Source organism: Python bivittatus, unplaced genomic scaffold (assembly GCF_059951505.1).
Source record: "Python bivittatus isolate LINGU-HERP-01145 unplaced genomic scaffold, Pbiv_v1 ctg000700_np1212, whole genome shotgun sequence".
Classification (NCBI taxonomy): domain Eukaryota; kingdom Metazoa; phylum Chordata; class Lepidosauria; order Squamata; family Pythonidae; genus Python; species Python bivittatus.
Genome location: NW_028277098.1, coordinates 58,750,881 through 58,822,969, shown reverse-complemented (window position 1 = coordinate 58,822,969; position 72,089 = coordinate 58,750,881). Strand labels below are relative to the sequence as shown.

The 72,089-nt window shown below is 41.4% G+C and overlaps 1 pseudogene; it reads right to left on the bottom strand.

The window, feature by feature from the left end:
* Window positions 1–48,991: 48,991 nt before the first annotated feature.
* Window positions 48,992–49,465, bottom strand: LOC148214216 (small ribosomal subunit protein bS18m pseudogene; annotated as a pseudogene).
* Between the last annotated feature and the right edge of the window lie 22,624 nt (window positions 49,466–72,089).

Below are 72,089 nucleotides of genomic sequence, written 5' to 3'. Positions count from 1 at the left end.
TATCTTATAGTTACTTATATTTATACACTAGAAACTGTTTTGATTTCCTTCCTCTTCTCTTTTCCTTATTCCCATAGTAGCTCATTGCTCCTTGCTACATACCCCAAACTTTGGAAATGAGAAGGAACAGAGTTCTTGCCCTCCTTGCTCCAATCCAGGCACTTTGGAATGTGTTTTATTATTTTTTTCCCCCCCTGCTGCTGGTCTTTTCTTTCTCTGCAGAGCCTGTTCCTGCTGCTGGAGTTGCAAGATAGTTGTTGATGCAGGAACTGCTGTTGGCTTCTGCTTCTGCCTCCTGCGCTACAGTTGCTATGGTGCTGGGATCTGTTTCCTGGTCATTGTGAGCAGAGGTTCTCTCCTGCTAGGCTGGCATTGCCCCTGTGTTTGCTCTGCTAGTTCTAGCCTTCGAAAGCTTGGCTGATGCAGCTGCCCCTTGCAGCTGCTAGACTGGCACAACTCGTTCTACTAGTTTGATTGAGCTAGCTCTGGTGGTTTGGCCAGAGTGGCTTCATCACTGTGGATATCACTAGTCAAAAGGGGAGGGGCAGGAAAGCTGCTGATACTATCCTAGTTTTGTCCCATCCAGCCACAGGTTTTTCCTTAGTCTTTTCCTACTTCATGTTTCCTACCTCTTTCCTGCAGCCTTTTCATGCCATAGCCAATGCTTTTCTTCCACTCTCTCTCCTCTTCTTCACTCACCATGCCCACATGCTCCGCACCATCTTTTTTATCAGTTGTGGTGATGGTGATGGCAACAGTATTTGCCTTTTGCAGCAGGGTGGACCCATTTTAAAGGAAGGAAAAGGTATGATGCATTTTCTGTGTGGCATTTCCTGCTAAAATACACCTGAAATGAAAGTTAGGGGCACTTCTACACCTTACCATTTCTGCTTCCATCCTGCAATCATCTTCACTTCTGCTCACCTCAGAATATTGACAACATGGAGAGAATATTGTGAGTCAGTTAGAATTTTTGCAGCTGATCAACAGGAAAGTGAAAAAAAGTAATCACCTGCCCCTATCCCAGACTTTACAGCAACAGAAATTCCTTCATATCCACTCCAGTCAAAAAGAAATAAATTAATGCGTGCACACAAACACACGCACATACCCCCAACCTAATTTCAATATATGATGTGTGCATTTGTCGGGTTAATTGCATTGACTGGCTGATTGATTGAGTAGTGGCTATGAGGTGAGTCTCCTGGATTTAAAGTCTCTATGATGGTGAAATGTCAGCTTTTTTGTAGGCAAGTGCTTTTCCAAATTATTTATTTACTTATTGAATTTACAGTATATGGCTGCCCATCTCAAATATGTGACTTTGGGCACCTAACAAAAACAGAATAAAAGCAATATAACAAAATTATAAATTGCAGAAATAGCAGCCAGGGAAAAAATCCAACCAACAGCAACAATTAATATAAGCGTGAAATGAGCTCCCCCACACCTCTAGGTCCCCAGGCTTGACAATAAAACCAGGTCTTCCAGACCTGATGAAAAACCAGTAGGGTCAGGGCAAGTCTGATCTTAGTGGGAATGATGTTCCAGAGGGCAGGTGCCATGACCAAAAAGGCTGTCTTCCTGGGTCCCACCAGATGGCATTCCCTGATGGATGGGACCTGGGGCATGTCTCTCCTGCCAGATCTAACAGGATTGGTAGAGAAATGTCAATTCATCTCTCCAAACCAGCCAATAATATGAAATTGGACAGATCAATGGCTGTTTCTGAAATCTGCAAATCTCTTATGGAGAGGTGGTATAGGTTTTTTCCCAAGTAATTTATCTTTTGGGAAGGAGAGAAGAGGTGATTGTATAGGCCCTTTCTTCACTTGTAGTTAGCATTAGTAAAATAATGGCCTGACAACCACAGTGTCCCCCTTGTTCACACAACACTGTCCTTATCTTCTCTTCAAACCATATTTTAAATAATCTTATGCTGAACCTTCGAGTTGCAGAAAATAATTTATTTTTTCTGCTTAATCTGACAAGAGCCAAACTGTTTAAATTTTATCAGTCTTGATTAGTTACTGGCAGATTCCTGGAGAAAGTCCCTATATCTTACAAGGCGGGAAGGAAATTTTTGCCATTGGCTATTCATCAGCCTATTGATATCCCTCAAATATTCTCTCCCTACTTAGGAGGGAGAAATATTTCATTAGCCAGCAGAACAGCAATCAGAATCAGGCATATTGCTATACCTTGGTGAGAAAAGTTTCATAGATTCACTGAGAATATAGTCATGGAAGTGAATCCCCTGTATCCAATTTGCAGGGGAGGGAGATGGTATTCTGTGAAGCTGTTCACAAAGAAGGAGAATCTTTCTTAGAATGAGCCCAGCCATTACAGAACTGTCCAACAAGGTTTAGGCCCTTTCTGTCACTTGATGGGCAAAAGGGAAGTTTTATCCATCAGGTGGTAATTCTTCTGATGCAGAAGAACTGATTTGAACACAGAGGACAACAGCAATGACGCCATTAACTTGATCAGCAGAGATCTATGGAAAGAGGATTGGCTCAATTCACTTCCCAAGCAGACTTGAAGTTGTGTCTGGTAATGCCCTTCACCTAGCTTATTTCAAAGCATTCCAAACATTAGGTCTAGGCAAAGCATTAGAAAAAAGAGTTGTCTTGATATACAAGAGAACATACCAAGGACCTCTCTTCTAGCTGTTATACCAGCACCAGTAAGAAAGCAAGGCAAGGTAGCTGAGGGCACACATAAAAAACAGGAGCCTCTTAAAGCAACCACACAAGCTTTCAAACAATAGGGCTATTTTAATGATTCAAAAACAAGTGCTTTGTTGTTGCACATGCTCCCATGTGTTATGAAGCATCTCTTTGAAATGCTTTGTGTAGCCCACAAGAGCTGATGGCCTGGTGGATTACACCCAGGGCCATATCCAATCCATTATCCTCTTTCTGACATTTGCCAATCATAAGCAGACCATGTTTGCCCTACCTTTCCACCGGTTATCAAGGATATATACGCTCTGACTATAATGGCTTTATTTTAGTGATCATAGCTAATAGCTACTGATAGGCCTATTCATATTTATTATTGCAACAATAAACACAATAAGGATCGTAATAGCAATTGCATGTTGAAGTCATACAGAAATCAGTACTAATAATGATTTGCACTAATACAATTGCAGGGGGAGGAGTTACTTAATAATAATCTATTGTGCCTATGTAGTCCTGATGGTTGGATTGAGCTATAATTTTACCAAAGCATATATCAGACTTAAACTAAATGGTGTCATCTCTCAAAGTACAGCTTAATGAGAACTATATATACTATAACCTTTTAAGTAAGACAGATAATTATCTAGATTATTGTTTGAACCTCTAATATTAATGTGATAAATTAACACCAATGCTAATTAATAAACATTAGTTTTCAAGAAGCTGAAATTTAAAAACTAGAACTCCTACTGTTTTAAGTTATCCATTTTTTTTCTAGTCACATAAATGTCAGCTTACAAAATACATTTAAACGTAAAGCTATGTGTCAGATTTTCCTAAATGTTCGACACTGAAAGTAATGAGGAAAAGCAAAGTGAACTCATGAAATCCTATGACAAGTTCCGAACTTCCCCAACTTGTAAGCATTGCTAACTTTAGTTTACTTTGGATAAGAATGCACTGACAGCTTAAATGCATGCATGCATTTACACACATACATACACACACACATCCCTTCCTTATATATGAAATCATAAAAATTACTAGATTCTATTAGTCTTTAAGCAGGCTAATAACAAATGCCTCCCACCAAGAGAAAGCAGAGAACTGCATTCCCTTGCCAATAGTAATCGGTTAGCAAAGAAACACAACAGCCATTTCCTTCCAAATTCCACATTCATTTTCATAGAACATAAAAGAAACATTGATTCTTCACAATAAATAAACATCAAGGATATCAACAATATTATGTGTGGCTATGATAATTATTTGTGAATAGGGATGAGTGATAAGTTCTAAGCATTATAGAAGCCAAATATGACAACATTCTTTTAGAAGTATTTTTTTCTGTTTGAAAATACCTTAATTTGCACTATCCATTGGAAATCATGTGCTTTGTACAGCAGTATATTTCTAAAAACCGGGCCTGTCTTTAAATCTCCCTCTGCTCTTCCCTGGAGAATTTTGGCACAGATTTAACAGACTCCTGGAATTACTGATGAACTACTTTTGAAAAAGATGATAGCTGGCTTAAATTGTGTGCCTGAAGTATGATCCTGTGTCATTGTCTTGTATACATACTAATTATTCAGCACTTTCCTGCTATTGTGGGGAAGGCGGGGAGGGCCCAGATAAGGAAAAGCCATTTGGCAGCTCCTAACCAAAAGCACGCACCTCCAAAACTCTGGAGATGCAAGCAAGCCCTGTTCCTTTGACTATGCCACACATAATCAATCACCTTCTATCCCATTATTAGAAGGGGTTTTGGGGGGCAGCTCAAGATTAGTTTGGTGCAAAAGTATTTGTGGCTCTAGGGATGATACAGAAACAAGAGTATATGACAACAAATAAGAAAACACTTTCCATAATTTTTTTTAAAATGTTTACCCGCCCCCAAAAGGCATGAAAAGTTGAGGCAATGCTGCAATCAAACCCTGTTATTTGTTTTTAACCAAGCATTACATTTTTTCAGTAACTGATTGTTAGTCCACATGCTTTCCATGCATACATACAGTCCTCAGTGTAGCCACAAAGAATGTGAGCTGAATGCCAGGAAATTTGGTTCAAGTCTCACCTCAGCCATGAATTCACTAGGTGGCCTTTCTCCCAATTTCAACAAAAGCTCCAAGATAGAGGGTACTGGTGTAGCTTAGACTGGCATTGTAAAATTTAGCCCTTTTCCAGGAGCCTCCCATCTCTAGGAACAATTCAATAATACACAAATATACCCTCCCTTCCTTCATGCTGTGCATCCTTTATGTCTCTTAACACATGCACAGAAAGCACTGTCCGTCAGCTTATATATACTTCATTTTCCCTAACCAAGCACCTTCCTGGAATTGTAACTCGAATTATCCATACCCAGGATGAGTTATAGGAACTGGCCATTTGGATGGATTATAGGAATTGGCCACATCTGGAGAGCACCAGGTTGGAGAAGGTTGCTTTACTGCAATATAAACATTTGCTGCAACTCACATTCCAGGCACGGGGTCTGTCAAGCAACCACAAAAACAAGCTGTTCTATTCCCAGAGAACCCTTTCTAGTCATTGTTTGAGTGTTCTGCTTGATGGTTTTTAAGCTCCTAGAAAAAAGGGAGATGAACGGAGGCTAACAAATGCTGCACTCTGAGTAACCTCTGTTTTGAACTGCTTAACTAAAAAAATGAGCGTAGCTTCTAAAATAATCATCAGGGAAAAAAAAGTTAAGCATGGGTACAAATAGAAATAACAGAGGGGCATGGAGTTTTTACACCCTACTGCATGGGTCATATACAGCTGAATCATTTATATACTAGCTTCACTGACTGCTCTCAAACAAGCTAGGTGCCAAGTTCTCAATCAATATAAGATGTTTATAAACTTTGCCCCCAGCCCATCTCAAATCATTGTGACTATGAGCTCTTCCAGAAACCAGCCTTTCCACTCCCCAACCCTTCTGGCTGGGCGTTGAAACATACCTGAGACTGATTAACTATTTTCAACATAGGATGCTATTATCATAGAGATGTAGAAGACATTATTGCTTAAACATCGTGCCATTTACCACTTCTCACAGACAACCAATCAGTACCTTCCATACTTACTGTAGCCTATAGCTGAGCAAAGAGAACTGTTAGCCAATCAGTTCTCAGTTTCTGTCCAGTCCCCCTTCACCAAAATAGAAAAAATTCTAGTGTTCCCTTGAGTTTATGTGCATTTGAGCTTCTTGACCCAAGCATGCAGACTGCTGCTAGAGTGGGATTCCAGGAAATAGAAGCAGGGCAAGCAGTCCATCAGTCTGATGAAATCTACAAACATGTCTATAAGCCAGGTTCCTGTGGCTGATTTTTAAGGCCCAGTGATCTTCTTATAGATACAGCAGGCCTTCCTTTGAATAACAAGATCCCTCATCTCCTCCCTCAGCATTCATACTTTCTCGCTATCTCTATCATACTCATGCATTCTACTTCCAATACTTTTTTTTATTCTGTTTTACAATAGACCAGTGTCAAAGAAATGAATTTACAAGGAAAGTCCCACCCGTGTTATGCACTGTAGAACACTACCTCTGCCCTGGGCACATTATGAGCTATAAACATTTCGAATGATGTGGCTGAAGGACCAAATTTCTCTTTTGGAAACCCAGGGGAGCCGGTGGGCTTGTTGACGCCAGTGGCTTGTCAGCTTTACTTTTAAATGTGCTACTGCATTAAGCTAGCTTCTTAAGGTTGTTGTCTCATGCAGTTTTCTTTTCTGGCATCTAATATTAAAATAGTAATGACTGTGGCAGAAAGATAATAAGCTTCAGTCAGATTAGAAGGGGCAGGTTCTTATCTCAGACTGCTGAAGACACACGTCTTTCACCTGCTTCTTTAATATCCCCCATCTTTCATTCCTGCCGCCTAACCCCCACCCACTGATTTAGAACAAAAGGGGTATTATTGTTCTGGGTCTTTTCAGGCAGCAGCCAGGAAGACTTCCTTCTTCCCTGTTCCCCCAACCCCCCTCCAGCCCTATTCTCTGAATGAGCAGCAATTTGAAATAAGCATTTTCTGTCCCTGCCATAGACTACCTAGGTTTGACAAGACAGCAAACTTTAGGATCAGCAAAAGAAGGACTTGTAGAGAAGTTAATGCAACAAGCGTTACCAAAGTTGGGAGACAAACCAAAGAGGAGGAGGAGGCCACAGTAATCATGATGTTAAGGAAGTAAAAGAAGAACAAAGAAAAGAAACTGATTTAAGAGAAAAAATATAGCTGTTGAATGGCGCATATATAAAACTCATGCAGATCATGTGTACTGTAACATCAGTCCAAAGAACATAAAATTACCTGCAGTAAAGGTGACATGGATTATTTACTATGAGTTATTATGAGAACAACACCCCCCCTTAAGATCTAGTTTCTATTTTTACTTTAAAACATGTACTTTCCTCCAAAAAATAATGTCTTAAGCATTTACTACAAGCAATCATTCTCTACCAGTTCAAGAACAAGAGCAGTAGGCTCAGTGTCCTTTGTGATATTTAAATATCCAGTATCCTTTCCAAAAGTAATTCCTTTTCCGTCTATAGCTGTTAAAAAAATTCTACTGCATTGCACTGGTTGGAGCTGGCATCTTTGGGTCACTTATTTAGGACTCCATCCTGTTCCCACAGACAAAGTCGGGTACAGCATGGATGAAGCAGAGCAGTAGCGATACATCAAAATAACGCTAAGGAAAGAAGGGCTCAGAACAGATTACAGAATAATGTAGTTCTTCCTAGCATGGAGGATTATCTTCCCATTTCCAAGATACTATGAGCTGACAAGTGGGTAAGAGGAGTTTAGGACACTTCCTGCTCCCACGGCAATCATTTCCTTCTCCCACAGGAACGTTCACAGCAGTCCGTAAAATTCTCTGGATTAGAAGAATGGGCCAACTAGCAGCAAGGCAGCGAAAATTGTTAAGGGAGAAGGGGTAATTATTTGCTTCATGTCGCCAAATAATATCAGCACTTGTTCCTTCTTTACCTCTGCTTCTAACTTTTCCACCGTTGTATCTAGGTTTAACAAAATAGGATCTGCAACAAGTGAAGGATGTGCTATAAGTTTCAAAACAGATACACTTAATAGCAGTAACTAACTTTGTCTTTTCTATGGTGGGGCTAGACCTTAGAACAACTCGTGGAAGCTAGGCCCTTTCTTGTTACAGTTCAGGAAGGATCATAGAATTCCAGGCCTGTCAGATTTTTTTTTTTCTGAAGAGCTTCTTAAACTGGATTGTAATGGGTTGTTTGGATTTTATTACATAGCAAAGTCTGTAAGCTGCTTAGAGCCATGAAAAGGGAATCAGCAGTATATGATTGTTTAAATAAATAATAATGTTCATTGTTCCATCTAGTCATTCATATCTGTTACAGAACCTCCATTAGATATATATGCGTACCAAATAAAAATACTAAGATTGCAATTCCATTTCTCCCACCCATTTTCCATTTTATACTTGCTGTCCAATATTCAACCATTTGTGGTTATTAAACGTACTTCGATGCTCAACCCTCAGCTTGCTTGGGCAGGGTTTTTTGTATTCTGTCCTACTAGGGTTCTCTTGTATTTTTTGCATTTCTGAAAACCTCAGCATTCTCCAAAACACCTTAATTTCTCTCTCTTGTTTTTCAGTGGCCCCATTTTCCTTAGAATGTTGCCACTAGCTGCATTTGCTGTTTAGAAGGAATCATGTTAGCTCCATCCCTTGTAACATTCCACAGGGCCCTCAAAACCTGGCCTGGGAGTCCCGGGGACCAGGAATATCTTGCAGTGGCTCCCTTACTGTGGCTAATCATCATCCTCTCTTCTTGTGCTTTTTTATAGTTTTTAAAAATCAATGTTTTAATGTATTTATTGGTTTTTTAATTAAATGTTGTACACAGCCCAGAGTCACTTTTTGTGAGATGGGCAGCCACACAAATTTGTTAAATAAATAAACAAACCCTGTAGGAAACCAATCAAAGATTACAATAGCAAGCAGTATAAGTATTAAGAGTAGAACACAAAAAGTCCCCATTTAAATCCTGGTTATCTCTAGGATCCTGAGCATGTATCAGTACATTGTATATTGCTGGGATGTGGACACATGCTCTCAACTCTAAACCAGCTGCAGATTATGTTCCAGTGAATGTTGATAATGGAAAAATCAGAGATGAATTTTGATAAAAATGGTACAGCATTCTGAATAAATGTGATCAATAAGAAAAAAAAATATTCTGTTAGGTGACATGAATGAATGGGCGGAAACTGGCAAGGGAGTGCAGAAAAAGTAATTGGGCCATTCAGATAGCCAAAACAAGTGAAAATGGTGATTGCCGAAAAGGTTCGTTTGTCATGAATACTTTATTTAAGCATCTGTGCACATGACAAAAGAATGAATATAAATCTAAAGTAGAATTGATTTGATAAAAGAGTGTGGTGAAGGATCCAAGGTTGATGAGAGGTTGTGAATGTCAGATGGACTTGGTAGTATTAAGGGTGGACCTGGGGTGGGGGCGCAGTTGGAATAGATAAAGAAAGGCAGAGAAAATGCAGGGTAATTTTGATGGAAAGAAAAAAATGCTTTGGTAAAGAAGGCTAAATAAGGAGCCTTCAGTAGAGGGGTGGGAATGATTAGGGATGAAACTGAAGTGAAGGAATACTGGACATATTATTTTAGAGATCTGTATGGAAATGATAGTGATATGTTAAAGTGTTAAATTGAAACTAATACTATCAGTGCTATTGTCCAAGAAAGCAGTGTATGAAAAGGAAGTTATAAATGCTGTGAGAATTTTAATAAATGGTAAGACCACAGGTATAGATGGTGTAACTGAAGAAATGTTAGGATGCGGTGCATATATGTGTATGTATGTTATCTTCAGGAAAGGCTGGGAAAATGTCCTATCTGAAATTTCAGAGGTCCACTACCTGTGCAACATCTGTAACAAGCAACGATGAGGTCAAACTATCAAATATATGTGTCATTATTTCATCACACCTATGTTGCAGTTATGTACTTTCATCATGATGTCCTATGCATGTACATGCATCCTTTGCATCATAACATCATATTGAATTAGATGGGCAATGTTGAATTAGATGGACTAAAGAGGTGTGGCTCAATAAAACCTTCTCATAACCTTAATGCAGAATTCCCTTTCCCTTTCTATCTTTTATGGGATTTCATGAATCATGGTTCCAGATGCACTATAGAGAAACAGAAAATAGCAACAAAGGAGAAAAGGAGATGTTCCTCACTTTTCATCTTCCAGTCCAAAGAGACTGATATATGGATGGTCTAATTCTGTATTTTGCAGAAGACAGTCCACTGAGGACATTTTGATGGGATACTTTAAAAAGTCTTGTTTAAAGAAACCAAATTGTAAAAATGGTGTTCAGGAGTCTTCAGGTTTCCTCTGTGAAGTTAACATCTGGACAGTAGAAACAGAAGATATAAATATCAACTCATTATAGTTTCTATTGTATTCAGATATGCTGCATTTCTATTTAACCTACAGTGATTATTTTTAAAATTGCAGCTAGACATGTAAATCAGCAAATGCAAATTTTACGCAGATAAATACTTCTTGATCTCTTTTGGGATGATGCAATTTCTTCATGTCATGATGCATAATTGGCTACATTACAGTGGCCCCAGAGTATTATTGCTTTTTCTTGGTAGTGCTTATGACATAATTCATGATAAGAAATGTCCCCCCCCCCAAAAAAGGCTCATAACATTTTCTTTTTCTTTCTTAGGGATGCTTCCTTCTTATGCCCAACTTGCCTGGCATTTCTTATCTTCTCCTTCTGTCCCTGGGGCTTCTCTGGAACTCACTTTTATCTATAATACATTATTGTTTCTTTAATCAAAGCTTCTCCATATCATCAAGCAGGCAAATGTTCCTTTAGCCCCATCCAGCATCCACAATGGCCACAAAGCTCATACAACAGCTGCCTTGCTCAAATGTTAAGTGAGTGTAAGAAAAAGCTTGTAAAAACTGTGTACTCCAGCATATGTGAAGAGCACATGTGTGTCTGCTTTGTCAGGAAATCTTATCCAGTTGCTGGCTCCTTGTCTGAGTTCACATAGAAAAAGAGACACAGATGTTTTTGGGGCTTAATGGTGCCATGAATTGTGCATGTGGGGAGTTTCCCCCTAACATGACTATAATATATTTACAGGAAAAATTATATTTTTAAAAATCTGCAAGTTCTTAGGGTCCATTAGTCAAATAATGTATCACTTAAATCAGCCCCCCCCCCCAAATGGAATTCTGTAAGTTACAGTCTCAATACCTCTGGAGGTACCAGTTTAGGACAACTGAGAAACATCTGGGCTTTGTAGATCAAGAACCTCATTTTAAATAAATTTTTACTATGAATTTCCATTTCATACACTATCCATTAAGAACAGTATTCAGCATTACAAGGAAGGAGAGCTATCTACTGGGCCATATCTCATTGTGTAGGACACTTTGGACCATTGCTTTAAAAACACTCTGCCCTGCCAAAGATTCCTGCCTAATGCTTATTAATCCATTTGCAAATCCCATGCTGAACACGTTTAATAAAGCAAAAAACAGATGCCATCAATCATGTGAACCCATCACACATCTGTGGTAAATTCTGAGATTAAGCTTTTCTTGGGGGGGGAGTGTCAAAATCTCCCTGTAAAGTTTTAGAGAATACCCAGAATACCAGCACGACAACTGACTTACATATATTCTCCTCCTATAAACGCTCTTCACCTTTTATTGTGGTATTTGCCACCCTCCTCTTCCTCAGATATTCAGATTTGACCATGTGTGTATGTCTCCCATTCTGCTTCTGAACCTGCTTAAATTGCCAGTCTGAACATTGACACAAACATGGGATTGCTGATGTTTGGAAATAGGGAAGTCAAAGTGGAATCTACTTAAAGTCTCTCATAAATAAATAAGTACATACACATTGTGCTTTTCTTGTTCAGAGTCAGCAATGTTACACAAACACAGAAAATTAGTAAGAACAAAGTAGTGAATATGAGCAAAACGAAGAGGTCTTTTTCACCACTGGCCTTGCCATGGCCATGTGCCTGCCCCTCCCACTAAGATCTTGGCTATCATATCTTTCATTTCCCAATACAGCTGCTGTGCACAAGAGAATTTGGGCTGGAAATATTTCTGAGTCTCACATAGGAAGAACAGGGTGATATTAAAGCAGCCTTGGGAAGTATCATGTTTTTTCTCCCAGGGCTGGGACAAGAGTTGTGTTGCTGAGACAAAGGACAATATGGCACTTCCTCTCCCTATTCCATCTTTCAGAGTGCACAGCTCTTTCTGTCTCAGCGCTGCACTAGCTTTTGAGTGGCATGAGGAGACCTATATTCTAGAAAGTAGAGGGTGGGGCCAGGACAAAAACTGCACTAGATTTGATTTGCCTTTAAGCTTAACTAAAACCAAGTAGAGTTTAGACCCTAGCCCTGGAGTTACTAATTTTCCACTTCAGTCACTTTAAATATTATTTGGTAGTTAGTTCATGAGGTCCCTAGGACCACACACAAGCCTTTCAGGAGCCAACTGTGGTCGCATCTCACATGGTGTTTCTCTGCCATATACACGAGTCAGATTGATTGGGAGTGAACGGAACAGTATTGTCCACTGCTCATGAGGCAGCAGGTGAGCTGGGGACAATGATGTAGGCTGTGTCATATGCAGCCTTGTCCATCAATAAAATGGCAGGGGGACAGGTTCAAGGGTAGAGATAGCCAGAATCTGCCCCATGAGCAGTTACCTAATTCTGCTGTCTTTATAAAAATTTTGTTCCATGCTAGTGTGTTTTGTCTGTACATGCAGACATGTGTGCGTATCTATGGCCAAAGATGTAATTCCCACTTAACCTGCAAATGTCCAATTTCAGAATGTATTTCTGTTACTTTCATTTCATCTGCTCTTCCTGCCTCACTCTCTGACTGCCCTTCCTTCTCCCCAAATGTTCAGATTTCATCTACAAAACCAATAAATGCTATAATTAAGCCCCCAAAGTGTTGTTATTGCCAGTGCCCCCATGTGTATTTATGTGCGAAGCAGAGCATGAGAGCCAAAATAGATCCATGGCCACGCAAGCTGCTTTCAGCAGGAGCCGTCCTGTCCAGTCAAGCACTGGCGGTGGGGCTCTTGCCAGGGCACACATGTGGAATAGATTATCCACCAGGGCTTGCAGCAGCTTTTCTCCCTGCCACTCACCTCTCTGCCCGTGTGACAGAGGAGATGGCAAAAGGTTTTCACAGCTGGAATAAATTGAGAGGTAGGGGAAAGGGAGGGGAGTTGAAAGAGACAAAAAAAAACAACATTGAGCTCAAGATGGAAGAAAGATGGTATTAGCAAAGGTAATGGAGAAAAGATGTGCCTCTGTGCATGCGCGTGAGGGAGAGCATGGGCTTTATTTGCAGTCTGTTTGTTTGGTGTTGCCCACACAGGGTGAATATTGTGCAGTGGCCAACCTCCAAAATTCTTCCCAGCAGGCTCCTTGAATCCAACCAACAGAGAAAGGAGCAAAAAAAGAGGACAGAAAATGCAGAAGATGAAAAGGAAGAGAAAGCACAGAGTATTCCATGGTTTTTGTAGAGAATACAGGGAGAGCGAGACAGCAAAGAAAAAGAGAGGGAGGACATTTATTTCCGCCATATTGAGTTTGGCAGCATAGTCTGGAGGCAAGATCTCCAATAAAACCTGGAAAGGTCCCTGTGTATTCCTTGGACCAATTTTAAAAGTAATCTGTGAATGGGCCCCCAAAACCCCACCTTAAGCCATACGTAGTTCTTGTCCCTTATAACAAGGGGCAAAGATCAGCATGTCAAACATTGTGGAACTATGATGGCAAAAATTAAAAGTGAAACAGAATATAGAGATTCTAACCACTCACTAAAATGGCCATGTCTGTTCCAGACAAATAAGAGTTACAGTACAACCCACAGACTGAAAGTCTCTATGGGGTCACGTAGTTCAACAGATGGTAGCTAAAAAGCTGTGTGTACTATACTTAAGTTTTGCCTGGATCAAGGCAAATATCACCAACAGCCGGTAACTTTGTTCTGCTTAAAGGATCTACTGACTTCTGCCTCTTTCTGTCTCAGGAGATGCTGTCTGGAAACTCTGGGAGTTGTAGTCCTAAAGCATCTGGAGGGCATCAAGTTGGGGAAGTCTAGATCCATGGCATAATAAAAATATGTTGATCTTTTGTGGTTGCATTCGATCATGTCACCCAAAGATGACAGCAGCATACTTAGTTCAGATTTCAGGCCAGGCACATTTTTGCTGCATGACCAGCAGAAATAAGGAAATTACTGAGTGAGCCACTTTGTGGAGTAAGCAGAATAAATTATCATAAATAAATAAATACTTTTTTTTTAGCCAAGATCATTTGCTAGGAGTTTCAGTGCAGATAACACAGATGATATGTTTTAGACAGGTGTCTTAAACTGGCAATGGTACCAGGAAACTACTGTGGGCAAAACTCATATGTCTGTATTCATTTTTCTGCAGCACAATTGGTCAGTTGTAAATCTGAACTGTATTTCTCTCTCCTTCCTCCAGAATCTTTTATAAACTTGCCTTTACATTAACGTAGATATGCAAATAGCCATCTGCCTTTTGACTGACAAGTATGCTAAAACTAAACTTGACACGTTTTCTCTTGAACGATTTCAGTGAAAGTACATGGAAAAGAGTACCTAAAGAGCCATCCATTTTTCTGCTAATTCTTCCTATTGACCCACTGGTGAAACATCTCTACCCTCCCCCTCCATCTGCTCCCCATTGACTCCATCACAAGCTTTAAATTGTTGGTCATTAGTCACTAGGCTATTTACCCAACTTTCTCATCTGAACCTGTCATGCTTCAAACTCGCCTGGGGCTGAACCTCCCACCAGGCCCCTGTACATCTGTTTTAGGAAATTGTTCAGCAATGTTGACCTGATAATGCCATTTTGATAGGCTGGGCCCAACGTAGCCAGAGTGCTCTGGGACCTAACACAAATCACCAGACAGAAGGATGTAATTCTTAGGCAAAAGGGTTTATTATTTTCTCTCTCCTCCCACCTATAGCCCACCATCCTACCAGAATTTGTGAAATGCTAGAATTAGGATAATAGCACATCTTAATAATATTATCCCTTGTCAAGTTTATAAAAATCTCCTCTTGCATTGCAGCATTTGAGAGGCTATTAAGTGTTAAGGACTCAAGAGCTCCAGGAGGAAAAGAAGACCTTTCTATTATTTTTATTTTTATTTTTAATATATATTTATGGTGTTACGGATTATTGGCCAGTCATCAGCAGAATTTAATGAGAGCTTCATTCTCAGGTATATGCCCTATGGAGCTGATCCTTACTGAAAGATATCATGAGATAGGAAAATATACTATAGATGTGACTGCAGGTGTATCTGGAATGAGGATGGGCAATATGTAAAGATGAGGAATTATAAAGCTTGGGAAACTCATACAGTTTGTACTTAAGAAACCATAGGTACCATTCAAAACATTTAAATATACATAGGATCCAACAGCCCATTCACCTATCTCATCAGATTTTGTCTGAATGGAAAAGAAACTCATGTGTCTTTCTATAGTAGATAATGGGACATCTTTAAAGTGATCATCTGTCTTCTTTTACAGAGAACAGAGTAGTTTCAGTTTAAAGATACAAAGATGATTAGAAATAACAGCAATAAAAAACACCCATCAACACATCCTGTTGCACAGCAATCTGAGGAAAGACAGAGGTCGGCTGTCACAGTCTTCTCCCTCTGAGGTGACATGTAGTCTATTAGCAATTAGATTATAATGTTTATCTCTAAATTTGGTTTTAATTTATATTTACACTGTATTGGTGTGTATGTATGTCTATTTCCTCTTTGGTTGTCTGGATAGATAGATGTGTGCGTGTGTGTATACACTCTCACTCTCTCTCTCACACACACACATATATACATACATACATACATACATACATACGGAGTAAATGGCCATTCTGAAATACATCCTTAACTCCCAGATTTATAGCATAGTGCTTGATTAGGAAACGCAGAGCTTCCTGCTTTATGATTTAAATCAGCAGGCTGAATTTAGTCCAAATCATGGGGAAAATCTGGAATTAAACCCAAGACTGAGTATAATTAAAAGAAAAATACTAATTAACAATGAAGCATTTGTTCAAGGAGGGTTATATAAACCATCTTAGTGATCACCTTGTAAATGAGGTGAGAATTATTGTTATCCCAGTTATAGCCTTATAGTTCCCATAGTGAAGGTGAAGGCAGATAAAATTGCCATGCATTACCCAAGGGCACTTCCTAGGGACACTTACACAAACATATTATTTCCCTTTGCCAGTCCCTTAAGAAGTTTCAATTATCCTCATTGTTACTGATACACTGAGAATACATGGAACACCCTGAGCTAATCCCTTTTTCAGTAGGTGATTACAAAAAAACATGTACTCAATCACATGACTCCTCAGCAATTTCAGATTGCCTCTAACTTCTTCATACAAACCAGAAATAAAATACACACACACACACACACACATTTTTACTTGTGTTCGTCTGGTTGCTTCCCCACTCTCCCACTAAAAAATCTGGGCAACTGCTATGAGGATGGTTTCCTGGCTGTAAAGATGCCATTCCTCTGTTGCACTGAAAAGCTGTTATAACTGTGATGATAAAATGATAGCATGGTTGCATTTTTTCAACCCAGCAGTTTTCCCAATATATCTACTATGGTTGCATGCTGCTATAATGGCTGGACTGCAGGTGAAAGGAAGAGAAAGGCGTTGTTTAGAAAACTGACAGACCCCCAAGAACAGTATACTGAAAACCTAGGGGAGTGGTGATGTTGAAAGATAATAATTGTTAGCGTCTAGGAGTGAGGCAAGAGTTCCCAACAAAGGAGAGAGAAGGAGACCATCCTCAAGCTCATTAGAGCAATAGTCCTGCAAACAGAAATATCAGGGTTGTTCCATCTATCTGTCTATCTGCCTTGATGATGACTATGCCACAGCTGAGCCAGAAATAGATCACCCTAGTTATTACATACAAATGACCCCATAGAATTGCACAGGTGTAGAACATTTTTTGGAATGATGCAAAGACTCTGTGCAGAAGGGCCCTAAGCGCACTGAAGATATCTTGAGTGAGGTGACATTTCAAGCAGGCATTGCACAACTCACCCTGTTGTTCACTTCATCAAACTCAGTCAATTGTTACCTTTATGAACTAAATCGTAGACTCAATCTATACAAAAATAAGGCAGTAGAATGGACAGGACAGTTTCAGATGATGTACAGTGATGTTGAAAAAAACCCTAAAACCCCACTACAATCACTAAGATTTGCCTGGGAAAAGCCAAATGCCTCCCTCAAAGCATGGCAAAATGACAGTATCCTTACTGACTTTCTTGATCATTCCAAGTGAGGTGATGTAAACAAACAGTAAGCGTCCTGCAGAAGGACATTACAGTGGACTGATAATGGAGTAGACCTCTTGACTGGCCAAGTCGGTCTGCATTCTGTCTAAATTGGAATTGGTAGCAGGATCTAGATGGCTGAAATATGGAAGAAGGCCTCTGCCCAATATATCTTTGCTTACCGATAGAAGTGAATATATGTGGCTCAGGGTTGAACCGTGGAGTCCTTGGGGTTCTCTGAGCTTGGTTGTTTTCTTGCAAACGTTTCGTTACCTGGCTAGGTAACATCTTCAGTGCTACACACTGAACAGCACTGAAGATGTTACCTAGCCAGGTAATGAAACGTTTGCAAGAAAACAACCAAACTCAGAGAACCTCAAGGACTCCACATACCTTTGCTTGCAAATAACGCTTTTCCAATCGTTCAACCCCTTTTTCTACATAGGCATCACAGTATAATTGCATTGCCTTCCACTGACATAACCTTCCTATGTTAGTGGGAGGTAGATTAAATTCCAGTGGAACTGCTGTCAATTTACACCTGAGACAATATTTCATGGAAAGTTTATACAGAGGAATAGCAGACAGATTCTAAGATTTGGCTGGCTTGCTCCAAATTTATTGTTAGGAACCCCCTTAAAGATAGAGAATGACACTTTCCAGATCTCCATGCCCAGACTTTCCTCTTCAATGCTCAGTCTTGCATTCTCATTCTCTCTCTCTCTCTCTCTCTCTCTCTCTTTGAGGTGTTTATTTAACTGTTTTTCTTACTTTGCTGTGGTAGGGCTCTCCTGCCATTAAACCCTGCCATCCGCATTCTGACTGTGTAATTTAAAGCTATAGTTAAATTATGACTTCTCTGAACCTGTTGTGGCACTGACGCATAACCCTAATTAAATGATCACATCCATTCTGAAGCCAGTCTTTTCTCCCCTCAAACGTTAATTACAACATAAGAGGCTTTAATGGCTCGCCTCACCTCCAGCTCCTCGAAAGAAAGGTCATGCGATTAATTTTTGTCATTAATCTTCTCCCAATGTGGACACTGTGCTGTCACTGGAGCCTATTAAACCCCCTTTGTCGTCCCCCCCTTTTCTTCTCCTTATTCTCTACCCCCCACATGCACAGACGCCAATTCTCATGTGACTGGCATGAATGAAAATATTTAAGATCATTCCAGCTCTAGCACATTCTTGGAGGACGCCTTTGTTGAGGTTTAGATTGACAAGCTAGATCTTCTGCAAAGGAATATTGTCCCCTCATACAGTGCAGCTGAGAACTTTGGGTTACCCCTGTGCATATCCTCAGTGCATTCTTCCAGATGGGCAGAAGATGCTCTGGGCTATTTTGAAAGGTGAAACAGACTGGCCATTCAGGGTAACAAAAGGCTCGTGGATACAGAATATGGCTTCCACTGTTGGGAATACTGGAGGACATCTAAATGAAGCAGAGGACTGCTATATGGAAAGTACTGAGATAATTAAGACAATGGGGATCCAGCAGTATCCCAGTGGCTAAGATGGTCTCCTGTGGCAGGTTTTGTTCTCAGAGCATGTACTGTTTTTTCAAAAGGAAATGGGTGTTTCTCAAAGCCCCACAAAATTGGACTCAGTGATTTAATCCTTTGCCTCTTGGAGCGGGTTTAATTTCAACCTCTTTAGGCTGCCTTTCCCATCTGAACCACATAGCCGTTGTTCCTTAAGAGATGGAAAATGCAGGAGGGGGAGAGCAAGGCACATAGTCCACACGTTTAGCTAATTTGCAGTATTGTTTCAGCTGAAACTAAGGTCTGAATAATCCCCTTTTATGCAACATGACGTAATCAAGGAGCAAGTCATTGCATAGTGGGTCTGGCAGGGAAAATGGTGCTGTTTTAATTTGCTATTACTAGCAAAAATGCAGGGCATCAGTTATGCAGCTGAAACCATAAAGAAGTGTGTTTCTTGATTCTTGATATGCTCCAGTTTCCAGGTTTACGAGTTTTCCTAGAAGATATTGTCTATTTCAAGGTGCCTTCTACCCCACCTCACCATAACTTCCTAATGCCCTTTCTTATTAGGCCCAAAGGGGATGTCACTTTGAGAGAAAGAAAATCAAAGTTTTTAGACAAATATGGTAGTTTGCTGTCCTATTTTTTTAAACAGAACTAGAAAATAGCTTGATGCAGAAGCAACGTGATCAGTATCATCCCAAATGCAGACAGAACAGAAGGCACTTTAGAAACTATCCTAGCTGAAAAGTACAGTGGTGTTCTTTGTGGTACACAATCAACTTTTGGCTTGGATCTCTTCCATTTATCAGTGCCTGGTTGCCTCTCTTTCACAAAACGTTTGAAAAAGCACAGAATTAAAATCATACCCTCCTCATATGTTCCCTCAAAGGTGTACATATGTGCATGCATAAACTGCTCTTTAAACCTACACAGTGTGCTCAACTTTTCACACAGTGAAAAGTTGAGCACACACAAAATTACATTCTCCCAGAATAACAACAACAACTACAACAACAACATCTGCCTATCCCAGGTCCTTGGGAAGGATTTGATAGGTGGATAAAAATGCCAAATCCAGTGTAAACATCTGGCTGACTGTGCAACCAACCATAATAATAATTTTAGGTGCCATAAATCTCATGAGGACTCCTGCACAAGCTCCCCATCTTAGTAAGCCTCAGCTTGACTACAGCAGTGAAGGTCACTTGGTAGTGCAGACTGAGTGGGAGTCCTGGGGGGGGGGCGCCATTTTCCTGGGCAGCAGGCAGGCAGTCCCTTCCCGGCCTTGCAGCTGACCTGCTCCAATTGGGCCCGGGTAGAGACATGCCAGGCACAACCCCAGAGCCTTCTGCCCACAAAGCAACCATACATCACGGCTCTCCTCTGTACTCAGAAGTGGCTCCGACAGACCCCCTTGGTTCTCCATTCAAAAAACCTTCATTAATATCTGTCGGGTTTTGAGCCTTACAAAGTCCATGGTTGTTAACTTTAAAAACATTTCTGCTTTTAAATTAATAATAATTAATGTTTTAAAAAGTTCAGAATACATCCAGGGAAGAAGGAAAGAATGAGAAAAAGAGGAAAGAGAGGAAACCATCAAAATGCTTTTTCTCTCATGCTTTTCTTTCTTTTTAAATTTTTTCTTCCGTTACAATATCAAATTAAAAAAAGAAATCGTTTTAAATGCTTACAAAATATGGGTTGTAATTACCAATTATCAGTGACTAGTGATTATCATCTGTAAGCATGTATGTGTAGAGCCTGTTTGGTGTGGTGGTTAAGGCATCAGGCTGGAAACCAGAGTCTGAGAGTTCTACCTCTACCTGAGACACAAAGCCAGTTGGGTGACTTTGGGCCAGTCACTCTCTCTCAGCCCTTGGAGGAAGGAACTGGCAAGCTACTTCTGAGAAATGCTACTGAGAAAAGTGCAGCATTTTGGCCAGGAGTCAAAAATGACTTAAAGATACATCTTTTAATAGTATATGACATATAATTATACTTTCTAGTTTCTATACTTTAATTAAGAAATATGTAAACATTTTAACATGTCACTATTACATGTATTTGGAATTTGCTCGTATACTCATATTGTGGTGCCCAGATTTGTACTTGATTTGCAAAAAGCTGCACAAAACAATTTTTTTCTATAAACAGCAAGTCACAAATTAGAAGGGACGTTGCTGTCTTCCTTCTCTGCTAGAACTGGAAATTTTCTGCTTATAGAGTATAATATATTGTTCTTATGTTCTGTCCATATTGAACACCAATAAGAGATCGCCTTTCATTGCAAATGCCAGGTTCAAAAAGATTTCCCTCTGAAATGTGACAGGCAGAGAAGGATTATATTCACCCTCTGAACCTAATCCAATCCTGCTCTGATCAAGAGTGGTGCCAAAGCCCTGTGTGGAAGTGTGCTTACACTGGGACATATCTGTTTTTGTATATCAGTGGGACACACTTTTCAATGCTATTGCGATTTGTAACATGAGAATCATATTGTCTTCACACTCACTGTGATTTATCTTTTCATAGAACTGTGGAAGAACTGCATTTATTTGTTAGTTTTGTATATTGCCCTAATCAACACAAACTCCTAGCATTTACTGTAATAAAAACATAAACATATATAGTAAGGGGATCATAAAAACTCATACCAATATAGCGATAAAAACAATTAGCCAACAATCACAAAGCAAGACAACATGAACACAAGTGCTCTCTGGAGCAGTTCTGTTTTCACCTGTTTCTGAAATGCCATTGGAGTGGATGCCAACCTAGCCTCAGGTCAGAGAATATTCCATAAAACAAGGGTCATCGCACACAAAAGTGTTTCTGGGCCCCATAGGTATCCACAGGGAGTGGTTGAAAAAATTCAAGATGGCGGCCACAATGGTACAGTCAAGGATCTGCCTGTTTTTTATGTGCATCACTCCCAACACATCAGCAGGCCACTTGGTGGGGAAGACTGCCTATAACATAAGTAGACCTTAGGAAAATCCATAGAGTTTAATAGGAGTCCTTAAGAAGTGTGTTTGGACTGTAAGTTTATAAACAACATCTTACATTACGCTGCATTTTTAAGTGGTTAATTTGTGCAGAGGAAAATTGTCCTTGCATCACACTCTAGGACTGAGCATGGCGATATGCTAAGTAATTCAACGTTGTGATAACATGTGAAATGACTCTTCACTTTCAGAGAGAACTTTCAGAGGAATTTACAACAGCTCACAATCGGACATTCTTTATTCATTTTTTAAAAGCTTGTTCAGATATCAAACACCAACTTCAATTTAATTCATGGGGACTGGGCACTAGCACTTGTTGGATTGCATCCAAACCTGAATGTGTAAATCCTCAAGGGTCAAGTGATTAAAATGGAGGCATGTTGATTTGCAACTGGAGGTCTTAACCATTGTACTTTTATCTACAAATCCTTATTAGAACAAAAAACAAAAAAACAGAAGTGAAGTAATAAAAGATTTAAGAAATACTCATGGAAGGTTTATGAAATACTCTTGGAAATACTTACTGTGTTAAACACAACACAATAAGTAATGTGATTTCATATTAGAAAAATTATAAGCTGTCCCTTATAAGTGTAGTGCAAACTGGAATGTTATACATAGATTACTCCTATGAATATAACACATGAAAATACCTTAAATGCAGGAACTTCCCAATATGAACGCCATCTTGTAATTTTACCCCAGCATTAATTTGGAAAAAAAAATTGGCACTACTCTGTTAACCATAATTTTCTTCATCTCCTCTAATTTCTGGTCTTTGTTTCTATGATGAAACATTAGGATCTGGTCAAAATCTGAAAAATGCTAAAGTTCAGTTTGCCAGCTTTGGAAACCATGTACTAAATCCAGGATCCCAAATCCAGTATTGCATTTTGATCCACATAATTATAGCATGAAACCTACAATCATTGTAAGTTGGTTGTTTTTTAAGAAAAGAGCATCGCTCACCTTAGAGGCTCAGCATTCAAGGCTCACCTCAAAACCACTGGTGCAACAGATGAAACAACCATAGACATAGGTCCATTGATAGCTCTCCATCAATGTGCAAATATGTTTACAATCCTACTATTGAAGAATGCCTCCAAAAAAGGAAGATAGATCCATTCTAAAATGAAACCACTGAAGAGATCTCAGTCATTCTACTAACACCTACAAGACCTCAAGATTAGGAAACAGTGTATAGGTTTCTAAAAACACCATTGCCATTCAAGTTGCTGCTGCCAAAAGGCCCTTTCTTCCCCTCCCACCCCCATTCCAGCACCCTTTCTTTTCCTTTGTCCCAAGGACATTAAGGACATCACGTCCGCAGAGCACTGTGCAAGAGGATAATAATAATTAATAACCATTAGCCATAATAAGGATAATACCAGTGGCCGGACAGGCTCATTCTAAAGAAACCTCTTTTTTCCTCACTTTAATGAAAACAATGATTTGACTTTGAAGAAAGTGACTTTTTTTAAAGTGAAAGCTGGATCCGGTCCTCCCATTCTAGCCCCCCCATTTGTGCTGCACCCCCCTCCTTTTTTAACTCTCCTTTTTTCTTTTTCTTTTAATACTCTGCGTTCTATCATGCAAATCCCCTTTCAAATTATGAGAGTATTAGAGCCATCAGCGGTAATGTCACCGCCACAAAATGAGAGCAGGGACTTAAGCACCTAACGAACAATGAAATGTGCGAGCCCTGGGACAGGACAATTAAGAACTGGGCTTAGCCAGCCAGGGAAATTTATTGCTATCAAATCCATATTTCTATTTTCCCCCTGAACAGTAACCTATTTGAATATGATTAAAGGGTTTCATTAGAGACAAGAGAAAGGCCCGTGTCCCACCGTTCCCTGTGAGCTCACAAACACGCATGCTGCAGCAGCAGCGCTCTGGGGAAGTAAAGATGGGAGAAAAGCAGAAGCTGGTGGGATGCAGACCCTGGTTTGTTATGGAGAGAAAGAAGGTCCCTGGCACACCATCTGGATTTTACTTCAGAAGACCTTCATAGGAGTAGCAAACTCTCGAGGCTCCTTCTCTTAAATGCTGTGGCTACACACAGGTGTAGATCAATATGAGCAACAGTGAAGAAGAAGTAGAACTGTGCTGCATAAAGTTCAGGCACAGCTTTATAAAAATGAAGTCCCACCTATGCCTTTTGAAGGTGTAGTCAAATAATAATAATAATCATAAAATAAGACATCTGTGGTATCAGTGTATCCCATTTTATGGAATAAAAAATGGGCAAAAGGAAAGGATGTGGACTGGCCAAGACCAAGATCAGATGTCCAGAAGAGTGGCTATGATGGGGATGAAATGTGGTTTTTCTGTTTCTCAATCCTATGACTCAATTTACTCATGCTATCATGCATAATTTCAACCAATGTATTGAATTGCATTGCCAGATGTTTGGGTTTTTGTAAAAAAAAGCTGCTTGACAAAATCTTTAAGAAGGCTGTTAAAGATTTGAAAATTGGAATGCTAAAGCTTGATAAAGCAAAATTAAAGTTTTTTTCTTGTAGACAATTGGGATTTTTTTAAAAAAAATAAATTGTGTAGAAGACTTTGAAGTCTTTTGTGGAACCAACAGTATTATCATGGGTCTTTGCCACATGCCTTGGAACCATATAAGATAAGGATATACGTGCAACCTTCTTTGATATATACCATGTTTTATAAGGCATCTTATAAGGACATTGTGCCAGTTCAAAATCAGCTCTGGACCTGTCTGATCAGATGGTGTTGGCTCCTTTCCAGAGCTGAGTCAGCCTTTTCTAATCTTTTCTGGATTACTTTTCCAGTAATCCAGTAATCTGTGATGGATTATTAGAAATCAGAACAGAATCGTCCTTTGCTCATGCAATCCTGGAACTTGTGGGCAGTCCTCTCTTCCACCCCTCTGAGCCCTGCCTTTCCCCAGCTCCTAGACTCAAGTGAGCCATTCAGTTTCAAGGCAGTCACTTGTGTGGACTAAGCAGTAGGGCAGAAGAGAAAAGGGAAAAATAACTCTCTTCAATTTCACAAGGATCAGTTAAATAGGTGAATCAGCCCAGGTCAGTGCTGGCTGTGTTTTAAAGTGTAAATCCTAGAGCCTGTGTGCACTGTTTGGGGTTGATCTCTTCTTTCTCCACTTCAGCCACTATAGCAACATACAACTATGGTTTAAAAAGTCACTTAGATTGAGATGGGCAGCTATAGAAATTGCATAAAAAAATAAATAGGGGAAAACCCTTGGTAGCTAAATGGCCAATATGATATCATCACATCTTCAAATGCTGTAACATAGTGATGGTGGCAAGGCAGCTGAGGTATTACCCCCTAGAGTTTCTGGGTGTCGGGTGGTATAAAAAAATTAATAAATAAAATAAAATACCATACTTTTTATAAATTATTACCATCTCTTACAATGGTTGCCATAATTATGACATGAGTACACAAGAGGATAGCAAGAGTCTGTTGTATTTTTTAGATGGCATGTATGGGAGGGGATTTTTTTTTCTCTAGGGCCTGTGTAAGCATAAAGAATGGGCCATAGATTGAAATACAGTCTTTGAGCATTCCTATTTGTCAGCTGGATTAAGCATGGATCAGCTGGTGGTGGCCTTTTCATTGAGGAAAGCTCAATCTCAAACTGCTTTGGAAGGATTGGTGAGTAAAAATGATGGTGGTGTGGACATATACTAGTGAGAAGAAATCAAATAGGGTTATTCATCAAACATGCAAAAAGATACACATTATGAGCATTTGTGTATATCTATATATATTTGTGGATAGATAGATAGATAGATAGATAGATAGATAGATAGATAGATAGATAGATAGATAGATAGATAGATATAGATATAGACGAATGCTCATAATATATACAGATATAGATATAATCATCTATATATCTATCTATCATCTATCTATCTATCTATATACACACACATACGCACACACAGACACAGACTGTAATCTACAACACTGATCCAGTACAGGTTGGTAGACTGAAGTTTTCAAACTCGCTGGTCTAGGGCTGAAAGAGAGTGACTGACCCAAAAACAGCTTCTGTGTGAGTCTCCCTGTTCCTACTCCAGCATCCTAACCACTGCACCACATTTGGTATATTGTCTCTCTCTGTCTCTCAGTGTCAAATACCAGTGAAATATCATAATACTCTTAAACCAGATTCCCCTTATCTGGAATTCTCCTAATATATTGGACTTCAGTTCCCACAGTCCACAACTTTTATGGCTTTCTTTGACTGAGGATTATAAAAGTTGAAATTCTGTACACCCAGAGGGTACCAAGTTGGAGAAGGTTTAAACATGTGTTTATGACCTAAAAATAACAGTGTTATATTGCTTGCTCTTAATTGCTAATTAAAGAAAGAAGAAAACTTGCTGGTCACTACCATTTTAACAATGTGGGTTTTTTCCCCTAATTAAACACTTCTAGTCTATGCATTCAATCCAAAACAATTTTTTTTTTACATTTACAGTAATGGATAGTAAGAGGCAATCACACTTAAGGGCTTAATAGTTAAATAAATAATGTGTTTAAGTATCACTCAGACTCCCTCCCCACAAGGTCTTCAGACAGACTTCAGGAACATTCGCCACTTGCACTGGCTATGTCACACCCACTAGTGTAGAGAAAATAGTAGGATGAACATATAGAAATGCAGTGTCATCAACAGTTCGAAAGTCAGTTGTATAGCAAAACAACAATGAAATATTAGTGTTAGGAGCTGCCTGTCTTCCTTAATAACATTGCATTATAAGGTCTGTGGTGTTAAAGCTCATAATCTACCAAATTATTTTCACATAGAACTATTGGCATTTGTACAACAATACAGTTATGAGATTAGGGTTGCCACCAGGTGGAAGGTTCCTATGTTTTCATCTTGAACAGATTTTCTTTGGAAAGAAAAATAACAAGTTGGGGGAAAGGCAGGAGAATTACATATGGAAAATGACACTATCTTTACGCCTTTGAACATGAATGAATGAAAAATAGTGATTTTACAATAAACAGTTGTCTGGAGGAATCTATGATAAGATTAGAAATGAATACAGCTTCATTCAGTACTATTATGAAGTTCAGACTAACCTGCACAGATGTAAGACCCTGAAATTCAGCATTGCACATTTAAAAAAATCAGGAAGAAACAGTTGCTTTCTCTACCCTCCACCATTTGAGAAACACATACCATATAAAGTAAGTCTTAACATAACGCCCATTACAGTTTAAAAAAAGGGGGGGGGAGGAATACAGCTTTTCCAAAACACCGAAAACAACTTCCAGAGATCTTTGGCTCCACCCATATGTTTGATGCAGTCCCACCCATCCTGAATCATCATCTTACCCATGGTGACCTTCAGAATAAGATTCCACTGGGCAACTGGGAGGAGAAAAAAAAACCTTGGTGTAGAGTATCCAAAAGTCTATGATGCCCAAGGCCTTTGGAATTCTGGCCATGATGTCACTGGTGTTGTTCATGTCTGGTGAAAATGGAAGTGTCCTTCAACAAAATCAAAGCAAGGATTCATCAGAATTATAAACTTTATAAACTTTTGCCTAAACCTGTTCTGAGGAATATTTCAGGACTAACTCTCATTTTTGGTGGCTGTTCCTAGCTTTAAACTTTCTTCCATCCCCTATAACTGCACATTATGATGGTATAAGATTTTTAGGTGATTTTGACCAGGTTGCTGTCACATCAGCCAGAAAAAGCAACCACCAGATGGAGACAAAATACTGCTAGAGTACATGTCCAATCAGGAGAGGCAAACAATACCATGTGATCTCTGTGACAATTCATAACATGCAGCCATATTATAAATTTTGAACACTGAATTGCTTATGAGGACTAAGTGTACTAAATGTTTTAAAATATTTCAACAGTACTGAAATTGTTCATTAAAGAAAGATACTTTATTTAATTTGTATAAATTATGCAAATTAAAAAGTTTATTTTTTTTAATCTTACCTAATCATCATATATGCTGGTAGAGACCTCAGTGCCCCAAGGACTAGTCTTTAAATCATCCATTCACATTTAAGGAGGAGGTATTAGCAAGCTTGGGGGCATTATGTATAGGGACAGGAAATTGAGAGTTGGGGGAGAGATATCAAATGGGAGGACAATTGGAATGGTGTGTTTAGAATCATGTCCAAAAGCACTTAACAACAGTGTCTTGTTGCAAATCCCACAGTACAGTGGTACCTCAGGTCACGAACTTAATTCGTTCTGCGACTCTGGTCACGACCCGAATTGGTCGTGACCCGAATCAAATTTTCCCATAAGGTTCAATGTAAATACGGTTAATCCGTTCTGACCCCTACGAATTTGGTCGCCAACCGATTTTGGTCGCGTCCTGAATCAAATTTTCCCATAAGGTTCAATGTAATTATGGTTAATCTGTTCTGAACCATATGTTGTTGTTTTTTTAAACCACAAAAATATGAAACAAAATACAGTACAGTGCAGTACGAAGAGAGAGAACGCTAACCTTGCTCGAGGCGACTTCTGGCATGGAGGACAGGAAGGCGGGTGGGGAGGCGGTTATTGCTTGGAGGGAGAGTCCCCCTCCCTACAGGAAGCCATGGCCATGTGTCACAGCAGGGAAAATGGCCGCGGATCCTGTTCGTCACCCGATGCGGAGTTCACGGACGGAAGCAAAATTTTGCAAACGGTGCTGTTCGTGACCCGAATTGGTCATGAACAGAAGTGTTCGTGACCCGAAGTACCACTGTATATAGTTATGGAGATCAGTCTTTAACGATCAGACCCCCTCCCCAGATCCATTGAGATCACAATCCCAGAATTCCAAGCCTGTGTGGCCATCCTAGAATTCTAGGAATTGCAGTCTAAACACAGATTGGAGAAGGCTAAGGTAGATTAATAGACAACTCAGTTCTCTAAGTGCTATTTCTATGAAGCTAAAACATCAGTAGCATAAAAAAGGCATTCATAAATTTGGTGGAACCCTCAAATTTGCAGAAGTCCAAAGGTATCTTAAGGTTCATCCTCATCTCCTCCTATCCCTCGATGAAGATGGCCCAGTATCCATTCCTTACGATGTGTCCTTATGATCCTTTTTTTAATCTTATCCTTGCCCATAGCAGAAGCAACTTAAAGTCATCTGTAGCTGTTCTAATTTTTGTCATGGATATGATCTAGTATGTTTCATCTACGGTGTGGTTGCTGATGCAGTCAGAGTGGGGTCTCTCCAGTTCTTGCTGGTGACTTTGGACTGCTCTGGGCCTGCCCCCAACCATCCAGTTGTTGGGCACTACCCCTCATGGCCTTTCTGGCTTCAGTTCCAGGAGACTCTGTATACCTGGCTTCTGCTGAGCTATCTGCCCTCATAGTACCTGACCACTGCTTTCTGGAGTGTTTGGCAGGTTTTATAGGGGCTCCTTATAAACAGATATAGCATTGGGAGGGGGGCTCTCATTTTTAATCTCATTTTGAAACTCCATCTTGAGAGGGAACATTAGTCTTCTGCTGCACTTTAAGAAAGCTGGGATATGCCAGCTGTCACCACTGGGTGAATTACAAGTTTTCTTCTGTCTCTGCCAAAAGTACATATAGCTATATTTTTACTGTTTTTATTACTCTGAAGGCAAGACAGCCAACTTGATTCCAGCTCCAGGCCATACCCAGGCTACTTCCAGGTGCTGCTGGCCACAAGGACAGAAATGGAGTTACTGCTGGCCCTGCCGTTCTCTTGCAGCAGTAGTCAAGGGTGTAACTTGTTTGTTATTACATGCTTTCTCCTGTTTCACCTTACACGCCTTTTCCCTGCAATCTGTCAGCTGGATTAATTTTGGATACAGACTTAGTGCTCTTTCAGAAGAATGGTAGAACTGTGTTGAGAAATAGCCCAACAGAGAGGACACAGCACAGAGCACATCTGTATCCATATTCAAGCAACTTGACAGATTGTCTAAGCAGGCTATTCCAAACACCCACTTACACTAATCTCATATCAAGCTTTCTCCATCCTGGTGCCCTCCAGATAACCCACAATGGGAATTATGCTGGCTGAGAATTCTGAGACTTGTAGCTCCAATATATCTGAAGATTGCCAGCTCAGGAAAAGGAGGTATTGTGATGATGCACTGTAGAAGAATATGATGTAATTCATATGTACAGAGCATATATACATGGCAATCACATATGCAGACTCTGAGTGACAATAACAAATGAGGAATAGTGCTTAAGCAAAATGTTTCATGGGAAAAGAGGGTTTTGTGGAGAGATTTGAATACTAATAGAAAGAAAGTCATCTCCTGCAGGTATTCTAGGAGGCAGCTTCTAGGAGAAAGTGAAGGAGAAAGTCAGAAATAAAGGAGAATGATGCATTTTTCTGCACTGAGCAGAAGAATAAAGATTGTCATCTTACCTGTAAACCTACTTCAATGGTAAACCCCTGTGGGTCATATTAGCTACAATTCTAACTACTTTAAACAAAACATTTAGTGTAAAGGCAGGGAAATAAATGTAATAAATCGTAGAACAAATATGCTCTCTCCCTTTTTAGAAGGGTCTGCAGAGGCTACCAACAAGCCTTTGGAATGGGCTGTGATTGGGCATCCTTGCTAGTGCCAGGTAATGTTAAGGTATCAGCAAGAACAGGGAAGACCATTTCACTGGGTGATCTTGGGTCTAACCTGCCTCATTAGAGCTGCTATAAGGAGGGGAAAAAATGAGGTATCTCATACTGTCACCCTGAACAGCTTGGAAGAGAAGTTGGACAGAAATCAAATTAATAATATCTCTAAGAGAAGTACTGTATCTATCACCAAATACTTAGGGCCAAACTAAAGGTAATATTAATTGGGTGAATGTAATTGTATATGCACACATATTGCTGTTGTTTGGTACATCGCATCTACAGCTGCAGTAAAATATGGGCAGGCTCAGGTATCTATGGATAGAGGGAAGACTGCAAATGTTTCTCTCTCTGCCATAATCCTGACAAAGTTTCCCACTCCTATTTGCATTTCAAGAGTAGCCTCCATGGGCACCAATGGCAGCTTTCTTTGAAATGCAAACAGCGGCTTTGGAGAAAGAATGTCCCCCACCCCCGCCCCAAACCTTTACCACTACTAAACATTGGCAGGCAGAGAGCAACTTGACCTCCCCATTCCCTACGGTGCGGAAAAAGTTTTTGCATAACAGCTATTTACATAACAACAAAATATCTATGATGCTACCCTTCGTCAGTTATTTTTCTTTGGCATTCTGAAACCAGTTATTAATATCAAGGACTTTCCATCAACATTAGTACTTAGGGCATGAACACAGAGTAATTAGGGCAGATGCGTAGTTTAGCGACATTAATTCAAAAACAATTATTAGCTCCTACTGGATTAAGTTCACACTTCACATAATGAGTATTAATTGTAAAACTAGGAGAGAAATTAGGAAATCCATTTTGTAATTGTGCAAAGTAAAAAAAAAGTTATTAAAATAATAGAATGGGATGTGAAAAACTCCAAAATAAATGAGTAGTTATAGACTATGCTAACTTATAATGGGGTGTTTAGCACTTCTAAACTGCAGTGATGATTGAGGCAAATATGAACTCTGAGTCTTGTTTGCTCTTCCAACAAGGAAAGCCATGTTTTCCTGCTTCTATGAGTACCTTACTACCCAGCCACACAAGCATATTGCCCATGGCTAACTTAGATCATAGTTTACTCAACCCAGTTTTCTGAGTCCACATGTTACATTAGGCTTCTCATAAAACACTAAGCACAGGGTTCAAACAATCCAGTGGCCTTGGGTTCATACCACAAACTAGGCTAAAATATGGGTAGTTAGTTTGTAATTCAGTATGCCGTGCAAACGTACTGATTAAATTGCAAACTAGCTAATCAGATCAGTCTAAACCCAAGCACAAACCAATTCGGTTTTCTAAGCAGTGATGAGTGTTTGGGCTCAATGGCTGTGGACTAGGTTTCTGGTGTCCTGATGTTTTGTCAGCAGGTATAGCTGGCATGCTCCAAGGCAAAGTGAGCTGCTTTATAGTGTACTTCTTAGCCTACACCAGTGTTGTCCAAACTTGGCCACTTTAAGATGAGTGGACTTCAACTCCCAGAATTCCCCAGCCACCATGGCTGGCTGGGGAATTCTGGGAGTTGAAGTCCACTCATCTTAAAGTGGCCAAGTTTGGACAACACTGGCCTACACCAATCTGCAATTAAGTCTTCATTCTAGCCCAAGTCTACAATCCTGAATATCTTTACTACAGTATGTCTGTGATTACATTATATGTCTAAGTGGGTCATGGGTGGGGGCAGTGAGTTGTGCAAACACCCAGTCAGCTGGGCAGTTAGGGATGGGCAGTTTTAACCCTAAACAGCCCCAGGTTTGTTTTGAGTTACAGTGGCCAGGCATATCATGTGAACTCAGTTAATGGTGAAGCAGTTGCTCAGCTTGACCTCACCAGTCCTTCAAGAAAAAGAGCTGAAGCTATAGAGTAGCTGGAAAAAACAGTCTCTCTCTAACAGAATATACTGCCAGAGTCCTGGCAGTCACTGGACATGCCTTCTTGATTAGCTGCAGAGGCCAACTCAGTTATATCTCCATTCCACCCATCTCCAGTCAAGCTGCTTTGCAGATACATCTTCTGCAAGCATTTGCAATGACTGAATGTGAGAAATAACCCTCAGCAGAGCCATTCATACAGTACCCAAAATCTAAAAACATTCACACGCTGTATCTGGGCTACAAAAATTCAGATGACCACTAGTTGGCAGCAGAGAGATGCAGAAAATGTTTTGCTGCTCTCAACCAATTGTTAAGATTGTTGTGGCCCAGATATAATAAGCCAACATATTCCAGCATGGCCCCAGCATAAACGATGATTCTCTTCAGCTGTTTGAGAACACTGCTTGCATATTCGGTGATAGGGGAGTTGCAACTCATTCACTACTGAATAATCAAATAATGATCATGCATGAACAGAACTAGCCCCAAGGAAGACCCAGATAGGACCATCACCAAGTAAGTGCATCTGAAGTGCCCTGCTGAATCAGACCAAGAATGATCTCATCAATATTCTGTGAACAACTAGAAGCATTCTGAAAGTTTACAAGCAAAACATGAGACAATAGTCTTCTTCCACTGTTGTTTCCTAGGAATTAGTATTTAAATCATACTGATTCTGAAGGTAATATTTAGCTATCAGGTTTAGTAGTCATTGATAGCCCTGGACTAGTACTCCTTAAAACTGCATTGGTGGTTGTCTGCTCATGTGGTAATAGGGAATTCTATAACTGGGTATTGTGTAGGTATTATTTTTTAGTTGTGAAAAGAAGTATTTCCTCTTATTAGTCTTGAATCTCACAGCTTTTAAGATAACACCAGAGACAGATTCTGGTAGCTAACAGAGTAAATAATTTCTTCCACTTACTTTCAGTTGTTTGTGTACAGTCAGAACTAGGATACCAGCCTGAAGTTCTCTGTTGTTTTCATTCCCATCACATTTGGAAGAAAATACACTAGGAAAGGATGACACACTAGTCTGGCTGTTCTTGGGGTTTTGTTGCTGTTGTAAAATTGACATTTCAATGCTGCTAAAAGCATAAATCAATGGACACACGTAAGAAGATAAAGCAACAAAAATCTCAGAAGGTTTGTTAGATATGTGAAAAATTGCACATTTCTTCAATCAGATTTGCTGCTTTATAACCCAAGAAGCCCTGCATTATGTTTATACCAATGCCAAGGATCAAACTTTTTGTTATTCTCCTGATGCAGGTGAATTATTTTTTATATTTCCAGGGTAAAAATAATACCTACAATGCAGTGTAGAAGTTGAACTCAGTGTACATTTATGAGAATTAATTTGTATTATACAGATTAAACACTGGATCATCCATCAAAATACATGTACAAAATCATCCACATTTTTTTGCCGTTTTTGAAAAAGTCCTCTTCTTTGTGTACCAAGCTGCAGATTTTTATATTAAATTCCATACCAGGAGGAAAAAACATAACAAATTAAATGCCTTTGACAAATTTGCAAAACCTTAATTAAATAAGTTAACATTCTTGGAAATTAATCGTGATGAAGTATCTGTACCCACCTGAGCAGAGGGTAGCAGCTGTCTGACCTTACCTGGGCTTGCTTGGAGGTTAAGGGAGATCCTAGCCGGGCAATATTTGGATGGGAGACCTTCTGGAATATTGGGGTTATAGGCTTGATTGGGAATTTGAAAAGGCACCCCAGAAAAAGGCAGTGCCAAATCACTTCCACAATCCTGCCAAGAACACCAAGTAGTCATGGCCCGGCAGTCATCAGGAGTCAAGCTCAATTTGAAGAAGGCTTTGGGGGAGGGGGGGTGTTTATGACCTTCAACAATTACCAAGAGAAAATAGCTATAGTTAAGTTCTTTTCACTTAAAGCTTAAATATTCTTGTAATCTCAGAAACTACCAAATTGGCTGCAGTACATTGCAGCCCTACATCTTAGAATTTTGCTGCGTAGGCCTACTCTGTGAACCTGGCATGGCAACAGTAAGTCCAATGAATGTCATATTTCCATGCCATGTGATGCTAAACATTTTGGGGAATATTAACCACGACTTATGCATTCTCTGAAAACCCAGCAGCCTGCTAGGTGGCAGGACTTAGCCCAGCTTGGGTGATTCTGAAAAGGTAAACAGTGTGGGATCCATTGGAGACTACAGAAATCCCTGGGCTGTAGGCTAGATTGGGGAGTCAGAAAAACATTCTGGAAGAAGGCAGTGACAAGCCACTTCCATAGGATTATTGCCAAGAAACTTGCATGGACATGAGCATGAAATCAAGCTCAGCTTGAAATTTTTATTACCCAGCAACTGCATTTTCATATTTAGAGGTCAAAACTGTACATTTTAATCATCATCCTAGATCCCATTTTTTAAAATATTAAAATATTCCACCAAAGATCTTTAGGAATGTTAAGAAGCGGGATGCTAAAATAGACAGTGTACGAGCCAAGCACATATATTTCCAGTTAAAGAATAATACAAGCCTTTCCACATTTGGTCAGAAATAGATTCTGTGACTCTTTAGAGTACTGCTAGATGTTCTACTGTTATCAACAGCATCAGCAAATCTTTGTTCTCTGGTTAGTTCTTCTCATTCCAGTTCCTCTCTTCCTCACCCCACCTATCCAGCCACCCACCCACCCATTCTCCCTCCCTCTCTCCCTCCCTTCCATCTCTCCCCTCCACCCCAACGAGGCATCACAGCTCCTAACGAAACGGAACTGCTGCCAGATGAAATATATTACTATTAAATACTTAATTCTTCTAGTGAGCGAAGAGCAGCCAGTATGAATACGATTATTAAAGAAAATTACTTTGGCTGATCAGATATTTCTGCATACTAATTTTTGACCCTGCTTCCCTCTCTGCTTGCTTCTCATTCCTTGGAGACCAGGACAGAGAAAATTCTATCACAAATAGCTGATTACTGGGACTTGCATTAAAATCAAAATTTTCCCCGTCTCGGCACTAATGTCCTCGCCTGCAATAGGGACAGCAGTAACTGGGAAGAAAATTATTCTAGAGATGGCCCAAGATCCCACTGCACTTGGAAGTCTGAGTGTGAAAAATATTAATACAGATCTGAATTTAGAGGCCTTAGTTTTCTGTTCAGCAGTTCTCATAGCCCAAATTCCTGCCAATCAATTCAGGCCACTCAATGTCGAAGTTATTCTACTTGTTGTGATGTCCACACATACACACATTTGCCTCATGTCTTCTGGCAAATATCCTTCCATTTATGCATGGCAAAGATTTCATGAGCATGGACTATCATTGACTAGGAGCAGGTGGATGATACCAGGTAAAAGAAAACAGGAAGGGAAGGGAAGGGAAGGGAACGGCTCTTTCCCAAGGGTCTGTATATCTATCTGGCCACCATCAATCTCTCACAGCACCTATAATCATCTCATAGGGGAAAAAAAAATTCAAAGTCTTATAAGCCATCAATTTAGTTGGTTTTAAAAAATACACTTCTGGAGATGTCACCAGTCTGAAGTTGTAATTATAGTCTGTGCATGTTAATTCCAAGCTCCTGTTCTATACATCTCTTCTCAATGGGGGATCCTGTCTGCTATAGCTCTCCCTCACCTCTGAGAAATGTCTGTGGGAGGGGAAAGGTTCCGTTAAAGAAGCTGCGGTGCTTCTATAGAGCAAACAAAAGCAAGCAGACAACTTATTCTAAGTTTTCTCTCTGAGAACTACAATAATGCTAAAAAACTGGGCATCAGGAGTGATGGCTTATGCCAAGCTCTCCAGGAGGCCGGGCAACAGGAACAATACCAATATGCTTTTTTACACAGCACAGAAGCTTAAACGCTCAGAGTTTTTGTTTGGATCTGGTCCTGGGGAATTTCACTGATCTCCCCACTACATGCCTGCCATTGGAAGGAACTATATATCAGCCTAGGCTGGTGACATTAAAACAGAGACAGATTTTTATCTATTGCTGTAGGGACTAATTAGGAATCACAACCTTGGCAAAGTTATGAAAGAAAAGAGTCCTGAGACTTTCAGAAATCTTCCTATTGCAGTTGGAAATGAACGACTCGGTCACATCCTTGCAGGAACCTGAATTGCAGATGATATGTTTAATGTACCCATTGATACATTTCCTGCTTCAGGATGAAAGACATCAAAAAAGCTTCTTACACATGATAAGGAGCCATAAACTAATACTGTTCACATGGCTCTCTGATTCATGAGATTATGCTATACATCACTGCCACTAGCCTAAAAATGATACCATAGGGCAGAGATAGGGAACCTTGTTTCTGCTAAAGGCAAGAGATAAACTGTTGGAGCATAGCAGAAGCCAGTGGTTACAGGAGATGCTCCCTTTTTATATTTCTGCCAACTCTTTCATTTCCTTTCTCTTTCTCCCTGCAACCCTTTTTACTTCTGAAACCCCTTCCCTTCCCTTCCCTTCCCTTCCCTTCCCTTCCCTTCCCTTCCCTTCCCTTCCCTTCCCTTCCCTTCCCTTCCCTTCCCTTCCCTTCCCTTCCCTTCCCTTCCCTTCCCTTCCCAAGTGCTGGGGAAGACGCTGCTTGCCACAACATGTGAACTGATCACTTGCAGAGGGCTTTTGAAATTAGGCTGTAGTATAGGAAATAAAGGTGCCGTTCAGGGAGCTTATTCAGAACACTAATCCTTGCATATGTTGCCATTACAGCCTGGACCCCAAAGGAAAGCCCTTTTCACAGCCCATAGGCCAATAATATGAAAGAAGCCTCCCTCTCCAAAAATTAATGCAATCAAATGGTTTCTAATAAGGAATTGTAGTGACCACAGGATTTCGTTTGGGCCTGCTTGGTTATCTGGATTTTTACCATGGAGTAAATCAGTGATGGCCCAATTGCATTTCAAGCGTGTGTCTAAAGCAAACAAAATTCAAGAAATCAGTTTCTTCCCCCCCCCCCCCCACCAACTTGCACGGGAAGTCAACCAAAAGTAGGGATGTGTGTCCTAAGTTCACATCAACAGGCATAAAGATGTTCTTACAACGGGAAAGGATTCCTTCCACTGTTTGGTGTCAGTTATTAAACATGCAGTTACTATATTGAGTAGTATTTGACAAGAAGCTTAATAAATTATAAAAGGATAGGTAGGCTTCCTTTATTATATTTTTATCCCAATTTTTTTATATATAACTCAAGGTGGCAAACATACCTAATACTCCTGCCTCCTATTTTCCCCACAACAACAATCCTGTGAGGTGGGTTGGATTGAGAGAGAGGGATTGGGCCAAATTATCTTTCTTCTGTTACTATCATATGACAGTGTCTCCTGAAATGATTGTTTTCCCCACATCCATCACAGGCCTTCCCATAAAATGGGTATGTATACTGTTCCAGTTATGCTTGACTCCTCTCCCCAAACTAGGACTACCATATTTGAGATACCCACATCCAGATAACACTGGAGGCACAAAAGCAATACAGAAAACTAATTCTTTGTTTTTGTCTAGTGATTTTGTCTAGGATTTTTGCTTAGAGAATTTGTCTATCGTTGCAATTTGGTGATGTTTGTCAAGAGTTTAATCTACCTCTCTTAACAATCTCTGCCTCAAGTCTGAGTTTCATATGCCATGTCATTCCTGTCCCTGATTAATGGTCTTTTATGGTGACTCCCTAGCAGTACAGGGAGATGCAGGGTTAGTTCTGCATCTGCATACAGACTGAATTTGGGTTTCCACTGGTTCCATGTTTGTGTTAAGCTTTTTCAGTTGATGCCCAGCTGCTCTGGAGGCATCAGCTCCTCCATGCATTTCACAATCTCTTTTAACACTGTTAGAACCCTTGTCTTTGTCTCAGTTGAGATCACTTACAAATCCTCATAACAGCCTAATTTCTGTTCTCATCATTTCAAGGAAATTCTACTTTACCTCATAGATGCACACAATTGGTCCAAAGGGGCTCAGTTCAACTCAAGATTTAGTTGAATCTCATACACACCTCTAATTTCTAACCTTAGTCCTAACCCCTACTTTCTAACCTGTTATATTCACATATTACAAAACCAAAACTTTCTGTCTAGGGAATTAAAAACCCAATATCTTTTTCATGAAAGTGCTTTCTGAACAAGCTGAAAGATACCACACATGTCATGCAACCATATGAAAGCCATCACTGTAATCTGGGAACAAGAAAAACAAGTGGTTTTCGGAAAGAGATCTAAAGCCAGATGTACTCCCAAATTCCACAGCTGGTTTGGTGTTTTGAATAAGTCTGGATCAAACTTGACAATTAAAACCTCTCCTCTTTTTTTTTTTTTTCAAAAATATAGGTTCCCAAACTTATATTTCTTACAGATTAGTCTCACTGTGAGAAGCTTTTCACACAGGCCTGAGGTGGGTGGCGACCACAAGAAGGTCCACTGTGTGCTCACTGCAGCCTTGAGCCAGCCAATCAGGTGCAACCACAGTCACATGCAAAATTCAGTTCTCAGCTTGATTCAGCACATTCTCACAAATCAAGTCACATCATTGCTTTTTACAAAACACTGCAATAATCCGCCCATTTTCTCTGTCCATTCAACTAAAACTCTGGTTCATGCTCTGTTTATTTCTCACTTTGACAAATAAAACTTTCTTCTTTTTGGCCTCCCTTGCTTACATCTCATCTCTCCCCTCTGTCTGAACGTGTTGCTGCCCAAATCCTTCATCTCTCCTGTTACTTGGATAATGTAATACTATCTCTCAAACAGAGATGTAAAAGAACTCTGCCATGGATTCACAAGATCTCACAGAACAGACGTGAATCTGCACACGCAGGCAAACACACAGGTACACACACACACACACACACACATGGAATTCGTGAAAGATATGTCCAAAAAAGTATATTACTAAAAGTTGTGTGAGGAAAGGAAAGGAAAGGAAAGGAAAGGAAAGGAAAGGAAAGGAAAGGAAAGGAAAGGAAAGGAAAGGAAAGGAAAGGAAAGGAAAGGAAAGGAAAGGAAAGGAAAGGAAAGGAAAGAGGAATATTTGGGAAGCTTATGATTATAAAATCTGCTGTTCCTTCGTAATTCCATCCATTCTACCCTATTGCCAACAAAAATACTAACACTATATGGAATACCCTATCCTGCACTACCGCTTTTCTTACAATGTCTCCTCCAGACCTTTTAAAACATTTGTCATGTAATACATTCCCAAATATATTTATTCTGATGTGTGCACAGGACTATGGCTGTCCTCCCTCTGAGGCCCATCTTGTATATGGAGAAGAGAGGTGTCCTGAATAGTTTATCGCTTTCTAAGTTTTGATGGCTCAGTTTGGCCAAACGAAGACAGCTTTATTTGGCTTTTCAGGCTGCAAGTTTTTATTTATTTTATTTTATTTTATTTATTTATTTTTGTACCTGGAATTCTTCTTCAAAGAAATCAGTTTGGCAGAAGATTAGGGGAATTGGCTATACCAAGCAGACTGGAGATATTCAGTCTTTGGGCCCTGTCCAAAGGAAAATGTGAGGTTGTTTAACCCAACTTGGTTCAGTTTGCCCAACCACTTGGAATAATCAGTTTCAGGACTAGCAAGGATGTAACTGACAGTAGATTTATGGCTGTCTAACCTTTGATAGACATGACAGAGACCTTTGCGACAAACACACTCCATTTGAATGCAAACCTGCTGTTTTTTTAAAAGTCACCAAACTGAGCTTGATTCTTGGTGACGACTGGGTTACATCCTTGAGATTTTCTTGGCAATAGCATGGGCACGGTTGGCCGCTATCTTCCCCAGCCAGTATGGCCATTGCTAAGAATTCTAGGAGTTGATGTCCACACGTCTCAGAGTTGCCCAGGTTGGGAAACACTGATTTAGACAAAAATTAGAGTAGGGAAAAAGCTTATTGCTTTTTTTTATTTTTAACCCTTTCCACCCCAGGTTCAGGTAAATATTACATGCTAGAGATATGCTAATTTGGTTGCAAAGCCACATTTGTTCTTCCCATTTCTCATTTTTGCAGTATGGGATTTCTTACTTTTGTAAAGGCAAAATGTGCAAGGGAGAGGTATCAACAGGCTCAAGAGAGCAAATCATTATGAAAATAAAAACTTCTAAGGGGGAACTCCACAATATCCCAAAGAGAACAGACAATGATCAGGGAACCAAGCATGGTGGCTAGCTGAAAACCTGAAAAAGAGACTTTCACAATTTCATATAGTGTGATCGGTTCAATAGTACTACTTGGCGGTGAAACAGCAGAGGCAGGATCCTAAAGGGTATTTTTCTCCCCATTGTGATTGTGCAGCGTGAGGTTATATGAAGAGGCATGTTGGAAGGTACTATTTGAATGATGCCTACTTTGCAATTATTCCTGTTTCTTTGTTCTCAGGCTTTCTTGAGAATTTACAAAAATCACATGCAACGCTCTGGTTGAAGTCCAAACTTCTGGAAAACAGCCAGAACTGAGCTGCGCTGAAAGCCTGAAGGGCTGTATTTGGATCTGAGTTGCAAGGATCTATAGATCGGTGTTTCTCAACCTTAGAAACTTTAAGATGCGTGGACTTCAACTCCCAGAATTCCCCAGCCAGCATGCTGGCTGGGGAATTCTGGGAGTTGAAGTCCATGCATCTTAAAGTTGCCAAGGTTGAGAAACACTGATCTATAGACCCAAGAACAGGGAATGTTTATTTTTCCACATTGACTTTCTCCAAATAAACCCAGGGAAGGAAAAAAAGAGGCTCTCTGGCAGCAGCTGTTTATCCAGTGTTTATGATAAAAGAGACTTCACCATAGCAACAGGTGGCAATATGCAGACTCCCCAGGAAATACTCTAAGGAGCCTCAGCAACCAGTGCTAGTACTGAATTTAATATAGGAGTTCACTTGTTTGTTTGTTTGTTTAGATGATTGGTAGGTACAATACAATCTCAGACGTCCAAACCGGGCACTGAGCAGAAGGGCTCTAAATCTCTCCAAAGATTGCTTTGGCTTATTTTCTATCCTGAACAGTAGCCTTAAAACTTGCAGAGTTTAAACGAGGGATTTGGAGGTTTGCTTTATGGGAGGGTCATGAATGGGCGAAGTCTGGAAATGCAAATAGGAAGGGCCATAATCCCCTATAATTAATTGGGCAAATTACTCATCAGTAACTGTAAGTTCAGGAAGTTAGAAAGATGGTTAGATTTCTAGCTCCTAATTCTGAATTAGTAACAGTGCAGAATCACCAACTTCTATCATTCTACTGACTTAGCCACTGAATTCTACAAATCTTTTATTTTGGGGACAGCCTGAGCTTATATTCAGCTATACTGAAGGCAGTGGAGCAGCCAGAAAATGTTAGACATAATGGTGAGAAAGGAGGGTGAGAAAGGAGGAAGGCACTTTAGATGGCCATGTGTACTCAATTACAAAGCACACAATCACATTTTCTTACTCTTTGACATTGCCATTCCATGCTTTAAAACTGCTTATACTTACCTAATAAGAGCAAAAGAAAAGAAAATTTCTGCTTGTGAATACAGATTTGGGGGGGGGGGGACGGGGACAGAAGGAATACTCTGAGCATGTACACATTTTAAGCATATTTAAATCAAAATACCATCATGACTACCAGAACAAAATTAAATTTGTTTCTCCTCTGATGCTAAACACATTTATTTGAGAATAAGCACCATTATTTTGGTTGAAACTGATATTTTTATAAAGTAAAATCCTCAACCAGCTAGCTCCTAATTAAGATTTTAAAAAAAAGTCAGATGAAAGAATGTAACTGTGACAGTACCAACTTTGATGGGTCCCATTTTACCACATTGGGCCAAATACTGATGGTCCTTCTCCCGTTATCCTCTGGAATGCCATGTGAAAGCACCACTGTCTAAAGATGCAGGATATCAGATCTTGCATACAAGAATATTAAATTAAGGAAACTAGAACTTGTTGTTGAGGGCCTTTCTTGTATTTTTTAAAGAGCCACCAGTCAGCTGCAGTGAAGGATGAGTTAGTGGGGGTCATGAGACATGGCCTTCATGCCAGCCCTTGGAGACTGGATTAGCACCTTTTGCACGATAATAAAATTCTTATTTTGACGCTTGTTTTATTATTATATTAAAATAAGCTTCTGTATTTTATCTTTGTTTACCTCTCAGACTAATGTGTGTAAGCAGCAGAATGGCAAGACATAAATACTGGGATTAAAAAAAAATCAGTTGGAATCCCACACTGACATCCAATCAAAATGATCTTCCCAAATTGGTGCTTGCAATAGCACCTAAATTCTGCCCTGCATGGGTTCAAGAGAAGCCATAGTGCCCTGGTACAATGTTGTGCAAGAGGTGTTTGGAAGGTGGGGATGGGACAGGTGAAGAGAAAACAGTGGGGCCATAAATAATCCCTTGAATCATATGCAATGGCATGATCCAGTTCAACAGTAATTTAGCAACTGAAGCAGTGTTTAGTGGAGGAAAAGGTAGGTTTTGGGGAGCAATATTTTGGGGAAGAGAAGCAGACAGCCTTGCTTTTACAGTGTACGAGTGGCTCCAGCTTCTTCCATGTGGTAGCTGAAGCAGCAGCAGAGCCTGTCAGTTAATTGCCTGGAGGCTTTCCTTCCCACTGATGAATCAATCAGTTAACCAATTAAAATAAGCATTGCATAATCTCAATCCAAGTGGCATTTTGAGGATTTTTAATTAAGATAGCTGTTTTCCTCAGCAAAACATTGCAGAGAATCATTTGTTGTTTTGAAGATCAGCTTAAGCACACAGCTGCAGTCAAGAAACATGCAAAAAATATTGACAACAGTGGCCACCAAAATGAATACCTTTTTAGAGACCAAAGCACCAGTGAAAGGTGCCCATCATTAATCTGTGGATAATGAATTTATTTATTAATTGCACTGATTAATGTTTTCATCCTTAGTTTATATCTCCAAGGTGCCACAGTATAAAATTAAAGATTATAACCTAAGGAGGTTTAAAGGATTGCTTTCCCCCAGATGAAGATATGCTTATGTTAAAGTCTATGAAAATGAGTATGCAAAACAAGAATGACAGCTGCAGACACAAGGAGATTTACACAAATAAACCCAGAAGGTAACACAGAAGCTTAGGAACATTATAGTTTTACACACTCACACACATAGGCACACGCATATTCTGTGCTAGATGTTTCTTCCACACATATCAAAAAGATTGTTTTAACTTCAGTCTGAAGCCAGTTCTGATGAATATGGCATCTCTTTTTGCAAAAATGCACTAAGCAAATAAAGAAAAATCTGGAGGATACATCTGCATAGTTTCAGAACTAAAACAGGATATTGGAACATAAATGTTGATTTCATCGTGGCAACATGAGGACTTTCCTTGGTCAGATCACATTCTGAAAAATTTGTCATGGTTTGCATGCGGCTTAAAGGATGAGCAGGTACAACAGCGGTTCTCTCCCTCCCCAAGAAAGAAGAAGGAGGAGGAAAATGAGCTTTTCTAGTATTCAAAGTAACTTACTGTATATGCTAATATCCTTTGTTCTGTTAATATATCAAATAATTCTGTACATCCTCAGTGAGAGCTATCTTCTTCTTTTGTGTCAGCCCTGACTACAAGAATTTCAGTCATGGCTTTGTGGGGGCTTGGTTGAACACTGCACCTGGTCTAAAGCAGGCTCCTGTATCTTAAAAGTTCTGTGTGATAGATACAAATTTGTTGAGCTGGACTGAAGAAAGAAGTGCATCTACCAAGCTTCCTTTCTGCCATGGGGTTTTTCAAGACATATCTTTCAAAGCATGGAATCAGCAAACCCAGTTGTGTCAAAGTTGTACGCTAGGGGCTAAAGCCTTACCCACATGTACTACCTCATATGGGTTCAAGTTCCGCATGCTTCCTCATCTTCTGCCTCAGGCCCAAAGAACAATGGAGTGGACAGAAGGCAGGCAGGCAGTGAGGGGCAAAGGGCCACTGTGAGGGTGGTCCCCCTCACACCAAGGGTATTGCAGGAGTCAGAATGTCTAAATAGAGCCTAACATGAACTGCATGAACTGCATTTGAAAAACTGACTTCTATGAACTGTGCATGTATTCTGAAAACTGTTCTTCCAATTACCTAATAAAAAGGCCGTAGCACAGACATGGGGGAGGGTCCTGTAGGGGCAAGTCCCCATAGAGATATAGCAACCCTTTCTTTGAATTAAATTACCTTAAATTAATAACTAGCAGGGCAATTATATGCATGTGTAATCAGACATGAGCCCACTGAATTCTATACAATATTTCCCCTTGGTTAGTGCATCTGGGATAGCATCTGAGTCCTAAACATGTCAGAGTTGCAGTTTCACATCAGTTTCATTTTGACTTACATTGTAGCCCCAATTTAACCATGTACCCCCTTACTATAACATTTCTAGCTAAAAGAAGCCTTGCCCACCATATGCCAGGTTTCAAGTTGAAACAACTTTGGGGCAACTCCTGAGTTGACTAGTTCACAACACCATGTGACTCCCCAATGTGACTTACTGAGCTCAGAAACTGTGAAACTCATATAAGCCTGTCTTCTTATTCTAAAAATTATTTTAGTCGCTCCAAAACCAACATCATCAGCCAGCATCCTCTGGTAGCTCCCAGGATCCATCACATGTATGTGCCCCAAATGATGGGGATCCAATGATGTTGCTATAGAATGCCGTTCTAGGCTCCACAATCCTTATCAAGTGCTGGGTAAGTCAGCCACTCAAGGGTGCTGCTATGGTATTGTAAAATACAAGGGACCCTTGCTTAATGGAGGTTAATCTACAGCTGTCTGGGGGACATGCAGATGAGAGGAATGGCACAGTAAATGGACAGGCTTCCCATCACACTGCTGCCCCACTGGCTGGGTTCCCACAAGGCATACGCATGGTGGCAGTCCTGCCTCAGAACTTTTTTTTCTTTTTCTTTTTTGCAAAAGCATAGCAGAGTAGTGAGGAGGAGAAGCAGGCAGCAGCAAGCAAGCCTGCAATGGAAAGATGGAGGGATGGAGAGAAAGAAAGAAAAAAAGAAGGCAGGGAAAAAAAAAACAATTAAATCTTCAGTGCCACTGAGGTCAATTTGCCCAAGACCTTCTCAGACCTGGAACCAATCCTGATCATTCCTACTAACTGGCATGTCATAACAAAAACAGGTTTCGAAACGCGTGTTGCCAATTTTTACGCCTCCTAAAGTTAAAGAGGACCATAGCAAGATATGCTGAGATTAGAGGATGCAAACGTTGGCACAATCATGACATGTTCTGTTAATGCAGCATATGGTAGTGCAGAAAACCTTTGGAACAGAAACGGGAAAACCTGGAGCATGTTCTTAACTAGCTGTGACCTCACTTCCACCCAGAACAGCACTGTATGAATTCTATTGCCAATATGGGTAATACAGTTCTTGTAGCTGCCCAGACTTTTAACCTAAACTACCACTAGGGGATACGCAGCTTTCTTAAATGTGCTTAGGTTGTGCTAAACTAAACTGTGTTGGTTTTGAATGGAGTGTGCCTCTTCAAAGTAGCAGGAAATTGCCCTTTCTGACTTGTGTTCTCACTGAAGTGTGGAGAGGCCACATTTGAACTTTTCAAAATAATTTCCTCTAAGCATTATGGAGAATAGATCAGAAATTTCCTTGTTGTTACATCCTGGCTTTTTTTCCCCCCATGATGTTTCCACCACTTTTCCCCCTTGAATTGCGTCGTATAAATGAAACTGCTACAAGCCATAACCTGCCCTTTTACAATCCTGAACTTGCATTACAAAGTGAAATATAACCTTTGATATATCTAAGCCAGGCTGCCTCTTCTATTTGCAATGCAGCCAGCTGTTCTGCATACCAGGGGGCGGTGGGGTGGCATGAGTTGGGGGGAGCAGCAGAGTTGGTTTTTTGTGTATATGTGTGTGCGTGCTATCATGTGAAAAGCCTCAACAAGTTCAGAGGTTTACTTCAAAAGAGCCCCTGACAGTTCAAATTCTTGTATGAAATTTATTAAAATTTATCAAACTTTGCTTTGATATCTCGCTGGTCAATTACCTGCAGCATTATAACAACTTGGCAAATTCACTGAGCAGGTCACATAGTTAGAATGGAAAAGCTGAGAGGCTGTTTAAAAGATTTTTGTCAAAAAAAGCATGCCTATTGACAGAAGCCAATTCTTTTGATGTAGTGCATCTGGGAGGTCGAAGGATTAGATGTTTTGGGTGGCTTCGGTTTAAATTTGCTGAAGGAAAAAGACTGCAGTGGCTAATTACCATCCAAGTTAGACTGGCTAGGTGGTTTAGCTTATCCCTTTATTAAGATTTAAGCACATTTTGTTGTTGCTATACCAAAAATCTCTCTAATCTGTACAAAGGTTAAAAATGGAACTAGGCCCTGTCCTGCTACAGCTTTCTAAGTAGTCTTGAGGTGCCCCCAACTTGATTCCTTGTGATGCCTTTAACCATGCTGGAGTTGCAATCCCAACACCTTCTGTGAGGGTCCACTTGGGGAAGGCCAATTTAAAGTATTTTCCTTCAATTATTTCAGATCTTGTTATTTGATAGATAATTTACATCAGTGTTTTTCAAACTTGGCAACTTTAAGATGCATGGACTTCACCTCCCAGAATTCCCCAGCCAGCATGCAGAAGTCCATACATCTTAGAGCTACCAAGTTTGAAAAACATCTTCAAGCAATTTTGAATGTCAACTGCGATTATTCCCTTATTAGGGTATTTCATGCAACATCTAGCAGTCAGGGGAAGCACTGTCCTGGAGGTGACTAGATGTGAATGGCTGTGCATGGAATTTAGGCCAGTTTGGTAAGCTAGGCCTCCTGTTGATATACCAACCCCAAGTTATCCAGCAGTGACCCTCCACAAGCTCCTGGATCTCACCTCAAGGCTGGTTCCTGAGGCCTTTGACCTCCATGTCCTGGAATATGGTTGTGGTGCAGCTCATGAGTTCATGGCTTCCATGGCAACCATGAGCTTGTAGCAAGTAATCTCAGCCCCAACCCACATACACTTGATAGGGTCTTTACTTTGGAGCAGATGAGCATGAAAATATAAAAGACATATTCAGTACTTTGCCATGTTAGTTTATTTCCTTATCAAACTTTGGATCACAGATGCCCTGGATTCCCACAAGGGCAGAAGGCCAATTAGAATGCTCTGTCCCAGCTGCTGAATAGGTCTGGAATATTTCCATAGAACTCTTGGGAAGTTCCCAGATGATTTGTTGGGCATCCTCTATATATAATTTTTGAGCTTTATGATTATAGTATTTTCATATTGTGTATTGCTGAAAACTTTCTACAGTCTTCCAATACTGTGAGGGCGGGGGGACATGATAAGCATTCTAAAGAAAATAAATCATGTACATGCTGTTAGAGATGCTTGCATGAGTGAAGAGTTACAGAAGACCATTTCTATAGTAACAAATTGCACATTGAACTTAAGGTGTTTCCTTTGGTAATTGTAAGGGCCAGGTTCACATTTACCTAAAAATCAAATAGCTTGGAAGATGTTACTCTAAATGCAAAGGCTTTGGTTGTAGTTAACCAATGATGAGGATAATTACTCAGCCAATGTTCAGAGGCATTAGTATTAGGGATTTCACTAATTCTTAATTATGCAGAATGGAAAGCATAATGAAAACTAGTTGGCTATAATGGTGAATACCAGTAGCTGACCATAGGAAGGATTCCTGAGGAGAGATGGAGTAAGTTGGTCAATGACCACCCCAGAATCCTCACCCAAAAGACTATTATCACAACTGCCCCAGAAATGTCTTTGTTTATAAATAAGAATATATTGCATTTTTATTTACATTTGTTTATATGGATAGAGAAATTCTGAGATATTCAAATACTGGTAGACAGGCAATGAGTAATATATAGTCTATTGCAAAGATTGAATATTAAAAAAATGGCTGTGTCTCTCTCCCATTTTGTTAATATGCAACTGAGAATTGGGTATGTCAGGAGAATAGCAGAATCCAGCATGAATGGGATACTTCAAAAGTGCTTAGGTAAAACAAGAATAGAGAGGTCAAGAGTGAATGAGTTCTGAATGAATGGGGATTCAGTACAAAAATGAGTGACTGGCATGAAAGAAGTGTCATCCTAGTAGTATGATCACCTAAAGCGAATGAATGAGCATCAAATCACATAAAGATATGAAGGAATAATGAATGGATTGAGAGGAAGTGGAAGACCAAGAAAGTAGTGGATGGATGAAGTTGATGAGATCCTCAAAAAGAGAGAGGTCAATAGTTTAAAGAGCAAAAAGCAATCTATGAAATAATGTTTGGTAGTGGTGGAAGCAAGGATGGCTTGCAAGCATCAGCATTCTTCCGGGGGGGGGGGGTATTGAGAGAGGGGGAATGATAATGATCTAAGTACTTAATCATGGTATTTTCATGATGGCATCATCAGGTATGTATTATCACTCTAATGTCATCTTTGTTACAGATGCTGCTGCTGGCAAATATAGAAAGGGATAGAGAGGTATTGTGTTGGTGTAAATTAGGTTTAGTTATAATTGTTTTTCTTTTATCTAATACTTTATGTTATTTTGCTTACTGATTCTAACTTAATTTAGATGCTTTGCATAACACTTTTTATCCTGAAAAAAATAACATGATATACATGAATATGGGAAAAGCATTATTCTGGAAGGCAAGATATAATTGTAATTAATAAATGAAAAGAAATAGTAAATCATACTCTATATGTTAATGTCCATATTTATGTTGAAATACACCAATCCATTTTTTATTCTTTTATTTTGTGAATATGCATTGTTCTTTTTTGTTGTTGTTGTTGTTTATCGATGGCTTGTTTATTAATATTCTAGTAATGAACATAGTGTAATTACAAAAATAGATTAAGCATGATTGATACAATTTATTCTGGATATTTAATATTACATATTTTGGGGTCACTGTGAAACACTGGGTCCTTATACATAACCGACATAAATCCATTGCGTGGGATCTTTTAATGGCTTTTGCAATTTCATGCTGTTTCTTCGTACATAAGCCTGTTATATGCTGACCAGTGTATGGAGAAATAAACTGTGATAAAAGCTGTAGATTCTTGTAGTCAATAGTTACACTGCATAAGATGCACTTTTTAGGAGGCTCCTTAAACGGATTTTCCATTGGGACAGACATATCTGCCTGAGTGGATTCCTGCTCACTGTATGAACTACTCTCTTGTTTCCATGATCTGTCCGAGCCAGACGCACAGATTCCGTTTCTTACAGTGGCAAAGAGATAAAATCTTCCCGAAATCCTGGGAGAAGAAACCAAGCTTGCCATGGCAGCCATGTTTTCCACCCTCCAAACTTCCGGTACAGATGGGGTAGTCCAGTACGCATTGTTCCTGTGCTTTCAAAAGAATAAATTTTAAGGCACACGGTACCATTTGAGACACAGTGAGAAGACTATTATTTTAGGAGAAAGACTGATCATTACAGAAAACATAATATGATATCAACAATACGATTCTCTTCTTAGTAATAGTATGATACCTGTCCATGTAAAACTTATATTGCTTTTGATAGCACAAGTAATGCCTATATCACCAAAAGGTGATCTATAATTTTAACTGCAATGAAAAATCTATAATTTTAACTGCAATGAAAAAAAGAGTAAGGCGGATTTATAGGTCTCCTAATTTACTTCAAGAGTTCCAATTTACTCAGTACAGTTCCAAATGTTTAATACTTTCACTATCCCAGTTTGCATTTTCTACATCTGTATTGAGGCATGCGGGTCACATCTAAGAAGTACTGGTCTTTTTGTAAGGCATCCTGTGCCATAACCCTCACCTTGCACAGGGTAGGTACCATTTGCTGAAAGAAGCAGTACCGTGAAAATGGCTGGTTTTACACATTCCATTATGCCATGGTTTAAGTACGGTGTATTGAATTAGCCAGGTTCCCACACCACACCAAAATCTTTTTCTTCTGCTTCTGCCCATGACAATTAAATACAGTGGCTGGGTTTGCACAGCATGCCAGTCAAGACAAAACAAATTACATTGCAGCTTAGCATGCTGTATGAACCCAGTCTGGATTCTTGGACTGCATTTGGCAAAGCTAGTTCCATTCATGAACCCAGAGAACGGACATTGCCCAAGCTTTTTTCTGCAGCTTCCCTCCTCCTGGACAGAAGTTTGCCTTGACTGAAAACCAGTGAGAGGCAAAATGGAGCCCATATTGGAATATAAGTCTGGCCACATTTGAAGAGGAAGCACAACCATCTCCTATTACATTTTCCACCTTCCCCTATTTTATCTCCTATACTTTTTTTTTCCTTGTAGAACCCAGGATAATAAGTGGAGAGACCCAACACAATGCAGAAAATAGCTATATAGTTTAAGGGTAGGAAAATCACTTTCAAATCTCTTTTGGAGCACAGAGCTTGCTGGATGATCTTAAGAAGGTCACTACATCAGAAAACTAAACTTCTGTCCCTAAATTGCTGAGATAACCTTCCTGAAGGTTATATGAATGTGACTACTATAAATACCTGTATGTAACCAGTGGGGAAGGGATCGAAATACCATTGGTTGTATCCCTTTATTACCCTGAGATTGGGTCAGGAAGCCATAAAGTCAGATTAGAGAAGAGGCAGCCAAGAAACATCTGGAGAAAGAGAGGAGTGAAATCAGCCCCGGCTGGGTTAACAGCATCCTACTCATTCATATTATTTACACGCACTGGCTTTTCCCCTCACTTCCAACTGTACCTCTCCACCTTTCAATATAATCAGCCTCTCCGAAATGAAGTATGGAGCCGCCTCTCCTGAGAGTGTAATGGGGAAGTGGCAGCACTCAGCAATGGCGTTGCCAGGCCTCTCAAGGGGAAACCACTCTCTGATAAGAAGCCGATTTCACCTGAGGCCTGGAACATTAACTTTGACACTGAAAAAGGGGATATTTTATTACCCTGGAATATTTCTGCATCTTTTTAAAATCATTTCCTCCTTCTTCTGCCCCATGACAATTAAAAGCATCCTTTCTCTTCTCTCTCTCCAGAGTTAACCCTTCTGCCGCAAAGCACCTGTCCCTCTTGTTACCTTTTCATTCCAAAGGTTACCTAGTCAATACTTTCCCTGGCTGTCATTCACCTGCAGACAATATTTCAGAGGCTGCAGTGGAGTAGTCATTGAAGACCATAAATGTGTGTGGGTCCTGGCCATATTTTAATCTATAAACTTGTGAGAAGCTTCTTTGTAGCTGTCAGAAGGATAGATGTGGGTCTGCCCTCATCTTGGGGATTGAGTTAAGGTAATTGTAAAGCTAAATGCCTGAGCTTCTGAAGTTGAGCTAAAGCTGATGGCTTCAGGGACAAACTGCAGACAGATTTGCATGCCATTTTGGGGACTGGGAACAGTAAAGATTGCACTATGCATTCCAACCAGCTGGTCATATTTGATTCCTTGGAGATCTTGGGCAAAACTACAATCTATGAAACCCATCAACTTCAAATTGAGAATATTGGTTGCCAGGAATGGGCTAAAAGTAAATCAGGATGTACCAATAAATCTCTGAGTAAATTGCACTAGAAGAGAAGAGTGTTGTCTAAACAAAAGCAATAGCAGTAGCAATTTGGAAATCACTCAATATTTTTTTAATATGAAATTACTTTTGCCCCATTCTACAATGTGCCAGTAGCACACTTAAAAAAAAAATAAACAAATTACATTTTTCTCTGCTCCCACATTCTTACCAGTATTTCACCCATGACATTTTAGCATGCCATTTGTAGCCTCCCAACAGCCTGAGATCAGACTGCCAAAATTCAGCTGCAAAATGGCCAGTTTCCAGCAACACATTTTTTCTCTGTCTCTCTTTCCTCTCAGAAATGAGAAGAGAAGGAAATCTCCAAGAGATAGACGACTCCCATTGTTATACCTAAATCCATAGCCATCCACTGAACAGCGAAGGGGGAAGTGATGAAATGTGTGACACAACACAGATCCCATGAGTTATACACCTGTGTCCAACCTCAGGACTTAAGGATAAAGGTTAGGCTTAGCACTGTGAGATCACAATACACAATTTGCCACTTTTCAATTCTAATTTATAGCACACACCTATGCTTCAATCCCACTCCATTCCACCTATAAAAATGGCCTGAAATCATGCTGCTGAAATTTCATCACTTTAATGCTGAATTTTGGTGGCCCAAAATTTCCAGCCTTAAACCCACCCACTTCAAACCAAGACAATATCAAGTATTCCAGATTGCAGACGACATTACTCAATGCTAGAATATGAATACTACGTGCATCCAATTACTGATGATCCAAGTTCTGGGAAACTCCATTGCATTTTTGGAGGATTCAAGGAAGAATTCAAAGATACCTCTTGCCTTTCTTTCTCTTGATGTTATTCCAGAATAGAAGATAAAATGCTAAACTTTCCTTCCTTTCTCTCTTCCTACGGCTGGCTTAGGCACCTTCACAGTGCCACCATTTTTACTCACCGGCTCCCCAAAAACTGTTCTAAACCTTCCTAAAATTATCTTCATAGCCATGGACCTCGATACACCAAGAGTACCACATGAGGTGATTAATGCTCCTTACAGCTGACCAATCTCCCTTCAGCTCAACTTATAAGGCAAGTAGGAAAAAACTTGTAGTGTGATAACTTGGCAATTTAATCTCCTCTCTCAGTGGGGAAAGCCCAGGAGTAAGGTGGCAGCAAGAAACAAAATTCCCATGTAATACACTTACTTTGTGAGCTGTACTTGCTCCCTGTAGGTTTCTGGGTGCAATTCAAGGTGCTGTTCATCACCCATAAAGGCCTTCTTGGCATAGGGCCAGAATATTCGTGCAATTGCTTGTCTCCAGTTGTCTCTGCTCATCTCAGCTGGACATGCTTCACATCCCTTCCATGAAACAATGTCACCTAGTGGGACTTAGGAAGCATGTCTTCGCTTTTTTGGCACCTGCCATGAGGAACGACTTTCCCTCTGAGGTCCAGATGGTCCTGTCCCTGCTGGCCTTCTGTAAGTCCTTGGAAATTTGGATTTTTTCCCTGGGGCATTGAGCCACAACATTCTACCCTGAAATGATTTTGTATTAGAATATGTTGTGGTTGCCTTGGTTATGCTAAGCTGGAGTTACTGTATGTTGCTCTTGATTTTTTGTTTTCATGTTTTTAACCACATATAAGCAATCCAAGGTCATTGTTTGTGAGTTAAGTGGCCCTGTAAATCTTCTAAATAAATACATACAGTACATACATCCATACATCCATACATTGAAGCAAGAGTTCCCCCCAGAGGGAAATTGCCTGCCCTGAAGCTCCACTCTTCACCCTTGAAAATTCTCTTTGCAATGATTCTATTGGTTCTGGCTTCTGTACAGCTAAAAGTTGTACAATTCAGCTCCTCAGCATAACTGACGGCAGATAATCATGCAGGCACAGAGCTCATTCAGGAGTGGCATAAATGTTGTATGTGAAGGGTGCTTACTTTTTTTTCTGTTGGTTTGGTTTTACCTATAGGCTTATAATGTAGGGATCCTGGAAGGAGGTTGTAGACCTAATACATCTGGAGAGTGCTAGGTTGGAGAAGGTTTATGCAGAGCTACTATTTGGTAGTTGCTAAGAGAATAAACTATGTACCAGGACATCTTACTACTTTGGGAACTCACTATATGTACAGTACTATGGCCTCAGGAAAGCTCCTAAAAGCTTCATCTCTACAATATAAGGATAATAATGATGCTGTACATATGGCAGGCCTGATCAACGTGAATGAATAGTTAGGTGCTTAACTAAAGTTAAGAAATATGACAGAAATGCTACCATTTTAACAGTAGTACAATCCTAAACCCATTTATTGAAAAATAGTCCTCATAATGTTCAGCAGAACATATTCCCAGTTAAGGAAGCAGAGGATATCAGCCTTTGATGCAACCTTCTGTTATTTGAAGGATCTCTGAAGCTTATTAGTGCAAAGCACATAATAGCATTTTGCAGGGGGTGGTTCTCCTTTGCCCAGAGTTCTGTCTTTCCACTTCCTAGCCTAGGATAAGTCAACACTGCCAGCTGAATTGGCCATATCTTTTGGCCTTAGCAATCTTCAAGGAGAGTCAAAAATAATTTTTACTTTGAATAATTCAGATTAAGGAAGGTATCGTTAGGACAGCTGAATTTTCCCCCTATAGGCTAACACAGAGTTTTTCAGCCTTGGCAACTAACATGTGTGGAGTTCAACTCCTAGAATACCCCAGCCAGCATGCTGGCTGGGGAATTCTGGAACTTGAAATCCACACATCTTTAAGTTGCCAAGGTTGAAAAACACTGGACTAACTTCTAAATTGATTTCAAGGACATTTACATTAAATTAGCTTAGGCTTCAGTAGTGGAAGATTTGCTGCAGGAATTTAAAGCGTACCATTTGCTGCAATGGCCTACCCCCTTTAAAAATTGCATTTGACACAAAAGGACATAGGAGGTTTAAACCCCCTTTTTAATTTAACCTGTTATAATGCTGCTCAATAGTTGCATACTTTGCAGTCAACTACATCTCTTATTCAGGAGAATGAAACCATGAAGATATCTAAATTGATACTACTATCTCTTGCTGGTGTGCCTGGTATTAGACCATGACCCTTCCAGTGAGTTCTGCCATCAGGCATTCCACTAGGGATTTCATCCATGCAAGCCCCATGGCGGGGGGAAAAATGGATGTGCAACTCAAAAGGGATTGTGTGGGAGAATTTCTCGGTTTCTGTGCCTCTCCCCCACCAACATTTTTAGCTTGTTTCTGTTTGGATAACCAAAATGCAGACTGTTAACATCTTCTGACACTGCCAAGGGGAAGCTCCTCCTTAGTCCTGATAATTCATGGCAGAAACACGTGTTCAAATCCTTGACTGTTTAGTTAAAAGAATTGTGTTTTGACCACAATAGGATTTGGGGCTGCAACTCAAAACTGATAATGATATTTTTCTGCCAAGATGCCTTCTTAGTGCTTCCTCTGTTAATGCAGACTTTCAAGAAGCTCCAATTAACTATATCGGGATCTGAAGAAAAGAAAGGGAGGGTGGGTGATATTATCCCTTTGAGAGGTAGAGAAAAAAAGAAAAAGAAATATTACCAAGGACTTGCTCTTTAACCCTTGAGTAAATATGGGAAAAAAGATGAGGTTGCTAAGTAATCCAAAGGAATGCCTGTGAGATTTGCCCCGTTCGACAGAGAAACTCTCGTGACACGTGTGGTTCACAAAGAAGGTTTACTCATGCGTAACGTAGTAGTCACAAGCAAAGCCAGGACTGGCTTGGTACAATTGCATCACTTGTTATATTCCCCCCTTCCCGCGCTTTTTCCCGCCTCGTGATCGCGTTGCGGCTGTGGGCTATTAGGCCCCCCAATGTCTCCCCTGATCGTTCATGATGGCAGGGTCGGTCAGAGTCCATTGTCCTTGATTGCCAGTCCCCCTCCGGCTGGGTTGGTCCCTCCCTGCTACGTGCAGACCCGCGGGTTCTGTGCTGCGTTGCGATCTTGTTTCGCTGCCCTGCGGCCCCGTTCCTTGCTTGCTCGCGCCGTTATCAGTTCATAGTTAAAAGCTTCCGCTGCGGTTTTCCTGTTTAGCTGGCCGCAGGTGGCTCGTTAATTAGCGGCGCTTTCGGTTCCTCTTTTCCCCGCTAGCTACCGCCGGTGGATTCCGCGTGGTCTGGTTGCGAGCTTCCCTGCAACCCCGTGCTTCCCTGAAGCCTCGTGCTGACCGAACCTGACATGCCGCCCCCCTGACGACAACTCCCCCCCCTCGGTCCTATTTCGGCTTCCCGGGGTATTTACTGTAAAAGTCCCGCACTAGGTCCGGCGCCCTTATGTGGGTTTTACTCACCCATTCGCTGTGGGACTTGGGGAAATGTTTCCATTGCACTAGGAGCTGGGTCTGCCCCTTGTGCCTCCGGGCGTCCAGTATCCGGTTGATTTCGAAATGCTGCTCCCCCCCGACCATGATGGGTGGTGGTACTCCCTCCGCCTTGTGCCAGGCGTTCCCCGGCTGGTGCAACTTTAGCAGGCTGCAATGGAACACCGGGTGGATCTTCCCGAGGCTTTTTGGGAGCGTCAGCCTGACGGTCACCGGATTGATGACCTCCGAAATGGGGAATGGCCCCACAAACCTCGGGCTGAGTTTTTTCGATGCCTGGTGCGTCTTTAGGTTTTTGGTTGACAGATACACCTGGTCCCCCACTTTCCACTTTTCCTCGGGAAGCCTCTTGCGGTCCGCGTGCTTCTTGTAGTCGGCTTTGGCTCTTTGCAATGCCGCGTGCGCCGCTCGCCGGGTCTCGTCGATTTGGGCGAACCAGGCGTCCAGGGAGTTGATCTGGGATTCCGGCTGAGGCAGCTCCGGCATGGGGACGAAATCTCTCCCGGTGGCTACTTTGAACGGAGAGAACCCGGTGCTCTTGTGGACGGCGTTGTTGTATGCCACCTCCGCGAATGGTAGTAGCTCCGCCCAATCGTCCTGTTGGTGCCCCACGTAGCAGCGCAGGTACTGTTCGAGCCCCCCGTTCAGGCGTTCCGTGGCTCCGTCCGTCTGCGGGTGCGCCGCGGAGGATAGGGCTTGTTTCGTCCCCACCCGCTTCAGGAACTCCCACCAGAACCGCGCGATGAAGTTGCCGCCCCGATCGCTGACGATACGTCGAGGTGCGCCGTGGAGTCGGTAGACATGTTGCACGAACAGTCTCGCCAGCCCCTCGGCCGTGGGGACTCGCCGGCACGCTACAAAGTGCGCTTGTTTGGAGAATAAGTCCGTGACCACCCAAATGGCGGTCTTCCCCTTACTCTCCAGGAGCTCCACTATGAAGTCCATGGCGACCTCTTGCCAAGGGCCGTCGGGTTCCGCTACCGGCTGGAGTAGGCCTCTAGGTTTGCCTTTGGCTCCTTTCGCTGTTGCGCACACCGGGCAACCCCCCGAGTACGCCTCCACGTCCTTCCGGAGCGTGGGCCACCAAAACTGCCGCCGGATTAAGTGGAGTGTCTTTACGAAGCCGTAATGCCCCGCGCTCCGGCTGTCGTGGGCTCTCTCCATGACCTCCCGTCGGCAACCCTCGGGCACGTACAGCTTTCCTTCGTGCCACCACAACCCCTCTTGGCCGGTTAGCGCCTCTCGGTTCTGCTTGAGCCAATCGTCCCGCTCCGCCGCCTCCGCGAACCCTTGCCTTACTTCAGACGCCGCGTCCCGTCGCTCCCCCTTGGTCTGGCTTCGGGTCACCGCCTTTGCAGCCAGCCTGCTGGCGGGGATGACGGAGTCCACGATCTCCTCCCGTAGGCTGGCGTGTTGGGGCATGCGAGACAGTCCATCCGCTAAGAAGTTGCGCTTCCCGGGGATGTGTTTCAGTGTGAACCTGAAGTATTGGGACCACCGTGCCTGTTTGGGGGATAGCTTACGCGGGGTCTTCAGGGCCTCGAGGTTCTTATGGTCCGTCCACACCTCGAACGGTTCAGTTGCCCCCTCCAGTAGATGCCTCCACGTGGCCAGCGCCCACTTGACCGCGTACGCCTCTTTCTCCCACACCATCCACCTCCTCTCCGTCTCGGTGAATTTGCGGGAGGCGTAGGCGCACGGGTGGATGGCCCCCTCCGGGCTGGGTTGGAGCAGGACTGCTCCCGTTGCCACGTCTGATGCATCCACTTGGATTATAAACCGCCGGTCTGGGTCGGGATGGCGCAGGATTGGCTCCGCGGTGAACCGCTGTTTTAGTTCCTCAAACGCCCCCTGGCATTCTGCAGTCCACGCGAGTGCCATGCTGGGCTTGGGGGGTTTCCCAGTGCCCTTGGTTTTTAGCAGGTCGGTTAGGGGAAGGGCGATTTGGGCGAAGTTCGGGATGAACTGACGATAGAAGTTCGCAAACCCTAGGAAGCTTTGGAGTTGCCTCCGGGTTCGCGGCGCTTCCCAGCCCAGGACATCCCTTACTTTCGCCGGGTCCATCTCAATTCCCCGGCTGGATATTCGGTAGCCGAGGTAGTCTAGTTGCTCTCGATGGAACTCGCATTTCGAGAGCTTTGCGTACAGCTGTGCCTTCAGCAGTCTCTGGAGCACCGTGCGCACCAGGCTCACGTGCTCCGCCAGGGTCTCGGTGTAGATGAGGATGTCGTCCAGGTAGACCAGGACGCCCCGGTAGAGTAGGTCGTGCAGCACCTCATTTATTAGCTGCATAAATACCCCCGGGGCCCCTTTTAATCCGAACGGCATCACGGAAAACTGGTAGCTTCCGAGCGGGGTGTTGAACGCCGTCTTCCACTCATCTTTTGCGCGGATCCTAACTCTGAAGTAGGCTTCGCGCAAGTCCAGTTTTGTGAACACCCTCCCCTTCGACAGATGCGACATCAAGTCCTTCATCAGGGGGAGGGGGTATTTGTACTCCGTGCTGATTGCGTTCAGCCCCCGGTAGTCTACGCACATACGGAGCGAGCCGTCCTTCTTCTCCCGGAATAACACCGGGGCCGCTAATGGTGACTTCGCGGGTTGGATGAATCCCCGCGCTAGGTTCTTGTCTATGAACTCGCGCAGGGCCCCCATCTCCCTCCTCGACAGGGAGTACATTTTCGGCTTAGGCAGGGTCGCTTCTGGCTCTAGCTCGATGGCGCAATCACTGGGCCGGTGTGGTGGGAGCTGGTCGGACTCCTTCTCCCCGAACGCTGCCGCCAGGTCTCGATACTGCCTCGGGATTCCGCCGCCCGTCGGGGGTTCCCCGGGTCCGGCCCCTCGCTTTGCGGTCGCCTCGCCAGTCGCCGCTGCCTCCCCTCGCCCCGGGATCGTGGCGGGTCTCCGGGGTCCCGGCGCTGCTGCTGCTGCTGTTGCCGCCCGGGTCTCGGGCCCCATCTGCTCTCGCCCCGTCTCCCGGTGTCCCGGACCCTCCGCTTGTCCGCCGGTGGTTGCGGCTGCCTCCGTCTCCACGGCTCGGTCCCCTCTGCTCTCGCCCCTCGCCGGTCTGTCGACCCCGAACCGCACTGCCTCCGCCGTCCAGTCGACTCGTGGGTTCCGCCGCCGCAGCCACGCCAAGCCGAGTACCACCGCGTAGTCGGCCACCGGGACCACCACGAACCTCAGTTCTTCCCGGTGACTCCCGATCGTCATCTGGACCGGCTCGGTGTAATACTGAGCTGGCCCCGCCCCTGCCAGCGTGCCATCTAACTGGCTGAATGAAATGGGCTCCCGGAGGCGCCTCAGCTGTAGCCCGAGCCCCGAGACCACCGCTGGGTGCATCAAGCAGTGGGTGCAGCCCGAGTCCAGTAGCGCCCGTAGCTGCGCCTCCCCTCCGGATCTCACCCCCCGGACGTATATCCTCACCCGGAACGGTGGGCAGTCCTCGTCTCCTATTGGGTCCGCGCGCCTCGACTCCCCTGCTCGCACTGGGACGCCGTTCAGTGCGAGCACGCCTCGTTTCCCGCCGGCTCCGAGTCCTCTCCGGAGGATGCTGTCTCCGGGGTCGACCACCCCCCGCGTCCTTTCTCGGTCACCGCCGCCACTGCCCCCTTCCGCGGTCGGTCACCGGTCCTTTTCCCGTTCGCACGCGGGGTTTTGACTTCGGGCCGTGGTGGGGCGCCTTCCCGCTCCGTCGGGCACTGCGCCGCTCGGTGGCCTCTGCCTCCGCATCGGAAGCACAGATTCGGGGCTCTGGTCGCCTCTCGCCTCCCGGTGGACTGCCGTCGACCGCTCCGTCTCTCCTCGGGGGTCCTCTCCCTCGGCCGGTCCCTCGTCTGGTCCCGTCGTCTTGTGCTCTGTTGGATCTGCCGCCACGCCGATTCCGCCGTTCCGGCCAGCCAGATCCAATCCTTCACTGTGGACGGGTCGTCCCGCCCCAGTGCCCGTTCCAGGATCTCTGGGTTGAGTCCCCTCTTAAAATACTTCACCTTCAGGGACTCCGGCCAGTCCGCGAGCTTCTCGGCCAACCTCCGGAACTCCAGGGCATATTCCGATACCGATTTGCCCCGCTGTCTGAACTGTAGGATGTCGTCCTCCGCCCGCTTGGCGCACAATGTGTCCTCGAATCTGTCCCGGAGCGCCTGCATGAAGTCCGGGAAACTCCGTAGTTCCGCCGCGTTGGCATCGTACAGCCCGATCACCCAGCTGGCTGCTTGGCCATCTAGCAGCTCGGCCACGTAGGATACCATGTCCTCGTCTCTAGCGAATAGGTGACCACCCCTCTGCATGAACCCCCTGACGTGCGTCAGAAAGTGCGGCAGCTGTTCGGGGTCCCCTGAGAACTTCCCAGTGATACCTCGAAGTCTCAGGGCGTCTGCCGCCCGTTGGTCCTCCGACCGGGGCGCCGTGGGTGGTGCCGGCGGGGGTGTCGGACCGCCCCCCCTGTCGCTCGCCTCCTCGTTCACCGCCGGTGGCCTCACTCTCTGTAGTAGGGTCTGGAGCATCGCCTCCACGGCGTCTAGGCGTCGCTCGACTCTCTCCTCTAGTCGGGCGAATTTCTCGCTCCACTCACGGTTCCGGAACCCCGAACCCCGGGTCATCGTAACGCCTGAATCGTCTGGTCCTTGGTTCACGCCCATCGACCACCGCTCGGATGGAGTGCGCCCGGCCCTGGCCGCTGCCCCGTCGCTCCCGGGCGGCTCCGACCGCCCTTCCGCGAGCCTGGATCCCTCGCGCTCCAGCTGACCCACGGATTCCTCGTCGCTGGTCATGCCTGTATTGAGAAAGAAAACGCTCCTCAGTGGTACCGGGTAGCGCTGACGGTGAGTCCTGGCTTTATGTGAGATTTGCCCCGTTCGACAGAGAAACTCTCGTGACACGTGTGGTTCACAAAGAAGGTTTACTCATGCGTAACGTAGTAGTCACAAGCAAAGCCAGGACTGGCTTGGTACAATTGCATCACTTGTTATATTCCCCCTTCCCGCGCTTTTTCCCGCCTCGTGATCGCGTTGCGGCTGTGGGCTATTAGGCCCCCAATGTCCCCCCTGATCGTTCATGATGGCAGGGTCGGTCAGAGTCCATTGTCCTTGATTGCCAGTCCCCCTCCGGCTGGGTTGGTCCCTCCCTGCTACGTGCAGACCCGCGGGTTCTGTGCTGCGTTGCGATCTTGTTTCGCTGCCCTGCGGCCCCGTTCCTTGCTTGCTCGCGCCGTTATCAGTTCATAGTTAAAAGCTTCCGCTGCGGTTTTCCTGTTTAGCTGGCCGCAGGTGGCTCGTTAATTAGCGGCGCTTTCGGTTCCTCTTTTCCCCGCTAGCTACCGCCGGTGGATTCCGCGTGGTCTGGTTGCGAGCTTCCCTGCAACCCCGTGCTTCCCTGAAGCCTCGTGCTGACCGAACCTGACAATGCCTACCCATTGGTGCATGGGTACATCTTATTCCATTTCACTACAGTTCAGTGGAACTACACTATGTGCCAAAGAAGAAAATATAGAATCTATTGCAATTAAGTGCAAGAACAGCATCACTGCTTTATGACATCCTGTTGCTATCTTCTTAATGTACCATCAACTTCTTGCTATTGTAATGGTATGTGGGGATGACCTTGGGAGACAGGGGAAAGAGCCACAGCCAGGGGAATGGTCAGATAAGAGGCAGCTTAGCCAACAGCATGAATGTGGGGGTGGCAAGCATCTCAGAAGGGCCCCTCCCTAGTTTCTTGGACTGTAAAGGCAATGGGGGAGAAACATACTTTCAGACTTGCAAGATTCTGTTAATGTAACCTTACAATAAAGTAGAAATAGCTCATCTGGACATGCTTCTTGGCTGGACTGCCTGACAGGAGTCCAGCTACCTGACAGCTATTCAATTAATCCAAGATGCCATGTCCTCAGGTATAAAAAGTAGGGGTAGCCTTCCATATAGCCAGCTGAAACTTAATCATGAGAGATGGGTGGGAATGGAAGAAATATATGAAGGCAAAATGAATGTCTGAATGGTATGCCCAGACTTAAAGAAGGCTTGGTTCAAGCATAAAGTCTGCATGCACATCTCACAACACCCTGAAATTGTGCTACTGAAATTCAGCAGCAAAATATCAGAATTTCAGTAGTGTGATTTCAGCCCATTTTTCAGATCTTGATTGCTTTTAGTAGTGAGAATGATAGTAGTTTGCCTTTGGGACATCCCCTCTCCCACCCTGTTCTAAAAAATATACCAAAAATAGTCAATTTCCAAGATTTAGGAAGAATTTAAAGTTTCTCCTCCAAAGCACAAAATTAAAAACCCACCCTAAAGCATTTTAGTCTCATCCTTCCCAATGATACCATAGTCTAACCAGACAGCTTCCTGTAGCCCTTCAGCAGGTCAGGAGATCCACCACACCCACCTCTGCTCTCACAAGAAAGCTCATCATTTGGATTACATTTTAGACAACAAAATGTCTTAGGCTGGGAGTAATACAAAGCAACCTGGGTGGAAGAAAGTGGTACTTTCACATGGTAGCAAAGGCCCCATGGGGAACTGGTAAAAGACTTCTATATCAAAAGTTTTGTCTGAAATCTTGGAGGTGCTAAAATATACAATACCCATAGACCAAGAGAATTCAATTTCTCTTCTGCATTAATCTACTTTTTTTAAAAAAAAGTCTTTCTTGAAAAATTGAAATTATTTTTTACAAACCACATTTGGCCATATTTTTCCCTAAAACGTATATTTGTTCATTTTTTGTGTTTTTGTTTTAAACTAATAATTATATTGCAAAATTAAGAAAAATGAGAAAACTGAAAGATTACTATTTTTCAGTTTGGGCCTTAGGCTGGGAAATATAAATTAAGTAAATTTACTTAAAATGCAGAGCAAACAAAACTGTCTTTTCCCTCTCTCCATTTGCCATCTTCCATAATTTAAGCCAGAAGGAGAGAAAGGAATGGATCTTCTATTGTGTTTAGACCAAGCTCTAAGATCTGCTGAATAATTGCTGCACTCTGAACTTTGTAATTTAGGAACTAGTGATTGTCATTTACTTTTTTCCTCTTCCTCTCCATTTCTGCTTTCTTTTATGTTGTGTCAGACAGTAAATCCTAGATGGGGATTTCTCAGGGTAAAATGGCATTAAATAAACAGATTTTAGTTTTACTTTTTTATTCCCTCACTTTCTTCTTTTGACTACCAGACCCACTGCTTCATAGATAGCAAATTGAGAGAGAAAAGAAGGATGAAGTTACACTTTATTTTGTGGGTTGAGTCCAGGAACTCCCACAGATGTTGGTATTCTTATTTTAAATCTCTGCAATTGTTTTGAGCAAGAGTTGCTGTTTTCTGAACTTTTCAAATAGGAAAGCAGTAGCAATACTCAGATAAACACACGCACGTATATACACACACACCAAGAGAAAGAGAGAGGCTGGGCAATTCATTGGGGCCTTTGGTATATGCCTAGAGATTCTAAGGTATTCTTCAGTTTGCAAATACACTTGAAACTTTGAGCATGTCTTATTTGACTTGAATTTGACACAGGGAGATAAATTACTTGGGAGACACATGCTTTCAGGCTGCCATGTTTGAGTAGAAACCAAATAAACAAGGAGCAGCAGAACCAGGGGCTAAATGGAAGGGCAGTTTACAGAGAATGGCTTTTATGAGGAGGCCAGAAGCCTTGAAGGTGAGGCTCCCATCCTGGTGAAGCTATTTCCAAGGTTAAACAGTGGAAAGTTCTCGCCTCTCCCTCTGCAATTTTACAGAGTGTTTGCTGATTTTTCTCATGTTCACCATTCTTCCCTACAATAGGTGTGTACAGCTGGATGATAGGCTGCAGCTGTATGGTAAGAAGATAGTAAGCAATACGTTTCTAGCAGACTGTCAGCCTCAATTCATTACTGTGAGGTGCACCAACCAGTTCTTAAAAAGAAAGGTAATTATTTGTGAGCAAATGCAATGTTCTTTGCAAGGTCTATTCAGGTATTGTAAGGAATTTTGGGGTAAATGATCTCTAATAACAGGAATTCTTTTTCCTGTAGTCAAAGCCCAAAGTGAAGTATCTTGGATCGGGTTCAAAATGCTGGCACAGAAAAGCAGTGAAGAAGTGAAAAATCCACTTACATCTCACTTATACAAAAATGTCTCAAGTCTAGACTTTTTTCCACACTTGTATCCAGAATGTCTCAGTTTCTTCAGTAGAATTTATTGGATTTCTCCTGGGGATGCCCTCGTGAAATATGTGTGCAGAAAAATAATTAGGGAAAGCTCCACATTTGCAGAACATGGTCACAATGTACCCCTGCTTCTATTTCTGTTTCAGCTTCATTTTGACTCTGTTGTCTCCTTCCATCTTTACTTTTGGCCTTATAAAGTTGTAATGAATATTGCAGAGTTGCCCATAAAATCCTTCAAGTCTTAAAGGAAACATCAGTGTTTTTCCAAGTATGATGCTTTTATGACATCACTATCCTGTGCTAATTCTCAGTCTTATTATGCATGGAGCCCTTGCATGGGAATAGATTTATCTGCCAATTTCTGTTTCACTTGGTTTCTCATTTTCCCAACCAGAAATTCATTTAGCCATCTTTTGATATCAGTTTGCAGATTCAGCCCAAAAAATATAAGCAAAAATTCTGACTTTTGGCACCACACACAGGTTTTCAGAATGGGTTAGATCCTGTACTATTGACTCACATTACAAGAACTTGAAGACAGGGAGATTTAAAGCAGGCGGTGCCCTACAGAACAGTGTGTTGTTTGTCTGCCTTTGAAATAAGAGGCAGCAAGGCATTCGAAGTGGGTGCAAAAGCATATTTTTTTAATGAATTATTATTCCTTCTTGGCTCTGCTTTAGATTTATCACTTCTTATTGTTTCTGTTTCTCCAGGTGCAAGTCTGTTTTCTTACATGTTATTTGTTGCCCTGTTTTATTTTCATGTCCATCACCAGCTTGCAAGAAACTGGCAATAATAAAAGGGACACTTCACCTGGCCAGAAAACCACTTCTAATTGGCAATAATCTACATTACTATTCCATTGCTGGTTGCAAAAGGAATCTCCCACAAACCAGCAGATTGTCATGGAAGCCGACAGTAAATCATAAAACAGAAGCTAAATGAGTATAACCACAAACAAATTTTTATTATTTTTTTAATTCAGTCTTATCCCAGTTTCACTTCAAAGACCTCAAGGAAGTGTTCATTCTTATATTAGGAGGATGTCAGCCTAGTTAAGTCTGAAAACTAGTGATTGCCCCAAGATCACCTAATGAGATTCATGGTCAAACAAAGCTCTGAGCCTAATTTTCCTTAGTTCATCCAATATGTTGTCCATTACAACCTGAACAATTAGAATTAGTTTCCATAAGACTGTTTTGGATATGTTTAGTTTAAGAGACAGTCAACCATATTGTTATTGTGTTAAGAAACATCTTGATAGCAAGATTCAAGTTCTGAATCAGGTAATACATATACACTTGGTCTAATGATAACAATTGTTTACCATGATAGGAATAAGCAATGTCTGTCCCCACATATGCTTGCTTGCTTTATATCACAATAGCAACAGCTAGATGATGAATGTGAAGGTCACTAGTAGGAAAATGGCCTACTTCTTACTTGCTGAACCCCCCAAATTCTAGAATGAATTGGTCCAATTCATTTTTTGATTATACAGTAGTGCACATTTTAAGAGTATACACTCTGATCCCATATTTACATGTACACTATGCTATATATCAGGCCAGCAACTACAAACCAAACAATACTTATTGTTGTACCATGTAAATGAATATGGTTTTTCTGTATGCAGCCAGTAACAAAATTCCTTTTATTTTTCCTGCTAGTTGATTTTGTAAACTTGGATGCTAATATACATTAAAATGGTAGCTTTTCAACCATTGGGATTCTTAATGCCTGTGTTGGTTCTCTGTGTTCATGAAGCCCTTAGAACAGCTCTGTATGCCCTGCAGATTTATGTATTTAGTACATGTATAACCTATCTTTCCAATGAAATAACACTCAGTATAAAAATACATAATATATAAATTAATAAAATATATAAAATATCAATTATGGCATATTGATAAAATATACCATAAGCATCACACTTACAAAACCAAGGAAGTAAAATGAACATGTTCTGCATGATTCCATGGTGGTCCATTCTAATTACATTTAATTCTCCACATGTTTTAAACAAGGTTGTTTATTGTATTTGGAATTAGGTGCTATCAGTATTATTTACTTATTAGATTTATATAGCCTGCTTTTATTTGTACATGGACTGAAATCATGTGTATCTGTGGCCCTACTTATTTCTACCCTCCCTTTCTTATACTATCTCTCCAGTACTAAATTATAGATTCTGAATTTCTTACATATACTGTGTAAACTGCCATGCAGTTTGGTGCTATAAGAATAATTACCATATCTGAATGCTTGACAACTCTTGGAAAAGTGATAGAATAATTGCAGAAAGGAAGAGTAATGTCTAGACTTGGTTGAACTGCCCCAGAGTTGCATTCATGAATGAGCTCTGGGCTTTTGTTCGCCTATCTTATACATTGCTGTATATAGGCAACAGGTATTAGGATCTCACCAAAAGATTTGCATGCATTAGAACATACATGTAGACTAACCATTCTGTCTGGCAGCCCTTACATTAGTGAGTGAATATTTTTGTCGTTGAATTTTAATAAGTGTAAATTAAGCTCTCAGCTGAGAACTGCCACTTCTAGTCTCACATCAGAATCTGCATAAATCATAGCATCACCCAACAAGTGCAACAACGTCCACCAGCTGTTGTTGCTCAGTATCTACCATACCCATGCACTTCCTTTTGCAAATTATATTAATTATGTGTAAATAAAAAAAAAAAGATGTCAATTAGCCAGGAAGCACTGAAGCATGACACATTTAGGATGTTACTTGCAGGCGCTGAACAAGCTGTCCACCTTGAAAATGTAAGATGAGTTGTCTCTTCCTTAAAGGAACCCTTTGGCTTAAATTAAAATTTGTCAAATTCTAATACAAGAACAGTTGGGTGAAATTCTTTAGACTAAATAGAATATCCAGTTGCATTGTCATAATACAATTGTCTTGTCCTGTTGGATTAGAGCAGTTTTTAAAAAAATCTGTAAAACTATAAACTGATATTTGTAATTTAGGCCACGAAAATATTAACACCAGTTTTACTCCAATTTCCCAATGCTGGGTCTCATGTTATTTGGGATTATCAATTACTATAGCCATCGTGCCTAAAAATTAAAAAGCAATACTATCTTTATCAGACAAATCAACGTTCATCTAATAATCTGCAAGTTTTTGTTATCCAAAATTCTTCCAAAGGAAGTTCACTTAATAATCTAAACAGTGTTGTATAAATTGTACTCATCTATAGAGGGATTATAGGCAATAAAATCTCCAATCTACCTAAATAATAATAACCTTTTGGCCTCATGACAGAATTAATTACAATATATTTAATTATTGCAATAATTAATAAACTGCATGTATTCATTTTTAAATCTATTCATTTTATTACATCATCACTTTTCTGCTTCCTAAACAAAAGCCATGTTTTTAATAAATAAATGTAAACAAATATATATATATTAAATAAATAAATAAATAAATAAATAAATAAATAAATAATTGAATGTGTATGCTGTCCAACTCCCAATGACCCTGGGAGGCTCACAACAGTTAAATAAATTACAATAAAACCAATAAAGGGTAAAAGATGGCAAGCGTGACAGACCAGATGGAATGAAGCGAGGGGTCTCACTCTCCCTCCCCAAAGGCCTATGCGAAGATCCAGACCGCCACAGGTCCTCTCAACAATAGCAAAGTGGGAGCCATCCAGATCTGGAGCAGGGGCTCGTTTCAGAGGGCAGGTGCCTCTAGGGAGAAGGTGTGCTTCCAGGTTCCCAACAGACAATGTTGTTTGTTTGAAGGAATCCAGAATTTGTGTTTGTTTGTTTGTTTGGGGTTTTGCCTACCATAGATGCATGTGAGATGGACCAATAAAAAAAAAAGTCCTAGTTTTGTCTCGGTAATTGAGAGGGAATCATTATTTTGGATGTTTCCAGATTAGGCTCTTACTGTATAATTTATTCACAGAATTTTACAAGAGGTCCAGATGGTATCAACTTCTCTGCCTTTTCTCATAATTTTTTCTGCCTTTTTAATTTCCAAAAGCAGGAGGAAAGGATGGAATAGCAATATAATGACTCCTATAGGTAGTGTTGGAAACCATTGTTTGGATGTACCTGCAGGAATAAGAGTTAATCATTGGAATTACACATCAATTATCCCTAAGCAATTATTTTCATATTATGGCTAAAGATGAAAGATTGGAATTCAAGGTTAAGCAATATTCCAATACGTTTGATCAAAAATAATAAGTAATACAGCATAGCAGTGTGATTTATTTACTATTCCACCATGAAGGGAGTGCCATGAAAGACCACTGAGAAAACCTGTAGTAGATCCATTTTTCACATTTTCCAGGCAAAGGAACTCAGTAGACAGTATTCCTCTTTTGCTTGTACAGACTGATGAGCCAACAAAGCAAAGCACCTCTGTATATTTTTGTCTTTCTAAAGAACTTACAGACTTTGAAGAAACAGGAGAGGAAGAATATTGACACTTTTGAGCTTTGGTGTTGGAAAAGACTCCTGAAGATACTATGGACAGCCAAGAAAACAAACCAGTGGATCATCAAACAAATCAACCCAGAATTCTCACTAGAAACACAAATGACCAGGCTCAAAGTATCCTACTTTGGACACATTATGTGAAGACCTCTCTGGAAAAGGCTCTCATGCTTGGAAAGGTGGAAGGAAAGAGAAGAAGAGGATGATAAGCAGCAAGGTACAGGGACTCAGTTACAGTGGCAATGTACTGTTGGAAGACCTGAAAAACGTGGTTAAGAGTAGATCATCCTGGAGAAAATCTATGTGGTTGCTAAGAGTCAATACCAACTCGATGGCACATAATCAATCAACAAACATAAGATCCAGCTTACTAGATCAGGACAAAGATACAGATAATAACATTTCCTCCCATAGATGCTCAGGTGCAAGGATGGTTCTGGGGACAGTCAGGTTCAGGTCCGTCTTCAGCCACAGAAGCTGTCTGGGTGACTTTGGGCTAGTCCTTCTCTCTCTCAGCCAACCTACTTCATGTGGTTGTTCTGAATAAAACTAGGAAGCAGCACTACATATGCCACCTTGAGTTCTTCTACAAAAGACAGGCTATAAATCTCATAAAATTTTAAAAATTAAAAAAGAAAAAGAAATAAAACCTTTCTACCAAATCTGGACTGCAAACATCCAGATAGCCACTAGAGGGCAGCAAAGAAAAGAGGGCAGGAAATACCAGTTTTTGTATCTCTTTCCTGCCTTCCCATGTTATCTGGATTTTTGCAGTCCAGATCTGGAAGCTCCACCTCTGAATGGGACTATTTCAGAATAACTTGCAACAAGATTCACATTCTTTTTAAGGGCTGTCAAATATTTATCAGAAATCTTTTTTGCCCCTCCCCCAAAAAACAAGTTTCTATCAGAGACCAATATCTTTGTTTTTCTGTGATAAATTGGCAATAAAACAACAATATTGAAACTTCTTCTAATGACATCCTACCACAACCATATTTTCATAAAATGTGTCATCTCACATACCTTGATCTTTTTGAATTAGACACTGTAGCTGTCCCTTTAAAAGCAGTTTAATTCCATTAGTATGAAAACTTTCACCTGCTGATTTTCTTCTTGAAGCTGTAAGTACAAACTAGCAGTTTCTCTTCTTTTTTTTCCTCTTCCCTCTTCTTCTCTCCCCCCACCCCCAGCCAATTGGTAACACTGCAGAGGGAAATTTAGATTTGGTAGTGATTATTCACACATGTGATTCTGTTGAAAAACAGTTAAGTAATATCAAATAATAAAAGAAAGGCTATCTGTGTTTAATCTATTTCACACATATAAATGTTACAATTACAGGTCAAAGTTATTCAGGAGATCTGCAGTCAGGATCTTCTGTGGATTTCTTTTCAAAAAATATTAATAGCAGTCAGTCCAAATCAACATGGAAGGATCTTTCTCTCATGCTGTTTTTCTGATAAAATTGTTCTTGCCTTGGAGTACCTATCTACTTCATGGAGCAAAAGCTTACTGGCATTACACCAATAACTATAAGTAGGCCTTGGACTAAATTCATGGGCTCTTTGTCACAACTTCAAAATAAAGGTGTATGTCTTTTATCCAAACTGTCCCGTCTGTGATAGCCTGCAGTGCAAGCAAAAAACATAGGCTTAGCCTGTCAGAAAAAGAGAGAATGGTGGGAGTGCCCATCAATTGCTTCAATCCTGCTCCCACCATATTATAAAATGGTGACACTTGACATTAAAAAAAAGGTTGTCAATATTCATTATGACAATTTGGATCAAGGAACAAAAAAAGCAGAAAATGGTATCCTCCTTGGTTCCTAATCCACAGCTGCTATTAATATGACTGCCATATCTTGATTACAAAAATCCTGATGACCATTAGATGATAGCAAAGAAATAAAGACAAGCATGCATCAAACCAAAAAGTTGAACAAGAAAGAAGTACAGTGGCTTGTAAAGATGTCATTTCTATCCTTCACAGTCCCCTGAAGAAGAGGGTTTTCCTCAAAACGCATTGGGATTTGCAGTAAGGTATACACGTAAGAAGAAATGCAGAACACTCTAATGCTACTATATGGTGGTCTTCCAGATCTTTGCAGCACAGGCATAGTAAGCTTACTTATTACTAAACACTTTGGAAGATTATAGTAGATCCTAGTAAATAAACAGCATGTATGAACTCATCCTTAGTCAAGTAAATACCTTTAACTATGCTTCTTAGAGCTGCTGCCTATCTGATAAAAGCTCCTGAATGATTATGAACAGATGCAGGCAAACTGTGCTATATCTAGTTAAAAATAACTTAGCTGCTGCTAAAAATTAATGGTTCTAGGTCTACAATGGTTTATAATTCCTCTCCTCAGAATGATATATCCCTGTAAAGAAAGATCAGAATCATGCAGGCCAAGGTTTTCCCTATGACACTCTATGAAAGTGAAAGTTGGACTTTGAAGAATAGGTACAGAAAGAGTATTGATGCTTTCGAAGTCTGGTGTTGGAAAAGACTCCTGAGAATACCACAGATAGCTAAGAAAACAAACAAATGGATCATAGAACCAATCAATCCAGTTTTCTCATTCAAGGCACAACTACTAATGATAATATTTTGGACACATTATGCAAATATCTAGCTCCCTTGAGAAATCCATAATGCTGGCAAAGGTGGAAGGAAAGAGAAGAAGAGGGCCACCAGCAGCAAGGTGGTTACATTACTGTAACTAATGATGGGTACACTTTGGAAGACCTGAAAGGCCAGATTAGGGACAGAACATCCTGGAGAAGGTCTATGTATGCAGTTGCTAAATGTTGACACCAACTGAATAGTATATATTCAGTCAACATAATCAGAAGCCAGTGATATTTTTCCAGAATAACTTTTTCAGAACTATATTAAGGAGGAGGGTTTTAATTCTATGGATCCATAACACAGGGAGTTCCTTTGGATGATATTCATAGGCACGGGGCATCTACAGAGAGGCCCACAACCAGGGCAATTGAAGCCCATTTCTCTTTACATGGAAGCAATGCATGCAACACACATTTAAAAGGTGCAGGGCTTTGATTGCCCTGTTGTGCCTGCCATTTTGGCGCTGTTAAACCCCTGCAATGCTTCTGCACAGGCATATAATCAGAATACTAATTTCTCTGACTCCAATCTGTATCAAGGTGACTGTATGGTACAGCTTTGAAAGCAGAAACCTAACTCAGTCCCAGAGCCCCTTCTTTAGAGGAATAGATAATGGAGTTCTCTGTGGGCTTCCCTTTGGCCGTGCTTTAGAGCATGAGCCCTACTTCCTTTGGGATCCCCCAAGCACCTTTTGAGAACGTCTGAAGTGTGCCAGAAAGAAGCTTCTCCCTCCCACTGGAGAAAGTGGCCTTTCTGGACCCCCTCTTCCTCACAGCCTTTGAGTAATCCTTGTCTCTCCCACAGAAAGCCTCTCCTGAGTCGGCAGGGCCG